Genomic DNA, 72,089 nt, shown 5'->3' with positions numbered 1-72,089 from the left:
ATGAACTCGAAGCAAATGAATAAATTATTTTTAGATAGACTTAAGAGAAAACACACAAGTTGCTTAGAAGAAATATACACTATATGTTGTATTATTGTTACTAGATTTTAGGAATTTAAGTCAATATGAGTTATATGGGCCAAATGCAGACCAACTCATGTTGGGTTACTGCATAGTCTACCTCACATTGTGAGCCCTAACAAAAAACTAATATAAGAAATTTTAACTTATGTTAGGACCATAGTTATTAAACTCGCAAGTTAATTCGCACATGTTTACGTTTTTACACACAACTTTCGAGTCTATAAAGCTTGAACACGTCTCATAAACTGTGTGTCTCGTGTCTGTGTATCGGACGTTAACACGCGTACAATATTCATGACGGTTAAGTGTCCAATTTGAAAGACATTTTTTTTTGTTTTTAACATGATTTTGACATGGTTCCAACATAATGTTATTAACCACAAATCCAATGATTTTCTAAAAAACCCATAAAATTGTAAACTTATTGCACAAGTTTCTATTATTATTATAAAAATAAGGAACAAATATTATATTATTACTAGTTTTCACTTTTTAGACATTGGTGTTAATATGTCAAAGAAGATAAAGTTGTTTTTTATGATGTCTAAAGCAAAGATTGATATGTGATAGTTAATATTAAGTCATGTTTGGTTGATAGAATACTTACTAAAGTATATTAGTTGCTTATTGAGTCTAGAAATATTGTAAACCAAGTTAGAATGCTCTTAAAATCAAATTAATCACAACATAATCAATTAATATTAGTTTTTGCATGAAAAAGATTCATTTCAAATGATATGTCTGTCATTGATTTGTATTAATTGATTAGCTTCTTAATCTAATAAGTTAAAACATAACACATTTACAAGTTTTCAAAGTTGATGAACATTAATCGATTTGTTATTTTGAAACCTTTACAATTATCAAAATATTAAATACCAACTCAGTTAATCAATTAAAATATAAAATGTTTTTATCATACACATGTTAATTGATAAAAGATATTTTGAAATTAGTTTTAAAGATTAAAAATATTCAAATTATTGAAAAACCAACTCACTCCCTTTTTTTTGTTGGAAAATATTAGTTATAACTTTTTTAACAAATATTATATAGATTAGATTCATTTTTGTGTTAGTAAATAGTACGTTCCATGTTATATCTATATCTAAGCTTCATAATTTTGAGTTAACTCAAAAGTAAAATCACTTTAAAATTCGTAGAATCGAAAGCAAGTAGAACAATTTAAAGGATAAATTGTTTAAACCGAAAACAACAATCATAATCATTTATATGCAAAACTTAAAAAAAAACAAAAAAAAACTCGTTGTAAATAAATTGGAGTCTCATCATGCAATCGTGCTAAGTGTCATAGGTCATTTTTTCTATTCCAAAAAGGTGGGTCTTTTTTTTTATAAGCGTTGTATGATATCATTTTAGAAAAAAAAAATTAATATCACTTTTGGTCCTGTTTTCATTAGTTTTGTTCGATGTGGGATTCATTTTTTCTTCGAATGTTCAATGTAGTTCTTATATTATAATTTATGTTCAATTTGGTCTTTTTGACTAACAACGTTTAAATCGTTAACGGTTAATTAGTATATTTTTTTCAGCACTCTTAAATATTAAATTTTTCATTTCTCTCTTTTTTAGATTATATAATTTGAAAATTAAAAAATAATTTTTGATTATATAACCTGAAAACTAAAATTAATTTTTTAATTTATCAATCTTGAAGTGAAAAATGACTTTATAATATAATTTATTAAAAAAAACAAATTACAAGATCTGAAAATTTATTTTTTATTTTCAGTTTGTGCAATTCAAAAATTAAAAATGATTTTTAAATCATACAATTTAAAAGTCAAAAGTAACTTTTAAGTTGTATAATTTAAAAAAAAATTATTAATCTCTAAACTCTCAAAAAAGTAATTTTTAATTAATAAATTTCACAATGCTAAAAAGAAAAATAATTTCTGAATCGTGCAATGTGAAAGTTCTTTTCTAAGAAAAACATGACTCTTAAATTGTATAATTCAAAAGTTAAAAATTACTTATAAATGATAAGATCCGAAAGTTTTTCAAATTATGTAATCTAAAAACCTTTTAGTTCGTATCATATGAAAATTATTTTTGACTTCTTACAAAATCGAAAGGGTAAAACAGAAATTTTCATATTCATGGGAGTGTAAGAAAAAAAATGGAGGTTTAAAGTGAAGGAAGATCACTTACAATAACAGGTAACTTGAATCAAAGACATTTAAAGACTATCTGGTTTAACAAATAACCTTATTCTATGTTTTGTGCAACTAATGCAACTACTATTTATGTGAATAATCACGAGTCAAATTTCTTTGATGATTATTTTGATGATGTAGTATCTCTCCTGAATATTAAAAAATACTGATGATTTTTAATATATATCAAGAGTCCTTAAATATGACATTATTGTTAGCATTTTTAATCCAGTAAGATCTTTATATATATTTATTATTATTGAAACTCTTATATTAATTAGAGATAAAATCAATTTAAAATATATAACTCTGAGTATCGCAATTCACACAATATTTTAAATGTATGTACCATTTACAGCATTAATACACAAAGGATAATGAAAACAATTGAACACATTTCACATCACATGGAGAGAAGTTGGAAAAAGAAATTTGACTGAATCCCATTATTTCGGATTTTACTTTCCGGAACCACTAAATCAATTCTGGAAAACACTTACCCATTCCTATTTTGGATAAAAAAAAATTAGAAACTTTGATGGGGTGCAGGAAGAAAATTGATGGGGGTGCATGAAGAAAATTGATGGGGGTGCAGGAAGACACTGCCTTTAGGTTTTGGTTAAATGCAGTTACTCTGTGACTGACCCTCATTTATGTGAAAAAATTGAGCATGTAGAAAGTAATGTATTAGTCAGTGTACATTCATCTTCAACACAATCTAAATGCCATTAATAAGGGGACCAGGGGCATTAATTGAAAACTGTCATTTTGTGTGTTTATTATCTATTCTTTTTATCATCAATGCCGACATGGGTTCCACAGATAAAGATAGTCAAGTACCATGTACAATTATTAAATTCCTCTTACATTTAGATTTTTTTCATTTGCAAACGATTTAAATGTATAATGAAAAATAGTCTTAGTATTTGATGAATATAAGAAAAATTAAGGCTGAAAAATGTGTTTGGAAAAATGTTTTCTAGATTATTGTTTATTTGCATTTGGATACCATGTAATAAAGAGTATAATTACCAAAAATTAGGTCAATTACAAGCCTTAAAAAACCTTCTAAACATATATGGGGATGATTGTCTACCACATCCTATGGAGCATTCCACACATGTATTTCATTTTTCAATTCCATTATGCATGCTCATGAGATTTCTTATTCCAAATCCCAACACAGCTTGATGAATGACTAGGAAGCAGATTTTTCAATCCTAAATACCAAAGAAAGGGACATAAAGCTTAAAAGAGAATATATTGAATACACACAAAATCACACCTTAAACACAAGATGAGTCTCCATTAGGTTGTTCTAGTAAACAAAACATATATTGAGAGCTGCCATAGTTCTTCATATTACACCTACCTACGTGTAAGAAATGAAAACATGAAAGAGAGACAGAGAGAGTTGGATGAGAAGCAAAAATTAATGGACAAAAAGGATCCCTTTTGCCATCTTGATGCTAATGCGTTGATTCCTCGCCAAAAACCTCAGTGTTGCACACAGGACATTTCTGAAAAACAAAGTCAAATGGGAACAACAAATGGTAAAGACACAGGATTCAAGTGAAATTGAGAAGAACAATGCAATTAGAAATGTGTGTACCTTGTATTAAATGGTAAAGACATAGGATTCAAGTGAACTTGAGAAGAAGAAATGCATTTAAAAAAGTGTGTACCTTGTTAATGCTAAGCCACTTGGTGATGCATTCACTATGATACAAATGGCTGCATGGCAATTTCATTTGCTGGTCTCCTCTTCTGTATGTCATCTGACAAATTACACACCTATTTTCAAAGCAATTTCACTGTCAGTATATCCTGAAAGTAGAAAATAAAGCTGGAGACTGAAACAAGGAAAAGGTGAGATAGATATCATAAAGAAATGTGATACACAATGTTCTGTGTCAATCTCTCTTCATCACATCATTTAGTAAATTTCAAACTTTTTCTCAGTTGTAAAATTTTTTATGCAAGTTGTTTTACAGATATGATTTCTCTATCATAAATCTGACAGGCAGAAGTCCTAGGAACCAGAAAAAAGAAAATAATAATAATAAAATAAAATCAAACTTCTATGAATCAATGTAGTCCTACATAGAAAACTAAAGAAAAATGAATCAAATTCTCTGGGAATCGAATTTGAAGTAGGGAACTCAAGTCATTGTAATTAAGACTATCGAAACAGTGCAATACGAAATAACGCATCATTATATTTCCACGCGTATAGGGGAAGGGAGGAAATCAACCCAGAATAAAAAATGGACAAGTTCAATTGAATTTTCTTCTCTATTCACCGGTTGTTGACTTCGACGATGATGAAAACAAGGGAAGTTACAAAATTGATAAATCTAAAATTAATAAATACTACAGGCATGAAGCATAGATTGATTTTTAAGCTTCACTTGTCCTATATATTTTTCAATAGATTGACTTTGGTAAGATTAAAAGATTGCAATCAAGCATTATAATTTTCATCCCTCTTCCACATAACATTCACCTCATTTTCCTCAACAATATAATATAGTGTTTGACGCTCATTCAACTTTTTACTATCCATATTTTCATCTATTTTATAAAAATGGTTGAAGAACCAGGAGTTTACCTTTTCCCAGAATTTTTTCTTTTGAATAAGCTACCAAATTTGTACTTCGAGGTTGGAAGCATATCAATAAGTTCTTGTGAAAGACCACGGCTCTGAGTCCCAACTGCCTCTCCCAAATCCAGTAGTTCCTGTCACTCACAAAATATCATCGGCTATTGATTCATATGATCTCTAATTCAAATTATATTCAACATACCAATAAAATTGAAAGCTCAAAATATTGAAATACAAATTAGCCCGAGTTAGAGTTAAACCACCGTGCCTTATTTCAATCATCAAAATTTATTAGACATATACGAAATGGATTCTTTCTATAATGCCAAAGTCCAAAATCTTAAAGGCAACACATTGTTCTATCTTAATAATTATTCAAATAAAAATTGATAGAATATAAAAGCACCATTTCTGTTTGGTTGACGTTCTTTGGACCTATTTTATTCATGTGCTTTACCTTGAGTTGGTTCTTGGCATGGTACTATGAAGGCTTCTATGATGACTAGGTGTATTGGTGACCTGTGTCTAAATGGCTTGTGTAGTGGACTGGGGTGTATTTATATTCACTGGTGTTCACAAAACAACTTGAACTTTTGAGAGAGTTGGCTCATGTAGAAATAATATTGAACATTTAGAAATTTAAGAAAATCCCTAATTTGCTAAACATATTAGAGAATGTAGAAAGTATGTTAACTTTGGATGCTTACCCGACAGACTCAGCATGAATTAATTGAATATGATGTTTAGTAGAACAAAACTAATATAATAAACAATGATTTAAAAGACGAAAAACAATATTCTAAAAGTAAGAAACTACATGCATACATCAGCATTTACACGTAAAACATTTAATGTGCCACACCTCATAAGTCATATTATCAGGATCAATGTTGTCTTGCCATATGACCTGCACAAATACACCAAGGATTATAAGGCTTCAGAGGATAAATTTTTAAGCTGGTTCTGATTATCAAATTACAAGTTGGAAACAACATAGAGAAGGGTTAACTACTTTTTGACATTAAGCAACTGAAATGCAGAGAGATCTCAACTCATGTTTTTTCAAGTCTTCGTTTTAAATAATATAATTCCCACTCTGATCAAGCTTATAAGAGAGCAGTTATACACGGAAGCACATGAAATCAATTTAGAGGATTCAAATAACATCTTTGTGAATTGAATTCTGACACAAACATTGAGCTCCAGCGTGAGGTACAAAACCCCTGCTTTTGTAGAAGAACGGAGTACAGAAGAAACAACAAATCTAGTCATGTTTTGTTTATGTTTTACTCATTCCCAATTAGTGATTCCCAAATGTTAATGGTTAGTTAAAGTATAATATAAATAGTTAGTTATAACAATCGGTTAGTTACTTATATCAACTAAGACTTCTACCATTTCCTACTGACATCTAAACGCTAATAGGTTCGTTATTGTCTTCATAAGTTCCGTACAACTTTTTTGTTTGTTTTTGGATTGGTAACATTCCCATCACTCAGTTTACTCATCAAAGAAACGTTTATTTGGGGACAATTCTTGCTATGATAAAACTGTAGATGGTTTATATGATATAGAAAACATCAGTTCATATGAAAACCGTTTTGGAAGAAAATCAAGTCTAAAAACCAACATATGTAAACTACATTGTTGGCAACAATACAAATACTATTTGATTAAAAGTGTCATCAATCGGTAAATATACCCAGAAAAGGAAGATGAGATAGGAGGCAAAGGTCCACAGGACATGATAATAACAAATAAATGATGTTTAATTTCAAAACTCCTTTTTGGTTTCTAGACGACATAAGAAAAAATGATTCAAATATCAGATACATGTTACTATCAATCGTTGCCTATTGCCAATATCATTCCCTCCTTGGGCATCATCAGTACATAAGTATCAGATAAGTACACAAAGTACCACAGCATTGGGTATGCACATGATACGGCATGTGAAGGAAATGGAAGCATTGGTGCTTTGCATTAAGCAGATCATATGCTGTTTGGGAAAATCTATAAAAATATTGTTTTGCCACTTTTGTAAATGATGTTAGGACCCAAAAGAAATCACGGACACAATGGGCGGAATTGTTCATCTTGTCTCATTGGCCTAGGGTCTGGAAAGTTTAGATGAGGGAAAATGGTTAAGTAGGAAACTGGCAGAGAATGGCTAGCAGTTGCATTATAAAGATATAACTCTGACATTCCAAAGAACCTAGTCTAATAAGCTGAAAAGACATAGCTTAACACAAGTTTGGTAAAATTTATGGTTAAATTGCAAATCACCCTGTATAACTGTGACTGTTGTGCAACTGGCAGTGTTTACAACTTTGGTTTGTTGCTAACCCCATAAAGCTTTCAACTTTATAATAAATAAGCCCCTGTTATTAATTCCTAAAATTAAACACAAGGATTACTAGACATAAAGTAAAGTTTAGGCAAACTATTTGCTAAAATAAAAATTAGAGGGTTTGTCTGTCACATTAAGAGCTCAGTGCATAGTGTAATCCATGTAGTCGACCTCATGACCTACGGAAATAAGGTTATTGTTGTTTGTCACACATTGAAAGTATATGCAGACTATTTGCCAAAGTTTAAACTACAGGGATATAATGTTGAAAGTTTAAACAAATTAATTGCAAAAACTGAAATCATGGACTATTTTGGCCAAGAGGCCAGAGTTAAATTGAGTAATATTCATTTTGATCAACATTAACTGATAAAAGTGTTAAAAGTATCCAAAAAAGTGTGCAGTAGATAGATCACAATTTATCATTAAAGTATGCCATGTACACCAAACTATCATTGAAATAATGTCTCCCAAATTTCAAGCATAGGGGACCCAGTGTTCCTACCAGTACAAATGATTGAATATTAAACCAACATTCAAATAGGTAAGGTCTAAAATTGTGGCTCGGTTAATAAGAAAGCTGCCTACCTGGCTACTACTATTGGACTCAAGATGATTTGGACTGCCTGCAAAAGAAATTTGAAAGAGTTAATATATCATACTATGATTCACATAGATTTCCTAAATAATGAAAAAAAAAAGTTTCAATTTAACTCAGAAGTGAGGGAAACAAAAGTAATAAGCTTCACTTAAAAGGTTAGCATGATTAACATTGTTTGCGAAAGAAATCCAAATAATGAAAACGCTACCACAAAATTTTCATGTTTTTTTCTGAATAGTTGCAATTTAAAATAGTAATTCCAATAACGAGTTTCATCCAACCCGACAGCCCCTCCCCCCTCTATAACCCCCCCCCCCCCCCCCCCCCCCTAACTTGATTATAGCATAGACCTAAAAGTGATAAAAATACAGCAACCAAATTGCAGAAACCAACAACTTGGCCACAGGCCTTTGCTTACAGTAAAAGAAAATAAAATTTTCTCACTAACATTCTTCAGGGATGGTCTGCATGCTAGTGACTCCATCTCTTCTAGGCGGAGAATCTGCTGTAGCTTGTTCCACAGCAGTAATTGTCGAAGGGTATTCCCACTCAGTCCTGTCAATCTCCATTCTCGGCAAATGACCATTTACCTCATAAGAACTATAGTAAGATGTACTACCAGGGCCAGACAATCCAAACTTATAGGGATTCATGTTCATTGACCAGTAGACACTTTCCTGGACAGAACATAAGATTATATAGTTATGTTCACAAACCAAAACAGAATCTTAGTAAAATATGAGTTAATAAAACAAAACAAAAGAGAATATTTTCGGCAAAATTCAACACATTCACATATGACAACTTAAAATTTAGTATTTAAATGGGTCAAAAGGGAGACACACATGTACACGACACAGCTACTTGGAAATGCAGCATTACCTATCCCCTTTGCAATTCAACAAAAAGAAAAGTACCCATCATTCTCACATTATTTCTTGTACTTGACCATCCAACTCCCATTATTTAAAAATGAAAAAAGAAATCCATGATTTCATGTCAAACATAGTGAATGCTATTAAGTATCTAACTGTGGAGTAGCAGCTGTAATGATAGCAGCAAAAGAACTGAAATTTCTGCTTTTACTCCCAATATTTTCAGTAAAATTCAATTTAGATTTAAACTCAATAAACACTAACAACAACCCACATTTGCAATCCCTGGATGGATAGCATGATTCAAAACCATTAAATCATCCAGTAACACTGAAACAACATAAAAACAAGAATAAGGGGTATATCACATGTTTATGGTCCCCAAAATACCTTGAAATTCGATTTTGGTCGCTGTAAAAACATAATACATTCTTAATCCCAAAAGTTTAACAGAATCACAAGTTTAGTCCTGATATGCATGGTTAAAAAACAGGTCAGTGAGCACAGTTTCAGCGACAAGGTCAAGTTTTGTGGGACTCTGTGTTGCGACCAATTGGAGCCACATTTAACCACAATTTCCCACAATGTCAAGGATCGCGAGGAAACCACACAACTTCACCCACAAAAAAAAAAAGTACAAAAGCTGAATTTTGCCATATTTGGCCCAAAATTTAAAACAAAAATAAAAACAAGAAGAAAGAAAAACCTGATCAGGCATTGAACCAGCAAAGGCATAATTGACGGGCACATGAGAGAATCCTTGAAAGAAATCCACAAAGTTTTCATTCACAGCATAAGGAAAACCTGCGTCTACATAATGCAACCCCATTTGTCTACCGTCATTCATTTTGTACTTCCAAGAAGAATAGAACACCCCACTCTACACTATACCCTTCAACAACAACTGCAAAAAAAAAAACAGAAAGAAAAAGCACATTACACTTCACCAAACACGGCCTTCAGCAGCAAATTCTTAAAGGGAACTACATCGAGAATCACAGCGACAACCTTCGAATCCGACCGAAAACAAGGTTTGTTTGGCCTGAATTTCACTCAAAAAAATTGAAAAAAAAAATGCTTGTAAAAGTTTGGTGTGTGGGGTGAGATTGAGTGTGTGTTTCTGGAGAAACAAAGAGAACACGAGAAGATGGAGAGTTGAATTACCTTCTTCACATTCAGAATGGTTGGAGGAGTGAGAGAGAGAGAGAGTGTGTGTGTGTGTGTGTGAGAGAGAGAGAGGGGGGGTTTCTATGCTCTGTAGGAAATGGAAATGCAATGTGGTTCTCCTCCTTTTGTAGCCATTTTCTTTGGGATTGATCTGGGAGAAAGTTGAAAAATGTAATTAAATTTTTATTTTCTGGTAATAATATTATATACTAACACATTATACTAACTAATTATCATTATTTTCATCTACAATCTTCTCACATTTCATCAATAGGTTAACAAGTAAAATAAAAGAAGAAACTAAAAATAAAGAACACAACAATATTTTGTTTTGTTCTCTTTTGCACAAGAAATATGTTGTTTCATTTTTTTTTCTTAAAACATAATTTTGATACTAAAAAAATGTCACTATTATAATTTATTAAATTACCAAAATGTGAATGTAACTAAAAAAACACAAAAAGTGTTCCACAACATTAAGTGATGTTAGAACTTCACTTACAAAATTATGTAAGTATAACAAACTTCACTTACTAACCATTTTTATTAGAAATTATTACAAGAAAAATATTCTCTTTAAGTTTGCTAGACTCAATTATTTTACTAAAATATCAATATAAACATAAAATAGTGGTAGTTTAATAAAAGTTAGTTAACTAGAATTATAATAAAAATATTTTTTAAAGTATTTTTCATAAAAAAAATAAAAGAAAACAAGTGGATAATAATTTTCTCAAATGGTCAATTTTTGTCAAAAAAAATTAATGACTCGTGACGGTCCGATGCTTCCGAATGGGAACCAATCCCATTTGCGGTAATGACTCGTGGCGGTAATGAAATATTGAAATACCTAACACTCTTTAAATCATAAATTATAATTAAAATAAATTTAAATTATTTTTTATAAGTCATTAAAAGAAAACATATGGATAATGATTTTTTAATGTTCAATTTTATTTATTTTTTCAAAAATTAACTACTCGTATAAGCAGATGATGCTTCGTGGCGGTAATGACCGATGCTTCCGTTCGAATGGGAACCAATCCCATTTGTGGTAATGACTCGTAGCGGTAATGAAATATTGAAATACCTAACACTCTTTAATTCATAAATTATAATTAAAATAAATTTAAATTATTTTTTATAAGTCATTAAAAGAAAACATATGGATAATGATTTTTTAATGTTCAATTTTATTTATTTTTTTAAAAATTAACTACTCGTATCAGCAGATGATGCTTCGGGTGAATTTAGAACCAATAGGATTTGCAAGTATAAAGCAATATAATTTTCATTTAATTTTATATCTAATAATATTATATGTTATCCACCCAAAAATAAAATAAAAACCATTATCAATGTTCATATATGTTTTTTTTATCAAAATTTTAAAAAAATAATAATTGGTGATTCATATAATATAATTCATCACATAGTTGGCACATGTTTTACTATTTTAATCACTAAAAAATAATTTAAAGTTTTTTTTCCTCTAAATTTAAAGTTTTACTTTTTAGTTAGTTTAATTAAATATTTATCCATATTTTTTATGTGACTAATAAAATATTATTTTGTTAAATTGTTAATGTTAATAAACCTAGATCAGAAGAGGATGAATTGGTTAAAGACTAATTTTACTATTTTTGAAAATTTTAATTATTAAATCGGTTCAAAATGAATTTTTCAACATTTCAAAGATTTTAACAGATAACACATAAAGAAAATAAAACAAGACACACAAAATTTTATACTGGTTGGAGTTTACATCTAGTCTTCTTCTAAACAATCTAAGTTAGAAGAAAATCTACTATAAGAATGTTGAGATTACATAATTACAAGATCTCTTATGTAATCTAAATGTCTAATCAAATAAGAATAACTTCTTATGGTGATGCTACACACACTTACTTAAGAACCTTGCCTATAAAACAAGTATACAAGGGTAATAAGAATTTAAAGAAAAGTAAAGAAACGAATACACCTCTAGTGCAGATTTTATGCAAGAAACTAGAAACTGTCACTCCTTAGCTACTTTCACTCATGCTTGTATGCTTGCAGATTTTATCCAAGAATGCTTGAAGGTTGTTTTTTCTCCACAAATGAATGTTCTAACAATGTATTTTGTACTTTGGAAAAGAAACCAGACCCATTTATATATAAAAACATGTCTATTATAGTTTTAATCGATCATGTATGTAACCTAATTGATTGAAACAAAGAATTGGCTTCTCTTAACTTGCATATCAAAAGATTTAATAATTAGTTAAGAACCTATTTCTACAATACATGTATTTTAACATATTCACCAATTAGTTAATTTCATCCAAAACATTGAAAGATCATCAAAAACAATTTAACATATTTTGAGCATCATCAAAAATATTTTCCTACTCAAATTAGCTCCCCTTATAAACAATTAACTAGGCCATGCATAAAAAGTATGATTTGTTTCTACTGCAATCAACTAGGTCATGCATCAAATTCATGCTATTATAAGAAATTTAGTGTTCCTAAAGGAAAATTAAAATGGGTTCCTAAGGAACCACTGAACTCCCCTAACATAAAAGGACTCAAATTTAGTTAGGTACCTACCACTTCTCTCTAATATGTGTTGTAGGCTAATCTGAAAGGCAAGAAGTCTATGTAGTACTTAGATAGTGATTGTTTAAGGCAAATGGATGGAGATGCAAGCAAATTCAGGAAAATATCTTACAAAATCAGTGGACATGTTACATACGGTGACAATAACAAAGGTGAAATCCTAGGTACTGGAAAGGTAAGAACTCCATCAAATTTTGAAATTGAAAATGTGTTGTTAATGGAAGGCCTAAAGCACAATCTGTTAAATATCATCCAACTATGTGATTGATAATGTTGAATTTTACCTATATTTCTTTTATGAATAAGTAAACAAAATCAACTCTTTCTTAGTTTTCCACCTTCTTTATGCCTCATTTTATTGTGTTTCTAAGTAGTTACATCTTGAGTTGTATTGATTTAATTTCATCACTAATCCCCACTTTTTACTTGGAGATCACCCACATGAAGCTTACGCGCCAATCCAAAGAATCAAAGAACCATAGAAGCAAGAAGAAGTGTGAAAAGAAGAACATTGAACATAAGTGTTGTGGTTGGGGTGCAACTGGCGTGCAACTGAGCCCCATTCATCTCGACTTGCTGCCGTTGGGGTGCAACTGGAGTGCAGCTGAGCGCCTGCTCTCTGGACTGCTGCCGTTGGGGTGCAGCTGAGCGGTCTGTTACTGGAATGGTGCCACTGGGGTGCAGCTGAGCGGTGGCGATGCTGATGTGGCAAATTTGGTCTATTTAGGGCTGAAACTCGAAGGGCTTTGTATCTTTTTTTACCCAGACGCATTTTCTTTCATTTGGAGCACTTGGAGGTGAGTTAGGAGCTGTGGGAACAGTCCATCTTCTTCCTTGGGTCTTCTTTGTTCTTCCATTTCCATCCTTGTTGTAAGCTCAAGCTCTCCATTCATGGAGAGCTAGTTTCATTGTTGTTGGGGTATTGATGCAACCACCAAACTCTTATGTATTGCTACTGATTTGAATGTATTTGATGCTTCTGTCATGATTACTAGTATTTTGTTCCTTCTCTTAAAGCTTGTTGTGACATTGCTATCCAAGGCATGATTTTAGGGTTTGCTTGATGTTGGGAAATATTGTGTGAACCTAGAACTGGAACAAATTACCCAAAGGGAATTGTATCTAGGGATATAACTTGAACTTTTGGTTGTCTTAGGTCTCAAGTCTTAAAGCGGATTAACTTGTTAGGTTTTCCAAGGAATTGAAGCTTAATAAGGAATTCTAGGCTCTCTTTACCAAGGGATTGAGTTTGAGTAATTTAGAAGATTGACATTAGTAAGTAAATGAAGAAGGTGTAAATTTGCATGCATTAGAGTGAAGTAGGTGAAATCATACCCCAACAATATCAATTCATATCACTTCTAATCTTATTTGTTTCCAAGTGTTTGAGTTATCAAAGATCGCTTTTACTATTTACGTTTCATCGTTACTTTAATTGCATAAAAACCCAAATTATGGAATCATTCTTTAGTTTAAAGTAGTTAGAAATCATACGATTGTTTGGTGACACGAGTCTCTTGGGAAACGATATCCGGTCTTACCGATTTTATTACTTGAACAATTAAGTACACTTGCCGAAATTTCCTTAACAGTGATAAAGGCTTAAAAGTTACCTTTGAAGTAAACCACTACTTAATATGTTGTGCATCCTCTGATAAGTTTGTTTTCATTGTCAAATAGTATCAAAACATTTACATGGTTAACTTTGAAAACAAATCTTTTGATTTTATTGTATGCTTGCTTCCTGTTGCCTGCAAAACCAACGACAAGTGCACCAATCGCAACGTAGCAAGTGATAAATGTCGTTCTCTCCCAAGGGACTTGTGCAACATATGATAATTCTTCCTTTCATAACTCAATTAGACATCAAAGTGCACAAAACAACACAATAAACTCTTTTTGGTATTTTATCAAACAGTTGGTGTGCAAGGAATTTAACATAGTGTATTTACAATTTGTCAAGACTAGAATTCATCCATTTCATTCTCATGCATTCACAAACATCTCAATTCCATCCAATAGGTATTCAATTTTAATTTTAGGTTCAAATCATATTTCTCAATACATCAAGAACCACAATTCATGCATGGGCGATCAATCCTAAGCAAGCATTAAGCATAGAAATTGAATACTAACATGAATTGGAAAATCATATATCATTAACATCACAAAATACATAAGAATTCCATGTTTTACAACTAATCTCAACAAATAGGAAAAGCCCTCATTGGTGGAGAACATAGGGTTCTACAAAATTGAAGAGATAGGGAAGAAATTGGAACCAAAGAGAAAATGCACAACCTTTCCCAAGGTTCTTGGCAGCTACTCCATGCTCCATTTGCACCTCCAATTCGCAGTTCCATCTCCAATTCGTGACACATCTTCTTCCTCAACCCAAAAGGAGCAAAATCACCATTGATGAAGCTTGAAGACCCAAGGAGGAGTGAGAGAGCTTCCCAACACCCCAAACAGCCTCCAAGGGCCTCTCCCAATCTCTCTAGGTGAAGAATGAAGTGTAGGCGGAGAATAATTCCCAAAAGATCAAGAGACTCATATTTAAATAACCCAATTTGACAAATTAGCATTGTCACCACTCAAGCGGTAGCCCAGCGGCAGGATTCCAGAGAGCAGAGCGCTCAACCGCAGCCCAACGGTAGCCCAGTGGCAACAATTTTGACAGCATTCTAAAATTCAAGTTCTTGTGCGATTCTAAAGTTGTCCAACATGGGTATTTGCTTCTAATTGATCTTTTATTGTCCCAAAACATGCTCCCTTGAGTTCTTGCTTGTTTTCCTCCACTAGAATTGCTTCCTATTCATTTATTTCACACACTCAAACAAAGATATTAGAGGTAAAAACAAATATATACTAACTAAAACACAAGAAAACTAGAAAACACACTAAACTTGAGGATAAAACAAGGTAAAAGCTATGAAGGAGTTGATTTATTCACAAAATATGCACACAAAAATGTGTAAAATCAACCGTTATCACTTGCTAAAAATGTTGAACCATGATTGTGGCATAAGAGATTAATATTCATGTCACACTTAAATAAACTAGTCTCTAAGAATCTTTTTAAAGGATTACCTGAAATTAAGTATGAACAATATAGACTTTGTGATGCATGCCAAAAAGGAAACTAAGTAAAAACATTATTTAAGTCAAAACAATATATGTCCACCACAAAGGCTCTGGAATTAATACATATGGATTTGTTTGGCCCATCTAGAAAAGAAGTATAGGAGGAAATTACTATGCATTAGTACTTGTTGATAATTTCTCTAGATTCACTTGGACTTTCTTTATTTCATCTAAACATGATACCCTAAAGGTTTTTAAGAAGTTTGCAATTGTTATTCAAAATGAAAAAGACTTAAAAATCAAGTTAAGTAGGAGTGATCATGGAGTGAGTTCCAAAATAAAACTTTAAAATATTTTGTAAAAACTATGACATTTCTCATAACTTTTTAACTCCTAGAATATCACAACAAAATGGTGTTGTAGAAAGGAAAAAAAAATCATTGAAAGAGTTAGCAAGGACCATGTTGAATGAGAATTCACTACCCAAATATTTTTGGGCTGATGCAATAAGTACTGCATGGTATATGCTAAATAGAACTCTTATAAGACTTATTTTGAAACTTATACCCTATGAGCTATTCAAAGGTAGAAAACCTAACATATCTCATTTAAGAATTTTTGGTTGCAAATGCTTTGTGTTAAACAAAGGCAAAAGTAATCTTGGAAAATTTGATTCTAAGGTTGATGAAGGTATATTTCTTGGCTACTCACTAACTAGAAAAACTTACAAAATCTATAATAAACGTACATTAATTGTAGAAGAATTTTTACATGTTGATTTTGATGAAATTTATTGATAGCATAACTAATACATCTTCTCCAAGAAATAATATAGATTTACATGAAATAAGTGTAGATTGAACAAAAGAATTGGAAGGTGCTTAGGTAGAATATAAACCAAATGATGCTAAAAATACCTGCTCAAGCAATTTGCCCAAAGACTGGATAATACCGAAAGATATGTTAGTGGAAAATGTGATAGGAGACTTATCTAGAGGGGTATCTACAAGGAAACAACTGAATTAGTTTTGCATGAATGTTGCCTTTGTGTCACAAGTGGAACCAAAGTCAGTAAATAAAGCTTTAAAAGATGAGAATTAGTACCTAGCTATGCAAGATGAATTAAATCAGTTCAAGAGGAACAATGTTTGGGAGCTTGTACTAAGAAATCATGTTCATCAAGTAATTGGAACAAAATGGGTGTTTAGAAGCAAAAATGGATAATTCTTGTGCTATTATAAAGAATAAGGCAATACTGGTTTCAAAAGAATATAACCAAGACTAGAGAATTAACTATGATGAAACTTATGCACAAGTAGCTAGACTATAAGCAATCATAATTCTTCTAGCCATTTCATCAATGTTGAACTTCAAGTTGTTTCAAATTGATGTGAAAAGTGTCTTCTTGAATGCATTTATTAAAGAAGAGGCATATGCAGAACAACCTCCTGGATTCCAAGAATTTGAATTTCCTAATCGCATCTTCAAGCTAGAGAAAGCTCTATACGAGTTAAAGTAAGCACCTAGATCATGGTATGAAAGGTTAAGCGAATTCCTACTAAATGGTAACTTTCAAAGAGGAAGTGTTTGAAATGTCCTTGATAGGAAAACTTAACTTCTTTCTTAGGCTACAAGTGAAACAGAGAATAACGTGCATTTTCATCCATCAATCAAAATATTGCACTGAGTAAAGAAGTTCAAGATGGACAACAATAAAGAATCCTCAACTCCCATGGCTACAAATGGCTATTTAGATAAAGATAAGGCTGGTATAAGGGTTAGACCAAACAATGTATAGAGGTATGATTGGCTTGCTACTTTATCTAACTGTCAATCGTCCGAATATAATGCATAGTGTATGTGTTTGTGCAAGATTTCAATCATGTCCAAAAGAGTCACACGTTACTGTTGTAAAAAAGATAATGAAGTATCTAAAAGCAACTAAAACACTGGGTTTATGGTATCCAAGGAGTGCAAATATATCACTTGTGAGGTATAATGATTTATATTTTGGGGTATAGTGATTCATATTAGCGGCACATGTCACTTACTAGGTTGTTCCTTAGTCTCATGACACTCAAAGAAACAAGCTTGTGTAGCATTGTCCACTAAAGAAGTTGAGTACATTGCAACTGGTAGTTGTTGTGCTCAATCAATATTGATAAAATTCCAATTGGAAGACTATGGTGTCTACCTAGATCAAATACCTCTTATGTGTGACAACACTAGTGCTATAAACCTAACTAGAAATCCTATTCTTCACTCCAAGACTAAGCATATAGAGATCATGCACCACTTCATAAAGGATCATTTTTCAAAAAGAGAGTGTAAAATTGAATACATTGATATCATTCACCAATTAGCAGATATCATTACTAAACCACTTCCTAAGGATAAAGTCTACACTATTAGAAATGAATTAGGCATATTAGATGTTGCATGTTCATCCGAATAAAGTAGAAATTACATTGCTCTACTTATATTAACTAATTTTGTAATCGATTAATACTACTAAGATCATTCATAATAATTTACAAAGTTGTTCTCTATTTTAATCGATTAGACCACTTATCTAATCGATTAATACACCTTATACACTCAATTGTATTTATTCTTCTCGTTGTAATCGATTACATCATTTGGTTAATTGATTATGCACATTCCTACCTTTCTCTGCACCAATCATCACTACCATGACATCCTCATCCTCCAAACCCAAGAGATTCAAATGCACTGCTAAGAAAACAAGGGTTGTTGGCCTTGTTTTTTGCAGAATTACTAATTGCAGTAACAGCTGCATCCCAACTTTCCAAAAGAGATGATAATAATATTAATGCTTTCAACTCATCCTTAAAAGTTATTTGTACTGATGAGTAACCGAGTTACCTTCACCCATTTTGAGGTTGATAAGTCTGTGAATCAAATACACTTTATTAGTTGCAAAGGCCTTCTCATACATATTTGACAACGCGTGCATCAAATCTGCAGTTGTTTTCTCGTTCATGATGTTGAACACAACATTCTTGGCTAATGTCAGCCGAATCACACCAAGGGTTTGTCGATATAACAACTCCCAATTTGACTGCTCCATGTCATCTAACTTCTCCCCTCTTAAAGCTAGATACAACTTCTTTTTGTAAAGGTAGTCATATGTCTGCATCTTCTAGAACCCGAAGTCACTGCCATTGAATTACCCAATCTTCACCTTCCCTTCTTCCATTTCCATTGCTCCTGTTGTTTTTGAAAAAAGCTCCCATGACTTCTCTAAACCATGCTTCCCAAGAAAAAAGAAAAATCAACCTTTTCTAATGTGGAAGATCAGACAAAGCTGCAACCACAGAGCATATTAAGAAATTGGCTCTTGATATCATTTGTTAGAAACAAGACAATAAAAGAGGAAAGAGAGAAATAAAGGAGACAATAATTTAACATGGTTCAGCGTAAATGCTTACGTCCAAGACTAAACTAGGAAGTATATTTATTTTGATTTGTCTCTCAAGCTTTATAGAGGGTTACTTATATAGCTAAATAGAGAACAACATCTTATAGTATCAAGTGATGTGAGACTAAATTAAGTTCCACAATACTAATAGGGTGAGTAACTATGCTCAGTTAACATCAGAAGATATTTATTTGATTCATGTGTTAAAGGAACAAATCCAAACTGACTAGGCTGAACTTAAAAAAATATTGCCCAAAAAATATTCAAGTCTTTACTAAATTTTTAAAATGATATTGCGTAGAATTAAAGACTAAAATAAAATGTATTTTAAGAAAAATATTATCTCAATTTAAAAGACAAAAAACACACTTATGTCCAGATAATAAAGAAGAACCAGATATTAATTCAAGTGGAAATAAACTCAGGTTAAAATTGGATGAAATTGAATTAATTTATGAGAAAATAACGAGAGAATTTAAGAGATAAGTTGATTTAGAGGGTGAAATTAACCATTGAATGAATGAAACATTGAAATCTAGGTTATGGTGAAAGGAAAAGATGAATTGAAGTTGGAAATGGCACAAAAAAAAATATATATATGTGCCCACCAAATTTTACAACATTAAAGATGGTTGGAAGTGGAGATGATATAAAAAAAATGGTGATCACCACATCTATCCTATGATGATCAAGAATTTAACAAAAGGTAATAAAGTAGTAAAATTTAAAACTTAAAAAAAAATTATAAACTAAGATAAAAAAGAAAATGGTAATATGAATGTTAAGGAAAACACAACTCAATGCGTTGAGTTATTGTATGTTTTCTAAATTTGTTCCTATTCATAAAAGAAAAAAAATATATGTATAATAAGTAACAAGCAACACCATGCAAGAAAAGATGAAAAATCTGCAGAAGCAGAATTCATCAGAGACAAATGTGTCTGCTGCAAACGACACTACAGTGTGTGCCACATACAGCTGTTTTTTCAGCATTCAAATTCTGAATTTCTGAAACCATACAATCCCTTTTGTAGACCTAAACAGGGTTCACCTCCCAAAACCAACGACTTTAATAAATAAAAAAGCTAAATTTATTATGACAATGCATAAGGTACCTCTAATCACAGAGCATGTCTCGTTCAATTTCCTTTTTCTCTTGGAATTCAATTAATACTAACAGTGAATGTTCAGTTCTGTCAATTTTTATTATCTGTGTTTGAAAATTTGTATTAATGTTCTGCTTTCTATCAAAAACTTTTAGTTTGTTACCATGTTAAATAGTTTGACAAAAGGAACGTAATTTTTTTAGTAAAATCTTTATTTTTATTCAGAAAGGTTAGCTTTCTTCCTCTTTCAAAAAACAATTGTGAAAATTTTATCTAAAATTAATTTTTTTTGGCATTATTTTATATGATTATTTTCATATTATCATGGGTAATATTATTTTTAAATTGAATATAGATGTTTGTTCTAACTTTATTTGCTCTTGGGTCCACAGATTGGTTGGAACATTGGGAAGCTCATTGAGTCAAACGAAGAAGATAGGGACAAGTGTACCTAAATTAAATAGAAAAAGACAAAGTGGTGTAAAAGAAAAAAAAAACAAGTTACATATGCGATGAAAATTCAATTAAAACGATAAAGAGATAGAAATCTCAAAGAAAACTAAAAAAAGAAGGAGTACTAAAGAACATATACTGAAAAAAATATATTTTACTTTCAAAATCATCTTATAAATCTCTTCAAAATAGCTAAATATCATATATATCGAATTTCCATGTATAAAGTAGTACAACAATCAAGAAAAAATGCAGGATAAACTATGTTTTTATTACTCAAAATAATCAAAAACTAGTTTTGATTCCTTCAACATTTTTATGTTGTCATTTTCAAATTTTTTTAAATTTAACTTATATTCCCTATGGTGGTTTTGTTTCTGTTCCCAATAATCTAACGAAATTCATCAGATTTTGTTTTCAAAAATTTGATTTGGTTAACTTATTCATACTAAATATACATAGATTTTTCTTAATCAGCATGACATATCTCAAACGACTATTTTCTTTTATAATGAAGGAAATATTATTTATCTACTGTAAAACGAATACAAGATATAGCAATTAACTTAAAAGCTGCACCCTTTGCATGAACAACCATATTCAGTGTTCATGAAATTGCTTTTTTAAGTAATATTTTGTAGTGTGTTAGCTTTGGGGTTGGAACATAGAATAAGAGTTTATTGTACAAAATTTGAAAAGCAACAACATTCAAACAAACAAAAGATTAAATTCAACACAGTAAATGCAGAAATAAAAGTAACTCTCTGAAACAAAACATTTAGCAGTATTTCATGAAATTAAAAGTGACAGTGTCACTCAGATAAATAACAAAGAAAACAATAATATCAAACTTTGATCAAAATTTAAACAAAAAAAAAAGGACAAAATTGCATTGAGCAAATCATAAACTCAATGATTTTCATAATCATCTAATCTAAGTCACTGGTGGAAAATTAAGCTCCACCAGAGCCATACTTCTTGCCAAAGACTATGACCTGCAACTTGTCATAACCAGCCAGCACACCAGCACCGGCAACAGCACGAAGAATGTTGGCACCAGCTCCCTTAAACAATGACTTTGCACCCTCATTCTGAAGGATCTGTGTGAACGCATGCATGGAGCTCTTGTACTTCACAGCTTCACCAGATGTCATCATCATTCTTCTTCTCACAGTATCAATTGGGTATGAAGCTAAACCAGCACCATTCGTGATCAACCATCCAAGAGCAAAGCTAGCGAAAAAGCTATCCTGCAAACACCAAACAAAATCACAGTTGCATGTTATACATACTTGGACAAAAACAAACATTTGACAATGTTATACTAAAAAAACAAACTACATTCGACCTTAAACACGACTAGATTTAGAAGAAATAAGCATGGAATGATACCTGTAAAGAGCCGGTTAAGAGAACTGGTTTGAGGGAATCATACATTCCAAAGTAGAGGCCACGATACACGATGATTCCAACACAGGAAATGTTGAAGCCACGGTAAAGACCAGCAACACCATCAGAAGCTAATGTCTTCCTGTAGACATCAACAAGGCCATTGAATTGCCTTTCTCCACCCTTCTTTGCAGCCTTGGAATCATTAGCCAGACGGGTACGAGCGTAGTCAAGGGAGTAGACAAAGAAAAGGGAAGAGGCACCGGCAGCACCTCCTGAGGCCAAGTTGCCAGCAAACCATTTCCAGTAACCATCCTTGTCCTTCTTGAAGTTGAAAAGCCTCTTGAAGTAGTCCTTGAATGCAAAGTTCAGTGCCTGGTACAATCAAACAATGAATGATCATTCATCTCATATACTGTTATACTGCATAATGAATTTGCTAACTTGGAAATACTTACCTGAGTAGGGAAATAACGGATGACATTTGCAGTGTTACCTCTCCAAAGGGAACCAAAACCCTCTTCGTTCATTGTCCTCTTAAAACAGTCACCGATACCTTTGTAGGGCTCAGAGAGTCTACCGGCTTTGATCATCTCATCCTGGTTCTGGATCAAGAGCTTGACGCGTTCGATGGGGGCAGCAGCAGTTTTGGAGACGGCAGCAGAAACTCCACCCATGAGAAAGTCAATGAGGAAGTTTCCCTTCTCAGCAGGAGAAGGGACAAACAGAGGTGAGACTGCAACAGCAGAGACATCAATTGCACCTCTGCATGCTGGCATCACTGGATACTGAAATGCTGCATTGGAGTAATTCTGGAAAGATCGCCTCTGGTGGTACAGTGGAAGGCCAGTTAAAAGATGTAGCTGACTTGCAACCTTCTCCATCACTCTAGGATGCTGAACCTGATCAACCATGATGTTTTTCCTGAACAACCAAAGTTCGTCATGTAAAACCAAACACATTTTAAAAATCCAACCATCAAATCTTAATGAATCTGTAATATAATCTTAATGATAGACAGTAAATTCAATCACAAATCTTAATCACAGTATGACAATTAAACTTCAAAAATATAATCTTAGGCTGAAATCTAAGATGTTTTACCCCTTGCTCTGCTTATAAAGGACAAACAATAATCAAACAATGTCTCATGTCCCGTGTCCAGGTAAATTTCTAGACCGACAACAGAAACATGAGAAGAAGAAAACATAAACAATGAAAGTATTGACAACCTTTTAACTCCAAAAGTTAAAATTTTTGCAAAATGCAAGGGAGAAAACACGATCAAACATTAAAATTACATCGTGCAAAGAATTAAAATATGAAATATAACCCATTAAAATATCAAAAATTGAGGCAAACATACTTTATTTCATTTCATTAGAGCTGATTCAATTTATAATATTTGAATATAAATACAAATATGATTACTATTATCTCAATGACATTTCAATCATCCACCCTCTTAGACATTATTAAAAATAAATGAAAACTTACTGATAGAGAGAAATTAAGGTTGAAAAAGTAACCCAGAGGAAACTTGTTACGAAAGCGTGAGACAGAAGAGAAGGAAGATTACGAGAAGCTTGAGACAGAAAAGAGGGAAGAATGAGGTGAAAGGATGGGAAAGATTAGCTTTAAAAGGAGTGTGAGTGGCTGTGCGAGTTTGTTGGAAATGGAATGAAACAAAGAGTTTGTTTATGAATATGTAGTTATAGGAGTAGGAGAGTGAATCACGAAGCAGGAGAATGGGATGAAAACTGACCGGGTAATTTGATTTTTTTTAATTTTTATATTATTTTAAAAACCGTTATATTTTGATTAATTAGATTATTTTTTATTATACTTGAAATAAATAATTAGTAATAGGTATATTTTAAAATATTATTCGTATAAAAATGCAATGTAAATATTATAATGGATTTAAATTCTAATATTATTTTGGTATAAAGTGTATTTAATTAAACAGTAAGTAATTCGATTATTTTGTAATTTAAGTTTTAATGGAATTTAAAAGACGTGAAATTTTCGTGTGGTATATATTATTTATAAATTTTCTTTTGATAAAAAAATGAGTCTATAATTATCCTTTTTTTTCATTTTTATTTATCATTTTATTTAAATTTAACTAAGTTTTTAAATAATTATTTTTTAGAATTTAACTATTTTTCTAAATTATATAAATAAAAACAATATATTAAATAAATAAAAATTATCTATAATTAAATTGTAAAAATTATTTATATGTCTTTTTATGATTATAATTTTATTATGGTAAACATATATATTTTCACTTATAATAATAAAATAAACAAACATATTATATATATATATATATGTATATATAAAAGAATATAAATTAAATTGGTTCATAGAAATTTATTCTATATATTGACATGTATTATGAGATTTATCTCAACACATCTTAATATTTTTAATTTTATATTACATGTCTTTATTGTGAGTTTGTTATTATCATATGAATGATACATTCAAAGTGGTTACACATGATGAAATCCATATTATCATTGTGATCCTAAAATATTTAGATAAAGTGAATTTTAATAATGGAGAAAAATTCTTTTCATCTTTAAGAATTATGAATTTATAACATTAATCAAAGTTTTTAAAAATAAATCAAAATATATATGCGAAAACTAGATTTTATATATTCTTTTCATCTATGTAGGCAAAGTTCCTACTGTAACCTCGTTCTGAATTATTGTTGTGGTTAGAGATTTAGAGTATATAGAAAAATCTTGTATCTTTATAATCTTAACAATTTCTCATGAGGTTGTTAGAAGAATATTGGATATAAATTTTGAAGAGTTGAATCAGTATAAATTTTTATGTGATATTTTTTATTGTTACTTATAATTTTTTAAAGGTTGAAAAATTCATTAAAAACATAAAAATGTTTTGAATTTTTCGAAAAGACTAAAACTAGTTTTAAACCAATTCCCGAGATATATATTGATCTAACAGTTTTAACAATTGACACTAAAACTGGTTAATTAAATGTCAAAATATCTCTTTAGTTAATATATAACATTTGTTGAAGGAACCAATAAACATGAAATTTCAATTATTTTTTAAAAATCACATATTTTTTTGATTAGTTTGTTTTCAATATTTTCTTTTAAAATAAAATTATGTATATGACAATAATAATAATAATAATAATTATAATAATGTCTACTATTGTAATAATAATGTCTATTATTATTGTAATAATAATGTCTATTATTATTGTAATTTTAAATGGAATGAAAAAAAATTATCTCAATCTACAATTAAATACATTAATATGGTATAAAAATATTTTAGACATATTACGTAGTTGAAAACCATAAAAATCTATTACACAATTCGTCCAAAATCTTAAATAGATTCTTTTCTTTTTCGACGTCTCAATTGGGTCATTGTTTTTGTAAAATTGAAGCAATTAGAGACTTTCCGTCAAATTGAGAAGACACAGTTAAGGAGGGTGTCACGTATGCTAACAGTGTCTTTTTAAATGATGTGACATTAAAAACGTGTGTGAAGTGTATTTTTTTAATTTTTGAATTAAAAATTGGAGTGCAAAGACGGAAAATAAAATTTAAATTGGAGTGCAAAAATTAAAATAATTTTTGATTCAATTTTACAAAAATAAGGATCCAGGACGTCGTAAAAGAAAGGGACTCATTTGAGATTCCGAACAAAAATAGAAACGTACCGAGACATTAAACCATAATTCAAATGAGAGTGATAAGAAGTGAAACTTAATCAGTACAAAATTATGATTCTTTTCTAATCAACAATGAAACTAACATTATATAAATAGAAATGTACATACCATTGGTGTGAAGGAAAAATAAAAAGCATGCCCCTAAACTTGTGACTTCAAGTTAAGAAATGAAATATGCATGCATGTTGTTTCCTCTTGTTGCTATTGTAATTTATTAATATTTTGATCCAAAGCATATTTTTTTCTTTCTATTTGGGTTGAACTGATGCAACAAAGCTTTGTTGTACTTGCAGCCCAATATCATTTTAGAAAAACACTCTTGATAACTTATAAATACACCATCCATCTCAAAAAGAAATAAATGGGTATACTAGAAATCTAAAATAAACGCTTTTTTTAAAAATATTTTTGTACAGATACTATATTGAAAATGAAAATTCAATAAAATCTTGATAGCATCTAAGATTTTAATCAAGAAAACATAGATAATTAAGTTTTTAATATAGATAACAAACCGGTTATCCAAAAGATTAAAATCCAAAAGAAAATCATTATTCAACCACTGTACAATTTTCAAGGTTTACAGTGAGAAACAGAAAGCAATCAGTTTTGTTGAACAACAAATAAATACAAACTCTTCTATTCTTTCTCTCATCTTTATGCAGTTTCATTTCATATTTGCATTTTCTTTTTCTGTTCTTGATTTATATGCTTGAGCTGCAGCAAATAATTGTAATTGTCTGGTATAGGAAATGAAGGTAAATATGAGATATCAGACATCTGGAGCATAAGTTGCACACATATTTTGTACTGAAAAAGGGTTGAGTGGTCAAGAACTGCTATTAATGAGGAAACATAATGGGAGTTATGTGCAGTCACAATTATAAATGACTAGTAACATTATTTGGAATCACTTGTTATGTTATGTTATATGATTTTCTATTTCTTGTGAGCTACCTGCAAGCTTTAATCTTACTCATTCACTGCCTCATACAGATAAGGACAGAACCTGAAAACAGTGTTGCAGTGCCACCTCAGTGCTGATTAATTAATATCACGGCACATATGCACTGCATTTTGATGACACACAATTTCTCATCCACTGTTTCTGAGTTGTTTTGGAGCCCCCACTCTTTACTTTTCCCTCTGTGAAGTCATCATCTTTGAAGCCTTACAATTCCCACAGTGGAAATGCATGAACATAGTGGGAGGCATGGAAGCTTATTTGCAGGAGAGGGAAGCCTTTTCTGTTCATATTATGTACATTGATTTTTAGTCTTTTTGAAGTTGATGTTTCATAAGTTTCTTGACAAATTCATTCATTTGATTTTTCTTTTCACACAGTGATCAAACCACACAATAACATATGTAAACTTCATTATTAAAATTCATTTCTTAATAAATTTAGTTTTTCTTGAAAACTTACAAAAAAATCCTGTTATGCTGTTCTTATAATTGAAGATTCACAAGGTAAAAAACCAGAAAGTGGTAAGGTCATATTCATGTGGCACAGCTCTGTTGGGAAGGTTGAACGTACACATATCTCCATGCTGATAAGATATGGTCTGTTTTGGGTCAAGTCCTTACATATTTGTTTTTGGTATCACTCCAAAAGGCCTCTTATCAATGGAGATATACTGTGTTTATATAAATTCATATCCAACTCTTCTTTTATCTGACTTATAACTTTGTTTGTACCCCAACAAGCTCAACATGTTAAAGGGAAATGCGATATGAGCAAGTGCATCATGAGTAGGGTGAATAGAAGTGTGACAAATACAACAATTTTTGGAACTGTGAATCATAATTTATCAAAGTTAAGATCTTTTCTGTGACATGCTGCTGCAAGCTGATGGTGAAGTTTCGAAGGTAATCAGCTGTGAAGAATTTGTAGGTAATGATGGGGTGTTTTCCAACATTTTTCGTATTGTTTAACAATAATACCTTCTTGTGATGTGTCAAATCTCGTCGACATTATTGCCAATTATATATGTGAGTTAGTTAACGGTAATTAAATGTTGCTTGACAGGTGAAGATTTTCTGCAGATTTTATGAGGAAAAGTCTCAGAAGTCTTTTTTCTGCTGTGCCATTTAGATATTTTTCTTTTCATGGTTAAACATATGGATCCAAAACCTATGTTGTTGTTTTAGGATATAAAGAACAAGTATAACAACATAAAACAAGGTTGGTATAAAACTGGAAAAATCCAAAAGCTTGTGACATGTTTGTATGTTACTGAGTGAAAAGCTTCTTCTGCATGCAAGTTACCAATGAATAGACAGGGTTTGATTAATGGTTTCTATTTGATTATTCAAAAGTGAAAACTCTTTTTCAACTGCTTTAGGTGAGGTTAAAAGGGATAAAAGTAATTAGAGAGATTGAAATATGTATAACCTTGTGAAAATTGTCCTCTAAGACCATGACAGATAATATAAATATGAAGACTTTATTATCATCTATGACTACTGTTGGAGAATTTGACAGTTATACAAGTTTGAAGATTGATCTTAAACTTGAACTCATTAAATATTCTTCTATATATGGTTGAGTGAGAAAATGTATGTGTAGCATTTAGTCTTTTTCTTATAATGTTGTTTGAGGAAATACTTCACTTGTCTAATGTCAAAATTAGTTGAAGGTTGAGAGCTTGGGAGGAGTTATCCTTAAAGTGACAATGTTGTTTTTTTTTTATCAAATGGGTTTAGACAATTTATTGTCCTGTTAAATTATATTTATTAATAATTCTTAAGATAATTTAATAATATTATAAATTCTAAAAAGATAAATGATAAGATTATCCTGAAAAAATGTTAGTAAAGTTCATCTAAATCACTTTCTCAAATATTAATAATTTATTTTCTTATTCATTTACTAACTTAAACATCTATTTATCATTTACAATGGACTCTCCTTGTAATACTTTTCTTGTTCATATTATATTTTATCAAGAAATGACCTTTTAGTCAAATTTAATTTTATAAAATTAATTTGAAATTTGTAAAGTGAAGTTTATATTAATATTAAGATAATAAATTTAACAAACAACCAATTTTATTAAAATAAACTTTATATATATATATATATATATATATGCTTTTAACACTATATTAAAAACTGTACTTTAAAAATCAAATTTAATTTTACTAAATCAACTTTTAAAATTTTTTTTACATAAAATAAAAGTCCAATGTAACATATATTTGAAGCCATTATCTTGAGTTGCAGAAATACATTAATCCGAAGGGTGTGTTGCTTCCTCCACCACTACATATTTCTCCCTCCACCTCTCCTTTACTAGTAAAATTTTATTTTTAGGATTATTATTTTTTAATTTTACTCGTTCACAACTTATTTCATTAATAACATATTCTAGTTCCGGATATGAGTAAAATATTTTTCTTTCATTTTAACATTATATTTCTTCCTCTTTTTCTTCCTCTCGTTGTGTTTTCCACAGTTAAAATCTGAAAGATGAAACTGGATTTTGGACCCATGAGTGCCCTAGTTCCTGTTGAAGAAGGAAAACACAAAATCTAAAACCATGAACCAAGTCCTGCTGGGAGCTGAGCTGTGATACAAAATTTAAAAAGAAAAAGAAAAAAAAAAGCTGTGAAGGAAGGAATATGAGCTAGCACAGCACAGTGTCTTGAGTACTTCCCCCTCTTGAAGGCTTTCTGCTTCTTCATCTTAGAATTTTGTCAGGTTAGTTGTATACTATCAAACATCCAATAATTCTTCACCAATGACATCAACTTCTGTACAACAATTCGTTAACTTTTTCAACCAACACATCAAGGACATATTAATATAATCTTTGCTTTCTGCAAATTCAATGGATAAGGTTCTTCTTGCCACTTTCTTTCTAAGCAAAAGGAATATCATTCATACTCAGAATACAGAATATGTGTGACAACCACAGTATCTAACATTGTTACCAGATAATTTGTTTTAATACGTTGTCAAAGATTCAATTCTCATCGAGACAACTTTATTCGAAAAACAAAACTAACTTCGATAATATCTATGTATTAACCTCTGATTTTTTTGTTGAGAATAAGTTTTATTAAAAAATATATACGAACGAATGTGTGGCCCATTGCCTCCAAGTGCATTGTTCTTAAGAGTTAAGACTTCAAAAATTAAAGTCAATTTCTCACTGGATTTCCGGGATATGCCATTTATCTTTAGGTATTGAGGTGTAATAACTTTATGCCACTTGAGGAATTTTTATGCCATGCCTTGACTTTAAATATATAAATGTTTTCACAGAATATATAATATAGAAAAACATTAAATCATAAATGTTTGCATATTATCTTTTTCCTCTCAAATTTTTTACTGCCAAGAAATTTCATTCACCAGTAATGTTTGAAAATGATTTTTTCTCAGAGAAAAATTTATTGGGATGAGAGAAAAATAATTATTTGTTTGGTTAAAAATAAGGTCTATCCAATTTAAGAAGTTACTTCATGAAGTAAAGGGGATTTATATAAAAGACATTTCAGGTTTATAATTTGACATCTCAAACATAAATTTTATAATATTAATTAAATGTTACATATAGTTGGATGATAGTAAGATAAGAAGAAATTTAATAAAACTAACAATGGTGATTTTAATAGATTATAATATATTATCTTAAAAATTTGAATTTGAATTTATTATTTAATCTTAAAAACTAGTAATTGAAGTAATGGTTGCTTGATAAATATTTTCTTCTAATTTACCTTTTATTAATTATTTATCAATTTTAACCGCTTATTCAAATTTAACAACTCTTTTAAATTCAATTTTTTTCAAAAATTAATTATTTTTAAAGTAAAAAAATTATTTATAATAAAATATTACATAAAAAATAAATAAAAACTATTTACAATAAAATTATAAAAAATATTTATATTTATTTTAATAATTATAATGTCTTTTAGTACAAAAATGAACACACATTAAAATAAAGCATGTGTTTTCATTAATAATAAAATAAAGAATTTCTATCAATAAGATTAATTTATTATATATATATATATATATATATATATATATATATATATATATATATATATATATATATAGTTTGATAAAGTTGAATTATAAGCCTAAATTCTATAGCAATAATATGGTATAAAAGTTATTATTCTGAAAATTTTAGAACTGTGAAAATGGGTCACAACCCGCGGGTCAACCCAGCCCACCACGAGTTTGAGTCGGGTTGATTTAAAAAAATTGTACTTTTTTTATGTGGGTCAGATTTCAATCCGGTTCATTTAAACCCGGTTCATGCGGGTTGAACCCGTGGTGGGCTGGGTTGACCCACCAATCCACCTACTTAATTTTATTTTATTAAAATTTAATTTAACTTTATAAAAAAGTTTATGATTTTGTTTTTGCTTGAAAAAATTATTTAAGTTCCTTATTTTCAAATTAATTAAACACCCAGGTTGGGAGTGAAATTTGTTTAGATTTAAATTATAGAAAGTTTGTAATTTTTTTTTATTAAAAAAAAATTGTAATTAAGTGAGCTAGTGTGCCAACCCGTTTGCCCACCAACCCGTGGTGGGTTGGGCCGGGTTCGAGTTTTTCTGGCTCGCTAATAAATGAACCGGGTTTGGTTGACTCACTAAGTGACCAACCCGTGGTGGACCAGGCCGGGTCGGGCCAGATGACCCGTTTTGACAGCTCTAACAAATTTAGATTGAATCTAATTCCATTTAATAAAATTGTATAAGTTGGTATACCAACATTAAAGTAAGTAGAAAAGTTAATATTGTTGAATTTATTGATTTTTTTACCAATATAACAGTTAAATTTTATTTTATAATTATAAGTAATTAGAAATATGAGCTTAAGTAATTATTATTAAGAAAAGTAGTAATTTTGTAGGTAATTGAATTTAAAAAAGTTTTTGTTATTAAAGGATTGTAGTTGAATTGGTTGAGTTAATTGTGTAGAATAAATAGAGGTGTGTGTTTTCATTTTCAAATGGTGGTAATAGTTTCCTAAACTGTGGTACAAAGATCCTCATATTGCTTTTACATGTCTTGTACATAATAAGGTGTTGTTTGGTGGCTCCACCTTGATAACAAAATGGCCTTGAATTGCATGAAAACTATCTCTATCATTTCTGCTCTTCTGCTCTATTTTCAAGGTCCATTTTTCAACTATAATATACATTTATCTCTTCCTTCTGCTTTCACCTTTCAGACTCACCATGCAACTTCTACACGTTTCCCACAAACTCTTGTCTTTAATTTCGACTTACAATATTCTTTCATCACAATCATTCAGATCCCTCACACTTTCCAAGTAAACTTCTTCCCATTGATGCTCATTCATTTCATGTTAAAAAAAAAATTCATTTCAGACTGTAAATATATTTAAATTTCTTTTGATTTTAACTCTTAAATATAAAATGCAAATTCATTTTCGAATTTGTTAGACCCTCATAGGATTCAAAAAGATTATGAGATCATATGCTAAATTGTAGCATAATTGGATGTAGTTTTGTTCAAGTGTATAATATTTAAGATCAAGTGTTTCAAGTCTTGTCTTTCCTATTAAATATGTGCTAACTTTTGTTATCTTTTTACAGTATTGTGAAAATCTTTGAAGATATAGTTTACTCTATATGTTTGTTTTAACATGTTTTTGAGATTTGGATTAGTCAAATTTAAATATTGGTCCACATAAAATTGAGTGTGAAATAAACTATATATGATAATTAAAAATGTGTTAGAGTTGTAAGTGTAGAATTATGCAACATGTCTCTCAAGCATCAAGCTTGAGTGAGTTCATTGGAAGTTCAATGTTTAAATGTTGTTTGGACGCTAAAATGAGAAAGATGTTAGACCAATTATTTATCTCTAAAACTAATATTCTTTGTTGATAAAAAATAATGTACTAAATGATGAAAAGTAAAAGGAAAAAAAAAGTTATTATCAAACTTTATAAATTATAAAGAAACCACCTTAACATATAAGAAAGTTGAAGTTAGATTATGGATATCATTTTTTGATGTGTTAGATTTTAATCTCTAATAAGATAAATTTAATAGATGTAGTGTAAGATTTATATTTTTGGATTATGAATAAGATGTAATTTGTTGTTATCATCATTATTTCAATTAAAAATGTATCTCATTATAATGTTATCAAAATATGAGAATGTGTGGTGATATAAAAGATGTATATGTGTGTTTGAAAAATTAAATTCATAATCGTTTGAAAAATTAGCTCATCACATATCTGTGTGTCGTATTAATGTTATAATCATACATGATATGAAGGAACTACAAGGGGAGAAAACTTACACAGGAATAAAAGTATAATTTTTTATATTTTTATAAGTTTTTAGACCATAAAGTTTCATTTTTTTTTATATAGTATCTAAATTTTCTCTTATTTACAATTACAATCATAATTAAAAATTTAAACTTTGATTAAAAATATTAAAAATTGAAATTACTTCCAAGTAATATCAGATATTTATTTAAATTATATATATTTTGACTTTTCAAAAAAAATTATTTCAATTTTTTTGTTTGATCCAAAATTTTCAATCAAGATCAAACTCTTCTTTCAACACTGAAAGATTATAATTGAAGTAATATTATTGAGATGGAAAATGAGATGATCTAAAGCATTGACAAGGTGGTCTTTTTGATTGGCCTCATTGCAGCAATTTCAAAATCAGAAATTTGCATCAATCAGTGTAATGGCTGCCGGACCCCCACTCTTTTAAGCTCAGTCATTGATGCTTTCTATTCAATTTCTCATAAGAAAATTGAAAATTAAATTTATTTTTTTCTATGACTTGCCAGAATTGCAGGCCTTGAGTTTTTTAGTGACAAAGCTTGCCGGACAAGGTTAACCACTCAAGGTCATTGTACAAGGTTACACGAGTCTGTGAGAGCAATGCTTGGATTTGTATTCTTGTTTTGTTACCTTACACTTGTACCTTAATATAAACATCAGAAAATGAATGTTCTAACTGCATTCTCGTAACTTAATTCTTTGTCCAATTCAGTCTAAAGAATGGGGAACCATGCACTCACAAGCTTTGCCATTCAGACACTTGTTTCTTTCACTTCATATTTTTTTTTTAGCATTTGTGACTGTATGTCTGTGGCTAAGTTCTTAACACGTAGGAGAAAAAGTAAGTTCAGTTTTTTTTTTATGTTAAGTTTTTGTTTGGTTTTATGAATTAAGAAGTTACAATAAAAAAATTTCTTGTAGACATGTTAAACATGTCTAAGTTATTCATTTTATTTTATTATTAAAAAAATTATACTTAAATATACTTTTAACTTATAAACTTTAATAAGTTTCATTTTTAAATTTTAAAAAGAATAAATACAATATTTGTAATATAATTATACTAATTTTTTATGTGTTATACAATATAAATTTATATTGATTGTACCATGTAAAAGTATTATATTTAAAATTTTAAATTTTAAAATTAAAATATATTAAATTTTTTAATAAATACGAATTGTATTACAAAATATATATTATAATAATTAGAAATGGTAGGTAAAAAAACTATTTCTGAAGGCATTCAGAAATCTTTTATGAGAAAATTGCGTGTGATTTGACAGTTCAGTAGAAAGTTTATTGTGCAATAGGATAATTGGGACCCAAACTGAAGTTTATACAGTTACATGCGATAACCAGTTTGTCTGCAGGCAGAAAACGAACTGTTCTTAGTCTGCTGTAGTCTTCGATGCACAAAATTTGTTACTTTTTCATTTTCTTTTTCTTTTAATAGATGAAACCTTGACAAATTTAACCATGGAGAAGGTTAACACCATTAAAACTTTTTTCAAGGTTTACTATGAAACAATCACAAGCTAGAGAAAGTACAAAAGATTATCCCACTTATAATGGTAGTAGACACAGGATAAAATATATATGCATAGGTAAATGAGCAGAAGAAAATTACAGGAAAAATTACAAGAAAGTTATAAATGATATTATTCTATATTAACCACTATAAATATCTATTTCAAAATTGTCTCTACTTATATAGTTTTTGTTGACGAAAGTTAACTTACTATAATATAGATATTATAAATAATAGCTAGGTGCATTATACTCTTAAAGTAAGGGAAAATATGAAAGGGGTCAATATTTTACATGTGACAATTTAAAACTTGAGTTTGTATTGAAAATGTGTTTAGTGTTAGATATCTATTGAAAATAGAAAATATAATTATCTAGACTAAAAGAAAAAATTAAAAGTAAAAGAATATTTTAAAAAAAGAGTTTATAAAATTTATGAATGATTTGATTAATATAGTAAAATTTAAAAAATATATTCATGAAATGATCAACTTATTTTTATTAATATATAATCATTTTATTGAAATATTAAATTTTATTATTATCATTATTATATTATGTTCATGTTACTTATAAACCAAATGTGGGTGAAATGTTTATTAACATTGCAAGACTTTTTATAAGTTACTTCTTTATAATTTATTAAGATCTGTACAGATTTGTAGGCATCAGTTTGTAAAGTTTAGTGTGTTTACATATATATTATTGTGGGGGAAATATGCATTCTAAATTGATGTAATTAGTTTTCAAGCATAATCAAATATATATATATATAAAGACTATTATGTAATTCAACGTGGAAAACATGCCTACAACAGTAGATAATTTTTTAATTCACCTAGGAATAAAAACGAGAAGAAGAACAAAACTATGTCAATAAAAAAAAAATTTAAAAGTCACATGTATGCAATTAAATTCACCTGGATAACATAAATAACTTCTGTGTCACTGAAAAAAAAACTAACAATAGCATAAAAACATAAAAGTCAGGTATACATTATATGAAAGTAAATGTGTAACTAGGGATTATTTTTGGTAAGGTAGCTTTGTGTTTGTCCCTGAAAAAGAAAATTGACAAAAACAAAACAACATAAAAGTGAATGCACCATGCAGCAGGTTGTTTTTGCACCACATATATATATATATATATATATATATATATATATATATATATATATATATATATATATATATATATATATATATTATATTTTTTTTTGTTGAGATACCGGTACAGAAACCTTAGCCAAACAAGTACACATATTAATTAACAATCACTATAGAAATTTACCACTCTGTTTCATGTGTATGATCAACATCATTGGATGAAACTAATCAAAGAATAACAGTTTTTAATTTTATTATTTTTACCATATTGTTTTATACCACACCATTTTAACCAAAAGGGAAAAAAAAAGTGAAAGTGGACCATGATTGTGTCTCCCCCTTAAGTACTGAAGAGTGAAGAGCTAGCAGCAGCTGGAAATTGTGAAGCAATTATGTACTGACATGAGAATTATGACGTTGTATGTGCATGTGAACAGTGAGTTCCAATCATGATTCTGTTCTTATCCCCATGCATGGCTTCATCTCCTGTCAACCTCACTGTACCAAATTTCAATCAAAATTTCAGAATTATATATAATAATAGTAAATAATAATAATAATAATAATAAATAATAACATCCCACACACACATAATGCCCATTTTATTATACAACGAGTTTTGTGCACTCTTGCAGCTCCATCCATTGACACATCACTTTCACTCTCTTAAACTGCATAGAGAATGCAGACAATAAAATTTCATTTTTTTTTCTGGGTTCCCAGAGTTTTTTCTTAGGTGAAAAAACTTAATGTTTGGATAACAAAGATCATATGGCTTCTAAATCTCTGCATAACAGACATCATGGTTTTGTCAAAAACCTTAACATTGTAGCAGATCATATGTAAATGAATGTTACTGATGTGATTCCATTTACTGTTCATAGCTGTGCAGGGTTTAAAATTTGAAGTATTTAAGATATTAATAATCTGATATCTCTCGTCTTGAAAGATAATTAATTGTATGTGAATTGTTCCAAATTATTTCTGGAAAAGTATATAACTTTAACATATTTGAAGTTAAGTGGTGATGGTGGTGGAGGCCAGTGGGGTCAGCAATTACTGAAGAACTGAGAGGAACATGGATGATATAACAGCGAGAATATAGCATCTTGCCACAGAACCAACATTTTCGGCTCACTATGATGCTGGAAACCCTTCTGTCCTTTTTTTATGCAGATGGCATACATGCACATGTTACTGTTGATTAATTATAATTTTAAAAAAAATGTTTTAATTCACTCTGCATGTATTTATATCTAATATATACGTGTATGTCAAATATCATCTGCATCTGCACGCCTGAAGGTCATGTCTATCTGTATTTATTGTATCACTGAAATTAATTTTTAGTTTTTTGAATTTATGTTTTATTAAAAATACTAAGTACATTTTTGGTTTTTCCACTTTAACCAAAAAAATTATTATTAAACTTTTTATACCTTTAAATTTTAAAAAGAATTTATATAATTATTTTAGCCTAGTTTGTTTAATCTATAAATATGTTTTAAGTTATAATAAGTTTTTACTTCAATGAAACATTTTAACAAAAAAAATAATTAATGTCATTGTTTAAAAAAATTATATTAATTTATTTTTTAAATTTAGAATCAAAATATATAAAGTTTAGGATAAAAAGGAATTTTAATTTTGAATCTAAATTTAAAAATATATATATAAAAATTATACATATGTATTTGCTAAGATGGTAAACATTTATCTAAGACTTTTTTAGTTTATGACATTGATTTCACTGGTCTTGCTATGATGAATGTTTATAATATAGTTTTACTCACAGACAGAAATGATAGGATCTATGTTTATATTTTTCTTGTACGTTTATTCATTGAATGTTTGGGGAATAGTGTGGAACGTGCAATTACTTGGTTTTATTTAGCAGATGAAAACCCCAAGGTCTAAGAACACATTAATTCTTCTTCTTGGCATTGGAAACATGAAATAATAGGTTAAAAAATATTTTGTAGTCTTCTTCAACTTTGTCTGCAAAGAATATTTAAGTTTTTCTAAGCATATTTTAATACATTAATGTTGCACGAGTGCCCTCGAAACATGGAGAATGAATTTTGAACTGAAAAGAATTTTGAAAATTATGAATGAATAATATAGTTTATGTTGTACTGATTACAGAAACCTAGGAGTTTGTATTCCTATGAGAAAATTTGAATGACGGTTATGTTATTTGCGAGTCAAACAGAATATTTTTCAAACAGTCAACAATTTATCAATTAATTATTTTAATATAATAAAGTTAACTTTGACATTACTTATTTTGATTCAATAATAATTTCTCACCAAGGATGTAAAAATAAAAAAAATAATCCAAAGAGTATCAACCAAAAAAAATCAAATATACAAAGACAAAAGCTATTGACAGAGGATTAAAGAAACACAGAAACTATGACAAAATTATTAACAATAGTTTTAGAGAATTATATGTAGTTAATTTGTGTAAATTCACAAATTTTAATTCTAAGTAGCTTACAAATTCACTATTTTAATTTTTTTATTAATTTATATATTATATACACTTTAATTGTTTTTCTTTATATTTTTCAAATATTCCCATGTACCTGCTTTCACTTTATTTGTAATTTGTTCGATTATTCTTAAATTATATAATTCTATGTGGAATGTAACTTACAAATTGAATTTAATAGTAGATAAGTGAAAAATAAATCTACCAAAAAGCATAAAAGGTCTCTAGAAGAAGAAGTATTTCTTTTCTTAAATATACACATTGGAAGATTATGTTTATAAACAAACCCAAAATCCATTGTAAATATATATATGTATATATATATATATATATATATATATATATATATATATATATATATATATATATAAGGAGGTTATTAATCTTATTTTAAATTAAACAAAAATTAAATATGTAAACTATATAGAAATTTGTGCTTGTTTCAAGTGTACAGGATTGAGTATTCACTTCAAGTAATTATTTTCACTCTTGAGTTCTTTTTCTTATTGTTCAAATTCTCTAACTAATCCGATGTATCTGTTAAATGTATTTTGATGCTTAAATTAGTATGCATTTGATCCGTTCAATAATTAATGTTGTAATAAATACATCACAAAAATTTCAATAATTATATCTTTCACTTGCATTTAGAGGTTTCTTTATTGGGTTTCTGATTAAAGTTAACCTAATCATAGCCTAATTTTGTTAGACCTAATTACTGTTATTTAGGTCCCCTTTGTGATTTAGGTCCAATAGAAGGAAATGTTAAAAACATGCTTGAATCTAATTATAGTTTACCCCAAATTCTCAATCCATTTATAGCACATATTTCATATTTTGGCAGCCAATTTACAGGTAAATAATAGATGATTTATAGTTTCTCCCTACTCGTCACACATAACACTAGTGACATTGTTAAATATGAACCCTCTAAACCTTAAGTTAAGCATTGGGCTTAGACGATATTTCTCAAGGAACTTATTCTTGTATCACTTCTCATCGGATGCTTATTGGTGGGGTTCTAGATAATGCTCAAATCATCTCATGATTTGTTCTCATTTTGAGTTAGCTTATTTATTCCTATTTTTCATCTAGGCTTTCCTTGTCTAGACTCAATTAGTCTTAGTAAATATTATCTTAGACAATGTTCTTTTCTTGTCTTAACAATTTCTTTTATTTTTTATGTTTAACAAATACTCATGCTAAACTACATGATTAATTTTCAAAGTAAGTGTATCAGACATTCATAGTATATTTCTTGATGATATTTTCAATATTACTGTATTAGGGAAAATTTTCTTTTTAGATACTATCTTTGTGTTTGACGTGTTAAATTTTATCTTAACCTGTTTTGTCTAATCATAATTTTAGCGCATATCAGAGCAAACATTTCATGTTTGTATCAAAGGAGATTTTGGCATTCAATCAATATATTTTGCATAGCATTTAAGTATGTATCAGAGCAATACTTAATTGAAAACACTTTAGTAGTATTATGTAGGTTTTATCCAACATTTCAGATGATGTATAACTTCCATAAGTTATACATAACCATTAAAGACATATATTTTTGGTAATATTAGAGAAATTTTAGAGCCTTTAATCATATCATTTAACAATTTCATTTTCTCAACATATCAATTCATTTTGAAATATCATATTCAAGAAATATTAGAGCAATATACACATAAGTATTAGAGCATGTAAAATAAATTTAGAGTATTAAGAATATTTCATATTTCATTAAGTAAACATGTTTATATGAATGGATGAATGCTCTCTATTTTTCTAACTCCAAGTTCTTAAATGCTAGCTCCCAGCTTAGCTCCCTCTATATGCAAACTCCACCTAAGTCTAATACCTAGATGTGTTTATATTTCAATGTATTTAGCCCTTGGATGCAGAATGTGATTTTTAGATAAACTAATAGTAGTTTTGTTTTCACAAAGAATATGAATCATACTATATTGATGACCATAATCTTCTAGTTGATATTTGATCCATAGAATTTGTGATCAACAACTTGCAACTGATATGTATTTTGCCTCTGTGGTTGATAAAGTAATTGTTCCTTGCTTCTTGCTAGACCATGAGACTATGTTTCCTCCTAAGAAGAGGCATCCTCCACTTGTATTTTTTCTTTTGATCTTCTCTCCGACATAATCAGCATCATAATATCTATGTAGCATATACTCTTCTCTACCTTTAAAGCATAGACCAAGATTAATTATTTAAATAAGATAGCGAAAGATTCATTTGACAACAGTTATATGGGTTTCTCTAGGGTCTGATTGAAATCTAGCGCATAAGCATATATAATACATGATATCAGGTCTAGACGTTGTAAGATAGAAAAAGTGAATCTATCATTTGTTTGTAGATTGTATTATCAAGTTTGGTTAAGCTTTCATCTAGCCCATGACTAGTAATTGGGTGCATTAGAGTCTTCATCTCCTTAGCATTTTCCAACTCGAACTTTTTAAGTAGCTCCTTGACATATTTTGTCTGACACACATATATAGTGTCTGCCTCTTCTTTAATTTGCATCTCAAGAAAGAATCTTAGTTCACTCATCATGCTCATTTCAAATTCATCCTGCATCATCTTGGACAAATCTTGGCAAAGATCTTCGTGAGTAGCACCGAAAATGATATCATCAACAAAAATTTGAACTATAAGTAAATCATGGTTGACAAACCTGTAGAATAGTGTTGTGTCTACGTTTCCTCTTGTAAAATCATTTTTAACAAGGAATGAGCTTAAGCATTCATACCAAGCTCTAGGAGCTTGCTTTAAACCATATAACACTCTATTCAGTTTGAAAACATGATTTGGATAGACAGAACACTCAAAGCCTGAAGGTTGCTCTACATATACTTCTTCCTTAATTACATCATTCAAAAATCCAATTTTCACATTCATTTGATATAGTTTTATTTTACGAAAAGCAGCAAAGGATAATAATATTCTAATAATTTCTAACCTTACAACAGGAGAAAATGTTTCGATATATACCTTCATGTTGTGAATATCCTTTGGCAACTAGTTTGGCCTTGTTTAAAACAACTTTTCCATCTTCATCCAACTTGTTGCGAAATATCCATTTTTCACCAATGACATTCTTTTTTTTTTTTAGTAATTCCACTAGCTGTTAAACATCATTTGTCTGGAATTACTCGAGTTCCTCTTCCATGGCTTCTACCCATGAGTCGTTCTCTAGAGCTTCATTTATATTGGAAAGTTCCACTTGAGAGATAAAAGTTGTTGGCTTATGTTTGTGGTTATGCTTAAATGATTTATTTAAAGTGAATTTGTGACGATTGGATTTATTGGGTTTGGGAATTAAAGATGCTTAAAATGTTATTCTTAGTTGCATAAATTATTTTGGATGTTCTAATATTTAATTGTGCAACTGAAGTTAGAATTTTATTCATTTAAAGCAAGAAATTGAATGGTCAAAGTTGGTCCAATCTGGTCAATTCAGGGCTCCTATGCAATTTTGAAAAGAAAGAAATGGCTAAAGTGCAATTAGAGAAAAACTCTGGACTTTTGTGCAATTTTAAATAAAATAAAAAGGGTTGAAATGTAATTTTGAGCAAGTTTAAATATGTTAGATATTTTAAAAGATAATTCGGAGAAAATATATCTTAAGATATTTTATATGATATTATTAAATAATTACCTTATTTAACTATATCAATAAATATCAAAAGATAATATTTGCCAAATCTTTTTGAATCTAGGAAAGATATTATCAATGATTCTCAAAACCTGATTAATTCTGTTGAATATTTGGAAGATATTACATATAAGATAAAAGATCTTATCAACAGAATACTCAAAGTCCAAGCCCTATATAAAGAGACCTAGGGGAGGCAGAAATCACAATTCATTCATTCTCAAACCCCTTCATTGAAAGCCATCATTCACCACTCCTCTCACTTTTATTTTACCATGTGTTTCACTCCATTCATGGAGACCTAAGCTTCTAGGGCTATTCACTGTAATTTCATTATGGATTCTGAGGTTAACTTGAATTAATGTATTTGTTCCTTTTCATTATTGATTTGGGTATCATTCTTCTATGTCTTTCATCTCTGAATCATATTAAAAGTAATGATTTTTGCATCATAAGATGTTTGAATCTACATGCATATTGATCATATGAGTTCAAGGGTTTCTAGGTTTGATTGAGAATTTACTTTGGTTGAATTTAGGAACTTTCATGTGATTAAACGAGGTTTTTTATATTAATTGAGAATGTACTTGGTTGGTGGTAATAATTTCAACTATAATTAATTGAGAATTTACTTTGATTAATTAGCTTTTAATTTGGTTAGGAGATTAAAGAATAAACATGATTAAACACAATAGGATTTGATTGAGAATGTACTTTGGTTGAATTCATTGTGAATAATCTAGAAAGGTTTTGCATTTGATTGAGAATCTACTTTGATTGATTGTGAGATCGCTCTCAAATTAATTAAGAATGTAATTTAATTAATTTGAAACCCAAACAATAATATGTAGATAACCGATGAGGAATCTATCTTGAAAAAATAGTGGAATTATCCTATTTCATCATAATTGTTTATAGGTTTCCCATTTGATACTCAACCTTCTTCAAACATTAACTTCACTAGCATAGTTTCTCACTTTTATTCTTGAGCATTGCATAGCATTTATAAGAGTCAAATATTGAAAAGCAATTCCGTATTTATTGGGAGACGACTCAGGGTTACTTTAACCTTGTCTACTTTCTTGAATATTACTTGGTAATATTGAAGTTGCCTTGAAAAGTAGTATTAATTTGATAGCTTCAACGACAGCGTATCAGGCACCCATATGGTTTTGGATCCAGTTTTATTAGTGTTGTGTATACTTCCCTTTTTGGAGTTATGCATGATTTGAGGTGCTTGAGACTTTCTCTCTGAATTTGTTAGAATAGTTTCTCCTAGGTCTAGACATACTATTGTTTACTTCACCTATAAATCATAATCCTTGTTTGTTAGAAGAATGTTTACACCCTTTGATGAGTAGATCCAAATGTTTGTTTCCTTCAAACATTCTTTCTAACACTTTATCCAAAGTGACATTTTCTGTTTGAGGAGTTCAACATGTTTCCTTAGCAATGACAATGTTTCTACAAGCTTTTTATTCTTTAAACCTAGATTTTCATTCTCTCTTTTCAAAAGTTTTAGTTTTTCTTCCAAACTAGTGACCTTTTGTTTAAGGCTATTAACATCATTATATGTTGATGCCTTTTTCAGAAAATTAATTTCTTTTAAAAGATCATTATTTGGTTTTTTGGTTTTCATGAACCCTTCTGACAACTTGAATGAATTTGATGACAACACATAATACGCTTCAATTATAGGGTGTAAGATAGTGAAATCTACCTCTTCGTTAGAGTCATCTAACAAGTTGAATGAATTTGATAACAACACATAATACGCTTCAATTATAGGGTGTAAGTTAATGAAATCTACCTTTTCGTCAGAGTCATCTAACAAGTATCCATTTGTCATAAGACAGATGCTTGTCTTCTCTTCATCAAATTCTAAAAAATTAAGATATTTCTAAGCTATGAGCATCCTTTTCTCTATCCAACTTGGATCATTCTGACATTTATTTTCTCGTCTTACCTTTTAAATACTTTTTAAATTAAAATAAATAGTTTAAAATAAAAGAAGTGATTATTTTTAAAATTTATCCGTCTTTTCAATTTTACATCTTTTAAATTACCTTTTTAATTATAAAATTAGTTACAAAATAAATAAAAATTATTTATAATAAAATTATAAAATTAATTTAATTTTATAATAATAATAATAATTTTATTGTTTTTTATTGTCATAAAAATAAGATTTATTTTTATGAGTTAATAATAATATAAATTGATAATGGCATATTATTTTTACTGAAAATCATATAACACTAAAAAAACCCATAAATGTTGAATGTTTGAGAAGTGGGCATAAATTTGAATTGCAGAAAAAGAGTATTAAAATTGAATTCGACAGCCATGTGTTTTTGCAGAATGCCTGAAAACACGGGCATACGCAAATTAATTCACTTCAATTATTTTAAAGCCATTAATGGACACTTTTGGAATGATTTTCAGTACGTGAAAATGGGTAAAAAGAAAACTTTGATGAAACTGTTCAATCATATTTTCATTCATTATATGATTATAGAATGAGAAAATTTTGGTTGATCACATCAATTAAAAATAAAAAATAAAATAAATTTAGATTATTGTTTTATAAGTGAGATCTAAGTTAACGGTTCATTATTGTATAGGTTATAAAGAGTCTAACGTTCGTGTTTATGTAACCCCGCTTGTTAAACTTGGAGGTTTTCGGTAGAAAGTATTATGATGATATAGCTCAAGTATTAATGGTACAGTAAATGCAAAATCATCTACCTCTTATTTTATATTTATATTTATAAATTTTGGCGGGATACTTGATTAACAACCGCCTAAGTTAATTATGGTCCAATTGGGATAATCATATTTTACTTTATGTTGTTTAACATTAGGGATAATCCTTTTGTTATATGACCTTTTAATCTGACTTCTTAGTCATTCGATCTTAAGCAGCTTGATTCGTTTCATTTATATATAGTTGATCGTCTTGTTTGTTTCTAACCAGAAAATCATATAATACAAGTATATAATACAAATCTTATTTTATAAGTCGATTTTATAAAATTAAGTTATGTTTATAGTCTATTTTTTGTAATGGTATCAAAATCATTGTTAATATTTATTCCACTTAATATTTGACTGTTATGCAATCATCCACTAATATTTATTTTCACACTCGAAATGAGTATACATACTTTGACGTGAGGGAGTGTTAGAATCAACTAAAATAAAACTAGTTGATATATATATATATATATATATATATATATATATATATATATATATATATATATATATATATATAAATCTTTTATTAGATTAAAATCTAATTCTAACAAATTTTGTTAAAAATAAGTATTTTTTATAACTTTTATGTGCATAAGAACTTTTCATTCTAATTCACATTTCCATCAATAGTTTTGTAAAACTTGAATTAAAGGAAAATGGTATGTAACAGAGTGTCAAGTACGAGTTAAAAGTAAAAATGAAAAAAAAATTATATATTATATATATAAAAAAAACAACAAGAAATATTAAATTTTTTGTTGAATTTAGTGTTAATATTTATATGAACAATTTATATCTCAAAGATGATCGGATTAAATTTCAACACAAAGAAAAATAAATATTGTTGATATATGTATTTACATTAAGGTGATCTTCAATATTGTTGAATAAAGTAAACCATGTTGTTTAATGAAGTTTATCAGTGAAACACGTGAAATTGTTATGGAAACACTTTTAAAAGAAACTACAAACAATACTAATTAAGAAGCCAATTATAAGGTGTTAATGATTGCCCAACTGAGTATGTATATTTCAACATAAAATTAAAATAATGAAACTAACAATTTTATTTTCAGATAATTTTTTATAGCATATTTCTAAATAAAATTTTGAAATATATATCTCATTTCTATTAATAGAAATTAAGTTGTTGTTATCAAAATTGAGTTTTTACATGATGATAAATGAATTTGTTTTTATGGATATTATCTAAAATCGTTTTAATTTTCATGGAAAATTTTCATGTCATTAAATATATTAAATATATAGGATACAAGTAACATTTATTTTTTCAAGAATATAAAAACGAGGATAATATGTAAATATGTTTTCTGTTTCTATTTTCATAACCACCTCCATATCGTTCCTTATTTAAAATTTTTAAAACACTTTTCATTTATTATGTAGAGCAGAAAAAGTTATATATGTTTAAATATGTTTGAGTTGTAGGCATCTTATACTTTAATTATAAGTTTAGAATGTGGTATAACAAGTTTAAAATAATTAATGTCATCGGATTAAAATTATAATTCTTTTAAGTTTAAAAACTAAATATATAAAAGTTGAAAAATGGAAGTAAGTACAGTTTTTTTTTATGACGATAGATAGCCACGATTCTTCTAAAAAAATCTTCATTTTATTTTTTAAATATATTTTAAAATGATATTTTTATATTATTATACTATGTATATTAAATTAATTTTGAAAAGCTTTTTTAAAACTTGAAATGAGGCTTTTCCCTTTGTAATTTTTTTTCCTTTTTATTTGGTTTCTCTCTGCTCTTTTTCACTTTTCCTTTTTTTTTCTCAAACTTCAACCTCAATCTCTTATCATTTTGAAAATGAAATTGAATTATAGTAATTTGGAGAATCAAGAAATATTTTGAACCAAACAATTTCTTTTTTTAAATAAATTCATTTTTTTTAACCAATCTATTTTCTTTTTATACGTGGGTTTTCTATACTTTAGACAAATCTTTATTTATTAAATCATAAAATCATACTCTAATTATTGATAGAACTCTTCTTTATATAGATAGAGTTATTTTAGACTTTGAAGTTGTATAAAAGAAGACATTGTATGAAATCTAGTTTAAGATAAGAGAAACCAATCATTTAGAAGTTATTAACTTTTTTAAAATATTGAGTCTTGATTTTGAGATTTAAATTATGAGTATTGATAAATTTATCTTTTTCTAAATAGGTAAGAGGCGATAAAGAAAAATTATGATAAAAAGTAGAATAATTCATTCTTTTTAAAAAAAGAAGGTTTGTGATAAAAATGCAAAAAATCATTACATCAACTAATCTTGAGAATATTAATGAGAATCCATAAATTGAAAAAAATGAATAAAATAAATCAATTCTCTAAAGTTTATAGAGTTACGTATAATGTGTATTTGTTTTGAATAAAATAAATAAATATTTTTTTAATTAAAATTAATAATTTATATATAAAAAATTTAATTGACACCTATAAATTTTTTATTAAGTTTCCTTTCTAAGTAAGACGAATTTCAATTTAGTGTTTAAGTTTAGAAATCAAAGTCATATTTATTCTTTTATATTAATTTTTGTAACTTATATACAGAGAATACATTTTATCTTTTTACTTTTTTATAATTAATTGACCTTTATTTAATTGTTATTCAATATTTATATAATTATAATTTATTTATTAATATTTAATAAAGAAAAATGTCTACTTTTTTCATATTAAATATTTAATAATATTATATTTTTATGTTATAATTTTTTATAAAAATATTATTTAATTAATATTTGAAATAATAAAAGAAGTATACAAATATACTTAGTTTTTCAATAGAAATGGAAAAAAAAATTATGCCCGATAAATATGAATATAATGATCAACAATGTTTTTTATTTTAATTAAGTATTTGACATCTCTAATATGCACTTATAGTTATAAATTATTTGCTAACATTTCATATATATATATATATATATATATATATATATATATATTAATTTTTAGTCTAAAAATGAATTAAAACTAATAAATCCAATTATGAAATAAATATTACAATACTCTTTAGTACTAGATACTTAATGCTGTCTTGGGATTCGTGTGGATGTGGTATGTATGTAGTTGGTCAAAACAAAAGTTCTTTCAAATAGCAAACCAGCAATTTTAACTCGTAAATTTATTCTCTTTTGAAGAATATGAATATCATTATTTTGTGAACATATTCTCCACTTTTATATTATTTTTAAATCTTATTAAATCCCATATTAGCTATATACATAACTTCTTAAGTATGCGAGTAAAAGAAAATCAAATTATGATTAATCAAATTTTCTGGTATTAAATACATATAATGAAAATTAATAGACATTTCGTATTTTGGTATATTCACAAATATCAAATGATCGAGATTAAATGTATTTTATAAATATTAATATGTTTTTATTTACATAAACATTCATAAAAATAAAAGTAGGAAATATAAATAGAATCTTAAAAAAAATTTCAAACTTGTTAACCAATCTAGTTTGAGTCGGTTTGAATTAAAAGAATCTATAAATTTTGACAAGGATTAAAAATGAAATCGGTTCATTAAGAACTTGATTAACTTGTGATGAGTCTGGTTGGCTCACCAACTCACCCATAAATTTTAAATATTAAATTATATTAAAAAAGAAAATTGTAAATGTTTTTCTATCTTTGAATTATATTTTTGTGATTTTGAATTGTATTTGAAGCTTAACCATTTTAGAAAAAATTTATAGTTTTTTTTAGATTGAAGAAAAAAAAATGTAATTAAGTAAATCAATCATTTAATCCACCAACTCGTGGTGGGTCGGATTGGGTTCGAAATTTTTTGTATTCACTAATTTAAATTGACTTACTAAATGCCCAAGTCGTTGTACACCGGATAATCAGTTTTGACAATTCTAACTATAAATAGTTAAAAGTTTTGTGTAACTTAAAAAGTGATTATTGGTCTTTGTGGGCAAAGTTAATACAGTCCATAAAATATGGCCCCTAGTGATGAACTTTGTGTAACTTTTTTTGTTTATATCATTGTCACATTATTCTACACTATCACTCAAACCACATTGCCTTTCATTTTCAAGCTCACAGTTTTGTCATAACAGTTCCTATATATGCCGACTATCCCTCCAAAATCTTCCACTTGTTCAAATCATCTATCTTTGCACCTACAAAATAGATGGAGATGCTGAGAATTTAAAATATACATTTTATGATAAGGTAATATTATAATAAAATCTTTAAATAATATCCAATTTTAATAACAAAAACAGTCATCATCAATTTAAATCTTAATTTATAAATTAAAAAGTATTAGTAACGAAAATAATTTATTTTCGATACTAATAGTTGCACTTAAGATCGTTTATTTTCAATTTCAACATATAAGTGTGATGGAATGAATTTTTTTAAATTCATTTTAATAAATTTCTTAGTCTATAACTAAATGTGAATATCTCGGTTTTATTATAATAATATGATAATTTAATGGTATATATATATATATATATATATATATATTAATTCATCATTTAGACAATATTCTCCCCCACAATTTACAACCTGTTAATTAACAACAGTTTTTGGAGTGGAAATTTTTGAATACAAAACTGTTACTGATTCTTAAAAGAAAAAGCAAAGTAATATCTTTTATGACTCCAACTCTACAAAAAGTATCTCTATTTTTCTTTTTTCATGTTTTTATTTTTAATAAATTATTTATTTGATTCCTGCATTATTAAAAGTTGTGATTATGTGAGTGACAGAGTGTAAGAGCTGTGATTTATGTGCTATTGGTGAGTTTTATTTGGGGTATAAGAGAGTGTAACAAAAGGTGAGAAGGAATCCAAGAAAATTATGGGATCAGTTCTCTATTGAAAAGTGTGTTATTAATTTGTTTCTTATGTTATAGGAAAGACATATCAGACAATTGACCCCACTTTGCCTTGAAACATGTAATAACTCATCTCTGTATGTACAGATATCACTCACAACTTCTATGCAAACTTTTAAAGTTTTTAAAATCAATTATAATCAAAATTTGTTATATTCCATTGGATTGAATAAAAATTAAGAATTACAACACCAAGATATATTGTCTTTATATTTTTAGGTAGAATATGATTAAACTTAGATTTTATTAATGTTATATCTTTCACATTTGATGAAATACCATGTAATTCTCCTCACTTTGCCTAAAATTATGTAATATTGTAAATATATAAATGTGTGAACAGAGATTAGTTATAGAGACTATAAGCTTAAGGATTTGAGATGTATATAACTTGTGTTTTATACATGGATTAAAATAGTCCCATTTATTTAACTTTTTTTCTGACAAAAATAAAAGAAAAAAATTATTAAGTTTCTTAACTTTTAAATTAGCATCAATTTTGTTCCTTATTTTTCTTTATCGATAAAAAATAAATAAAATATAAAGTAAGGTTACTCTAGCCCTTTTAAAAAAGATACATAGTGCGTGTTTGCTTCTACAACATCTTAAGATTTCTCTAAGTGATAATTAAATCACCTCAAAAGAAAAAATATGTAAATTAGCAATATTCTTTAAACAACACAAGGTTGATGATATCAGACCTCTTTAACATTCAAAGTTTGAATACAAAATATATCACATTTTATGTATATTTTGTACATTTACATTTATATAGTTCCTATCAAGATTGGTGAGAAAGAGTTTAAAAGTACATCAAGTATTCCATATTTATATTAATAAAATACACCTCTCTCATTTTGTACGAGACTTATATATAATGTGAAATCTAAAATTAGGTGTATATATATATATATATATATATATATATATATATATATATATATATTGTAGAAATTACAAATTGAACCTGAAACAAAAACAACATTGTAGAAACCTAGGCTCATCATACATAATGTGTTTGTATCCTAACCATCTTATACCAACACATTGAAAGTTTAAAGACATTTTTTTACTATATTTTAAATCATGATGTATATTGTATAAACAAAAAGTTAAACCTTTTTTTATATCAAAAACATTTTTCTTTTCTTTCATTTTTTTTGTTTATATGTAAAAATTTGAAATGGTTGGTAATTAGTGTGTTCCAGAGTGAGAGAAAGCAATGCTATGATACCAAAAAAATAATCACATGCATGAGAAAATGTTCCAAGTTCAGAATTAGAACAGATTTCGAAACTTTCAAAGCAAACTCAGACGCCAAAACCAATAGTGTGCATTTGATATTTTGTTGACCGACGAGGCAACAAGGAAGAGAGAATGGTAGAATTAACATCATCATTATGTGTGCAAAATCAAACAATGCCTTCTATACACACCTACCCAAACAATAAATTAGGTTATTCTCATGTTACTTACTATTACGAGGGACTGCTATATATTATAAAACAAATGGGTTAATTCTTCTAAAAATTAAACTATCTATCAACATTTTCTTTAACATAAAATTAAAATTTATTTATTTTTCAAATTTTAATACATTTTACTCTTCAAACTTTAAAAATAAATATAATTACATTTTTTTTAAAATATTTATGTGTCGTATTTTATGTTTTAAGATGATGTTTGAGTTATTTATGTCCTTTTGATATATTCTAGCTCAAATGTCAGTTTTAAATACAGTTTAACAAGTTCAAAAAAATCATACATAATTTAATTTAAAGAAAACAAATTACTTAATCTTTAATCTTTATAATTGTAAATTTTATCTTTTTGTTTTCTGTATTTATAAATAATTTATTTTATTCTCTAGGCATGTAATTGTAATGGAAAAATCTCAAGTCCAAGATTGATTTAGAGAAAGAATTTGAAAATGACATCTAAGTTAATTAGGGTTTTTTACAAAACTCATATTCTAAAACATTTTAATTTGAATTTTTTTTATTTAAACTATAGAGGCTAATGAAGATTAAAAATAGTATGTATAAAAAGTGAAAACTATGGTTTTTAAGAATAGGAAATAGGAAATAAAACAGTGAGGATATTTAACCAATTGAATAGTTTTGTGGTAGAGTTTAAATAATAAGAAAGATGCATTAGAAAAAGGGTTAGAAAGTGTTTGATTGATTGAATTAGAGTTAAGAAATGGTATAGCAATAGAAAGTTGTGTGTGTTGTTGAGGTTCTCCCTTTTGTAAAGGTTTTTTGTGTGTGGTGTTGTAAGAAACACAAACTCTATCTCCTGGGAGACAAACTGCAAGTCTAATCTCTGACTCCACCTTTGCCTTTCCCTTTCGCCTTTAATTGCCTTGCAGGGGGTAATTTCTTGACTTTCCATACACTTTGGCTTTCTAATCCTTTTACCTTGAAACTTACTTATATGGCTCTCCATTCCACCACATAACATCCACATTTTCTCTCTCTTTTTCTCTCTCTCACACTCTCACATATGCACACTCTATATTCTTATACATCACCAAACTTTTCCTTAATTTCTCCCACATCAAACATCATTCACTATGACAGATCCTAAGTCCAACATGTTCAATGAATGGTTCAACTTCATGCTCTTCCAACCTCACTACTCTTCCTCTTCCTCTTCTCAACCCTACCACCACCCTCTTGCCAATTACTCAAACAACAGGTTTGGAATTCAATTACAAGGACCCTCATCTTCATCTTTATCTGCATCTTCATCTTCATCTTCATCTTCATATTCATATGCATATGCATATGCAGCAGCTCCTCCTCCTCCTCCTTCTTCCCCTCCTCTAAGAGAGGCACTTCCTCTCATCAACAAGATAAGCCTGACAGGTGAGCAGCTCCAACAAAATGAACCCTCAAATGTTGTTGTGGAAGAGAGAGAAGAGGAGAAGGTGGAGAACAATGGAGAAGATGGTGATGAAGAAACTGTGACTGTTGCCCTACACATAGGGCTTCCCAGAATGGATACTTGTTCTGATCTGGGGTCATCTAGGGTGTCCTCAACTTGTATGGAAATGGGTGAAAAAGAGGAAGTGAACATAATTTCTGAGCACCCTTTGGATAGATTGAACAAGGGTCAGTATTGGATTCCCACCCCTTCACAGATTCTCATTGGTCCTACACAGTTCCCATGTCCTGTGTGCTCAAAAACTTTCAACAGATACAATAATCTTCAGGTACGGTGTGGCCTCATTTACACAAATAATAAAAACTTTGTCTTCTGTCTGTACTTTATTCATTGTTTCTTTCACCATCTTGTTCATAAAATGTCCTTAATTTTTTCTCAAAGTTTTTTTAAATGGTTTTTTACATTGAATCAGATCAGATAGGCCCCTCTCCTTGTGTGTTTCATCATTTTTGTTTCCTCTATGCAGCCCTTTTGCATGGTCTTCTTTTGTTTTTTGTTCTTTGTTTCTGATCAACAACACTATTTGCTCTCGATCTCAGTACCTTAATTAATTCTTGTTTTCTTTGAAAACCTGGAAGTCTCTTTGCTTCTTCTGCTTTTATGTCGCCTAGAACATTGTGCTGCGCCAGACTGCAAAGTGCAAATGAATGGAAAGTAAAAACAAATTATTAATATCAATGCTTCTCTCAGGATTCAGATGTTCCTCATCAAAAGCCTGTGAACTTACCACAGCCTTTTCAAAGCACTGCAAACGGTAAAAAAGAAAAGAAAAAAAAAAAAAAACACTTGTTATCGATTCACTTGTTCTGATGAGATCATTTCCTGATCACATGTCTTTATGAAAGTGCCAGTCCCTCACACCCCAGATATATAATTTAAGTGTATATAATATTATCAAAACATATCTTGAAATCTGAACAAGTTAACCTTTTTGTAAAAGGGGTACGAACTTTGACTTAGTACTAATTAACTTGTCATCTTATTGCGCAAATTTAGAAATGAATTAATTACCCATGTTTTGCTTCTTACCTCTTTAGTTTTCTACTTGCTTTTTACTTTTATCTTGCATACATGGCCTTCCAAATCTTCATATGAATATGAAAGAAGCCAAAAGAATCAAGGTTCACTTTGTACCTATCTTCAATTTTATGAGTTGGATTTTCTATAATCAATTATCTACCAGGGACTGTGAAAACCAATAAAAGCAGTGGAATTCATATATGCATCTATGTGTATGTTCAGTAAAACCCAAATATGGTACATGCACCTTAATTTCTCTTTCTGCATAACAACTGGTTTAAAATTCATGTTGTGTATGAATTAATGAATTAATTGAAAGCAAATTAGAGGCTTTGATTATGAATTTCTCATTTCAACCATGATTCTGAGTTCATTTCAATGTGTTAAGAATTGAATTTTAAGTTTCATAAAACTGATTTATATGTTTTTAACAGACGTGGATTTCTAACACAAAGAACTAACAACACTGTGAATTCTGTTTCATTAATCTGATGACTTGATTTTCAGATGCATATGTGGGGACATGGATCTCAATACAGAAAGGGGCCTGATTCTCTGAAAGGAACACAGCCAACAGCTATGCTGAGGCTTCCATGCTTTTGTTGTGCAGCAGGTTGCAAGCACAACATTGACCACCCAAGAGCAAGGCCTCTGAAGGATTTCAGAACTCTTCAAACACACTACAAGAGAAAGCATGGCATAAAACCCTACATGTGCAGAAAGTGCAGCAAAGCATTTGCAGTAAAAGGTGATTGGAGAACACATGAGAAGAACTGCGGCAAAATATGGTATTGCTTATGTGGGTCTGATTTCAAACACAAAAGGTCCCTAAAAGATCACATCAAGGCCTTTGGCTATGGCCATGGTGCTTTTGGCATTGATTGCTTGCAAGAAGAAGATGAAGCAGCTTCTGAGATTGAACATGATGGAGAACATTCAATATGAAACTCAGAAAAATAAAAAACATATATAAAAGGGTGAACTGTTATATATCCAGTTTCACATGCATGTTTGTAATAGACTCGACCTAGTGTCTACTTTTCTTCTTTTCAGTTTTGTTTTTCCATAATCATGTGGGTTGCTACCTTCATTTTAATTAGCAGTATGTACTATTTTAATTATGATCCTCCTTCTTCCTTTTCTCCAGTCTGTCATGCTTTAATACACCAATCTTGAGAATATAAACATACACATATAAATGTACATTGTACATTTCAGTGTCTAGGGTTTGTGTAGAATTCAAATGAGCAAAATCACCATGGTAATGCAAATTACTTTCCTGCAATATATTTTTTATTTTCTTTGTAAAAATTTGTTTGTGATTTTACTATACACAATTTTTTTCTGCTTTTGCTGAATGAACCAATTTCTGATGTGTTTATCATTTTACAAGACAACCCTTCATACATTGTTCAACTTTCAGTTAGCAGATCTGCAGATAATATTTTATGAATATCAGCACATTAAGCACCTGCAATGGCAGCATCAAGCCTCGGAAAGTATAGACAGAGTTCTGATATAAGTATTAGGTTGGAGCATAAGTAGATAAAATGTGTGGTTACATTGAAAAACAAAACATCACTTATTGCCAAATGAACATATAATAGTTAACTTATGTTGATTGATTGAAGAACAGTGTTATTAGTTCTGATGACATTGTATCTAACACTTGGTTTGATAACGGTGAAATAGAGAGTAGAAAAAAAAAGTGAAAATGAGAGAAAGTATATTGTTTAATGAAAGATATTTATTTACGCAATACTAATATACATGTAGAAAGATAATAAAATTGATAAATTTATAGGATGTATAATGACATAAGAAAGAAAAGACAAAGAATAAATGAATATTTATGATAAATGTTCATAAAACTGTAATAGATAAAAACAAGTGTAGGAGAAATATTTTACATAAAATATGTGAAACTTATTTTAAACAATTTATGCGCAAAGATCAAGAAATACATGAAAGTTGTGCCTTGAAAAAAATTTCCATAGTCGATTATGTTTCCTCTCATTCCCTTTTTTTTCTGTTTTGTTTGCAACATTTTGTTTTGTAATAATAATAATAAGTAAATAATAATAAAAATATATAATAATAATGATAAAGTAATTAATCATAATTAAATATCAAATAGTTTTAAATAATTAAAACCAAGTAATATGAAAAAATAATTTTTATTTTGTCTCTCTCCTCCGGAACAACTTTTATTAATTATATTATTTTCTTTACTTAACTACCGGCTTCTTTTTCTTATACTTTTATTAATTTCATCAAATTATATATCCAAAATTATTTTAACTTGTTTAATTGGAAATAAGTCCAGATTTTCAAAATATACTTTCATTAAGGTTTTAGAAGTAAATAGAGAATACTTGTATGCAACAATCATAGCATACATTTATTTTCTTTTTCATGATTTTATTTAATTTTAGATAGAAATTATAAAATTCCAAAAAATGGTATATTAGAAGTGGTGGTAGTTTAAAAATAATGAGACTCAGTTATTTTAATATTAAATGGGTTATTTATAAATAATTTTGTTATAAACGAGTTTCATTATTTTAAAATGTATCATTCCTCTAGAAACCACTTTTTTAGAGTTATTTACCTTTTCTCTTGGAGTTCTGACTCTTGAGTCATCTCTTTCATGATCAGAAAGTGTCTAATCGATCATGACGACGAGGTCTACATTTTTAGCCAATCAATTTCTGTCATAGAGCTAGTAAGTTTCTACCATTGTACCTTGAAAAATTTTTTCCATAGTCGATTATGTTTCCTCTCATTCCCTTTTTTTTCTGTTTTTGCAACATTTTGTTTTGTAATAATAATAATAATAATAACAATATATATAATAATAATAAAGTAAGTAATAATAATTAAATATCAAATAGTGCTAAATAATTAAAACCAAGTAATATAAAAAAATATTTTTCATTTTATCTCTCTCCTCCCGAACAACTTTTATTAATTATATTTATTTTCTTTACTTAAAACTACCTGCTTCTTTTTCTTATACTTTTTTTTCCTCAATCAAACACACCCTAAATTCTATATATCCAAAATTATTTTAACTTGTTTGGGATTTTCAGCTAAAAGTGTATTTAGTCATAGATTTATTGTTAATACTTTAGATATCAATTAAAAATTAGTATAATTATCTAATAAACAAGTCGCTTTTTAAAAGTTTTTTTTTTCATATAACATGCTAATATCAAAAGTGGTAAAAATTATTAACAATTCACATATTAACTAAAAAATAATGTTATCGTCTAATAAAACTCTCATTAAATACAGGTTGTGTATCAAATATTAGAATTCACTGTATATAGTTTGGATGTTATTGAAATGTTGAAGTAATGTCTGAAAAGTGAAATGATCTGAAAAAGGTTACATTAAAGTGTACCTGGTTTGGGTTGAGTGTATATATGACAGTTTATATTTTTTCCTCTGTAAGCAAAAGATTTCACTAAGAAAGATAGCCAACTTTTTGCACACAATGTGCCAAAAAAGTTAGTGACAATAACCACATACAACTTATTACTAAGTTGGAATGTTCTAATTTCCAATTTGGTTTCATGTATTCTTTTTCAAATATATATATTTATTTACGGCTTTGATATCTTAATATAGCATAGATGTTAAAGTTAGTAACACACTCTAACGTAAACTTAATTAAGAATTGAAAATTTCAACTCAATTCCCAAAATTTCAACACACAAATCCTTAAAATTAAGGTTTTGGTTTTTATTTTCATTCAAAAATATCAAGTTAGTCTTTCAATTTTTTTAGTCTCAATTTGATCTTGTATGAAAATTGATACAATTTTGGTCATTTTCCTTAAATTCTTTCAATATATAAAAAAATTATCAAAATTAAAGTTGTTAATAAGAATAATTTGTCTTGTTAGTGTAATTAACATAATTCAAATCATTGATTAATTTCAAGAAAATTAACAAAAAAACTAAATTGTATCAATTTTTCACAAATCAAGATTAAATTGCATGAATTTTCATAAATTTAGATCAAATTAAAATTAAAAAAATTGAAAGACCAACTTGACTTTTTGAACAAAAAAAAAACTAAAATAAGTAATTAAACTTAAAATTAAATGTCAAAAACAAGTAAAAATTTTACCACCTTCAAGAACAATATCTAGTATGTAACTCACCAAAAGATAGATTATTTACTAGAAAACCAATATGAATATTCAATTTATATATTGTTAAAATAGTATTTGGATGATTACCATATAATAATAAGAAATGAACTTTAACTTAACGATCAAATTGAATTGTTTTGAAAAATAAAAAGATTAATTTGAAAAAAATAATAAAAAAACGAAAATGAACAATCAAATAAATTTAAAAACCAAATATATAATTAAGCCTATATAAATATTTCTTTATGAGTGAAATAATTAAAAATTATCACAAACAATAAATACTATTGATCATATCATTAATACTAATATGATTATATACAATGTTATATTTTTTGTGAGATAAATTATACAAAACATAATAACAAATAATCTCAAATGATAATTGTACTATATATAAGTCTGAGGTGATCTCGGACCAGGTACATGATACCATCCGGATTATGTTTGTATGGTCGAAACATTGTAAAAAAGGTTAATGAAAGAAAATTATAATATCTAAGGTTAACCGTTAAAACGTATTAATATAACATCAAATAAATTAACCCCCAAAAGTGATGTTTGTGTGGTACATGTTTATCTAGATCCATAAACTCAATCTACACCCTTACTTTTTAATTGGAAATAAGTCGAGATTTTCAAAATGTACTTTCATTAAGGTTTTAGAAGTAAATAGAGAATACTTGTATGCAACAATCATAGCATACATTTATTTTCTTTTTCATGATTTTATTTAATTTTAGATAGAAACTGTAAAATCCCAAAAAATGGTATATTAGAAATGGTGGTAGTTTAAAAATAATGAGACTCAGTTATTTTAATATTAAATGGGTTATTTATAAATAATTTTGTTATAAACGAGTTTCATTATTTTAAAATGTATCATCCCTCTAGAAACCACTTTTTTAGAGTTCTTTACCTTTTCTCTTAGAGTTCTGACTCTTGAATCATCTCTTTCACGATCAGAAGGTGTCTAATCGATCATGACGACGAGGTCTACATTTCTAGCCAATCAATTTCTGTCATAGAGCTAGTAAGTTTCTACCATTGTTTCTGTTCGATTTCAATCTGTGATTCTGTCTAAGAATTCTCCTTTGCATGTAGCCTTTCTGTTTTCCTTTTCATCCTTGGATAAATTGAGGTTATAAGGACTATGTCCGATCATCCTTCGGTGTTTCGTAGGTTCTTCTAGAGATTCTTTGTGTTTCAAGCAATTGGCAGAACATTCTTTGAGTCAGACAACTTATTGTGAGGTAAGGGAAGTTAGAATTCTTACTTTAGTTTATGGTTGTATTATAAAATTTGTATCTCTATGAATTATAGATGACTTTAAGAAATTGGTACAATTGTGTGTATACTATGTATGTTTAATTGATGATTTTGATAGTATGATGTTGAGGATAATTGGAATCGTGTGATTGTAATGCGTGATACTGTCATGGTTGAGTGTGATGAAGTGGTTTGGAGGTTGAAATACTGAATTTAAGTGTTTGGGTGAATGGTGGTCAAATTCTTGAGTTTTAAGGCTAAAAGAGGGGTTTTCAAGGGTGAGTTTGAGAAAGAGGGGCGGAAGTGAGAAAATAACTGTCTAGGAGCTGTCATGAGATAATTTGGGACTTGTTAGAAGGGTTAGATCATGGAATACGAATGTGTAGCAAAGAGGTGGTTCATAGTTGAAGTTTTAAAAGGGTTTTTGGTGTAAAAGTGGAGTTTTGAGTGGTGAAATTGTGAAGCTAGGTTTGTAAGCTGGTTTGAGACATTTGGGTCTGTCATAAAGTCATTTATCACTTTTTAAGCTTTTAAGTTGTACAAATCTGATAGGAAAGGTATAGAACCAAGTTTGGACGAGTTAGAGTGAGTGAATTAGGTTTTAGATGGTTAATTTGAGTTAGAGATGTAATTTCTAAAGTTTCATAGTGTTTAGAAGGTCATGGAAACCTTTCAAAGTTGTGGGAGAAGTGTACAAAGTGGGCTAAAAAGGGTTGGAGTTTTCTGATAGTGCCTAAACAAGGCGCAAAGTGCCCGTTTCCAGAGGTGCCAGCGCTGAGCGCCAGCCCCTGGGCGTCATTGCAACTGTTTTAGAGAGTTTTCAGGGTTTTAGATATGAGTTTTGGATGTTCTTTAGGTCGTTTTGGGGGCTTTGAACCCTTCTGGAGTTGTTGGTGAGGAGTTCCAAGTTGTTTTCCTTACCTAAATGTTGGCATCAAGATGCCATAAATAAAATTGTGCTATTATGTGACTTCTGATGACTTGTAAGGGTGTTTCTGGTTATTTATGGTCCTTTGAAGTATGATCAAAGTTTTATATGTTAGTATGCAATGTGTGTGTGAAGTATATGTATGTATGATTATGAGATGGTTATGATGATGAGGAATATGTGAATGATTATTTGTGAGTGGTATTGGTGGAAGTAATTTCATGATCCTCGCGGAGAGGATACATGGTGGTGCCATGTGGTGTTATTTGTATGAATGGTTGAAGCTTTGTATTGGTGGTTTATCCTGACACTCTCAATAACCCAAACTCAAGTAGAAAAAGATGTTTATGTCGTGGAGAGTAGCAGGAGATCTTAACATGATGGGCCTTTCTCCAGTTGGTAAAAGAGCGTTTGAAGGCTAGCCTTGTGTGTGGTGGTAAGGGTGAAACCCAATTGCAAGGGCTTTGTAGAGTAGTAGAGGCCACCAGAAGTGCATGAACCACCATAGTTCGACATTCATACTATATTCGGATGAGTCAAGCCAAATATTGTGATATGATTATGATGTATGTTTATTATATGTGTAAATTGTATTATAATAAACTGTTTTACCACTAGCTTACCCTTATTTTTATGTTGTTTGTCTTTGTATGTTTTCTGTTTTGTGATGATCACCTTAATGGTGTGAATTTAGGGAGACGTTTTTTTATCGTTGCTCTAATAAGATGTGAGGGTGAAACCGTTGGAAAGTCAGATGATTGTATAGGTGTAGATCTTGTCTTTTATAGGTTTGTTTTCTTATAATGATTCCACTGTCATATATGTAATATTTTATTTTAATAGTATTTACTATTAAAATTAGATGTTACATAAATATAAAATATATAATACCAATTATATAGTAAATTGTATAATAATAATTACCCCTACTTATACAATAATAGATTTTTCCTTTTGTGTCTTTGCTTTTCAAATTTATCTTTTAAATAAAAAAAATTCAAATTAAAATAATTATTTTTATCAATTTTTACAGTTTCTTTAAATTTAACATTTTTTTAATTTGAACCTTTTTTAAACTTAATCATTTTATTATTATAAAACTGCCTATAAAATAAATGAAAATTATTTACAATAAAATTATAAAAATAATATATATTTAATTTTATAATAATAATAAGTTTATTAATTTTTATTATAAAAAAATTGAACACATATCCCTGTGTTTTCAGTAATATTAAATTATACAAATGAATATTAATTTTAAATACTACAAACGGTTGGAATAATTAATTAAATCGTTTTTAGCAATCAAAATATAAAAGCCAAATTAAATTGTTAACAATAAAATAATATTTTAACATATAATGGCCCACTCAACATAGTTTTTGTAGTAAGTTTTAATGTTTTTAGTTTTCCATTAAATTCTTTTTTTTTTTAAATTAATTTTCATCCTTTTGTTTATAGTCTTAAAATTCTTGATCATGTTAACTTACTTTAAAGGTATGTTTGTAAGGTACTGATAATATGATAAGAATAATAATGTCCATGATGAAGAAAAAATAGCACACAAGTTTCTGTTTTAAAATTAAAAATCAAATTTAGAATTAGAGATATAATTTGTGAGGTTAAATATTATATACATTGTTTACAAAAATTAATCTAATAAATTTGAAATGACAAAATTTATAAAAATTGACATTACTCTTTATTCAAAACCTTAACCATTTGTTATTGGATTTTAATGTTATTATATTTTATTTATTTTTTCTATCCAATTTAAAACTTAGAATTACACTTTTGAAATTCTAACCGTTCATGGATTATCAAGACTCTCTTTCAATATGGTTACTCTGTTAACACCATTGTGAGACACAATCTAGGTAGTAATAACATATTTTAATATTGGTTGAAATTTATTGAAAATCTTCATACTTTGGTTGGTTCTGTAACTTCTGTTGATGTTTTACAAGATTCTTGCATCTGTAACATGTTCCAGTTTCATATTAACCAAACATGCACAAAAGTTTTTGATCAGCGAAAGCAAGAATTTGTCTGTTCACTTAGTTTACAATTGTTTACTTTAATGTAAAGCAGAACACAGGAAAGATTTGAGCTTTCTTACCAGCTTACCAGGAGCACCCCAAAGGCTTTAAATTCTGAGTGCTGATCTCAACAATCTGCAACGAATATCTGATAATTTCTTCTTGTAGCTCGTTGAAACAGATTGAAGGTATCAAGATACCAGATTTATCTTCAAAGAAGCTAATAGATGCAGGATTCTTGTTCAACTATGGAATGGAGAAAATGATTGATGATGCAAATGAGTGTTGCCAAGAAAAGGGTTACCTATAATTACTGGTATATTGGCCATGTCTGATAGGAATGAAAACAAGAATTTTAGTAAAACAAAAAAGATGTATCAGTCAAAATTAGTAGCTAATACAAGGTGAAACCATCGTCATAGGAAACATGGTAGCCACGTCTACAAGGTGGAGCATTCTCATCATACTCAGCACAGCAACTCCATCTTTTCTTCCAATTGGCACGCCCAGTGTTTGGTCTGTTATTCTTCTCATTCCATTTGTACACAATTACTCCAGATTTTTCACTCCAATCCCCATCAATTCCTTGGTGTGGTGGAGCCAATGAAAACAGACCTTTATCTCCTACAACATTACACAGGTAATAATGATCAGGTAAACCTATCATAATTTTACAAACACAACTTAAACACAGTTTCTTAACAATTAGATATTAATTCTTACTCAACTCTACAGAATCAACATGATGAGATTTCATCTTATACGATAATCTAACAAACAACAAATCTTATGGTGACATAATAGAACTAATAAACAATAAATCTTGTTAGGATAAACTCTAACTTATGATTTTAATATCAACATTTAACTTAACTCTACAAACCAGCTTATAAAATGAGGTCTGCTTTAACATGTATATTACTATAAATTCATCTTATTTCTAGTTGTTGTTATTTCTTAATTAGATATGAAGATTTACTTCAAAACACACAATGGTCTTTGGTGTAAACCTTGATTACACAGTTAATCAAGTTAAAAAGTTAATTCTAACCGGAGATAAGTATAAAAAAAACACCAAAGGGATCTGAATGTAAGTCTTTTGTCCTAATTCTTCTGCGTAACAAAAGAAAGTGATTTACATATTGCATATACCATTGGTGTGGCCGTGGAAGGAGCAAGAAAGAGGAGAATTATCTTGATCTGAGTAAAGGGTGTTGCATCTCAAACACTTTTTCTTTGTTTGAGTATGCGATGTGCCTGCTATATTCTGAGACTGTGAGCAGCACCTGATCTGAAATGATGGCTTGCAAAAAAGTGAGCTTTGACAGAAAGTGAGAGCAAAAACAACCATTCAGATTCACCCTTTTGATTTTACTTGGCAGATGTAAGAAATGAAGAAGGGAAGTAACCAGCAGAAAAAAGTGTGCTCTTCTTAAGAGTTCAGAAGGATTGTGTTTCTGAGGGCAAAGAGTGATGACAGTGTTGGATTGTTGTCATTGCCACTTGCAACAGAAAACGACACATGAGATGCCAAATATCCCAAACTTTGTATCACCAAAATATTCTCTCATTTTATATATAATTTAAAATATCCCAATTTGTTTTAACCAGTTTTTTTCTTTTACCAAGCAATTTTGAAAATAAAATTTAAAAACCAAAACTTAACATGTAGAACAATATGTTTAAGAAACATCATTATGAGGCTCTAACCTGATTTCTTATATCAGGTTAACCCACAAAACAAATTTGTAATATGAGAATTGCACTCATTTATATACTATAAAATTATATTATAAATTGACCTTATCTTTAATTGATGTATGACTCTCATTTTTTATACTATTTTTTTAAAAATAATATTAGTGTAGAAAAAATATTTTGCAAAGACTATTTAAGTAGTATAAGAGAAAATATAATACCACATACTATTTAAAGAAAAAACATTCTAGTGTTCTTCTACAAAACATGTTTTTCTTAATGTAAAAAATATTATTTTCCCACAAAAAGATGTTCATCTTGCAAGCCTCTTTGAAAACGCCACAACTCTAGCACTTCTATGAAACATATGATCATAAATTTGTCAAAATTAAAGCAATACTATACAGATCATATTATGGTCCCAAAAGCATAATGTCCAAACATGAACCACTTTTCAGATGGATCATTTTTGTCTCATTTTATGGATATCCATCCTCATACATGACATAAACAAGGTTACATATTATTCCTTAAGAGATATCCCTTTTTCCTTGCAGCATTGAATTGCATCATCAAGCATCTCCTCAACTCCATACTTGAACACAAATCCAGCATCTGTGAGCTTCTTTGATGATAAATCTGGTATCTTTGTACCTTCCATTTTGCTGAAACAGCTACAAGAAATAAACAACTAGCCAAATACTTGTTGCAATGAAATCAAAGAAAAACCAAACACTCAAATCAAGAAGCATGTTAAATGTGTTACAGCATGAAGTTTAACAGAAACTCACTCTACTGTCTTTGGCTTAAATTCTTGGTATTTGGCAGAAACAAGTTCAGAGATCCTTTCATAAGTAACCAAACATTTTGAACAATTATACCTCCCTTTTGGATTTTGATTCTCCAGCAGAAATATATGTGCTCTAGCCACATCATCCACATGTACCATAGCTACCTCAAGGAGGGAACCAAATGTAGTTTCTTCTCCTGCAAAAGTTTCCTATTATATATTTACATTTTCTTAAAGATAAAAATGTTTTTAGTCCCTAAACTTAAATACTGAATTGAAATTCGTTCATATCGAAAACTTTAATACATTTTAGTCCTCAAACTTAAAAAATGAATGATATTTATTTATTTTTAAAGTTTAGGAACTAAATTATATCAAAGTTTGAGAAAAGAACGAGTTTCAATTTCACAAGTTTAAGGAGTAAATGCATAGTTAATCATTTTTTTAACTATGAGATGAACAATCACAGAAAATAACACACTGTTACATAAATATGAGAATCAAATTGCATCACTAACCACATGCAAATTTGAATGAAGCATGAACCGAGCCAGGAAGCTTTGGAATAATGAAGGATCCAAAAACAAAAGATGGAATTAGAGTCACAACATCCAAGGCATTTTGTTCTCCAAATTCAAGCACTGCCTTCTCTGTCAATGTCTTTGAAACTGCATAAGACCATGCAAATGGCTTTGAAGCTCTGAGAAGATCTACGTCAGTCCAAGAGCTTTCATCCATCACTTGTTCTTCTTTGCCACTATAAATCACAGCAGAGGCACTAGAGGTGTAAACAACTCTCTTCACACTCTTGCAGTTCAGGCATGCCTTCAAAATGCCAAGTGCACCATCAATGGATCTTTTGGTCACTACTTCTTCTGCTTCTCTCTGTTCAAAGTCAACTGGGGTAGCAACATGGAACACTCCAACACACCCTTCAATGGCTGCACTGAAGCTTTCTGGATTGCTCAGATCAGCACTCAGAATTTGTAGCCTTTGAGATGCTCCTGGTAAGCTGGTAAGAAAGCTAACATCTTTCTTCTGTTCTGCTTTGTTTTAAACATCAAAATTGCAGCTTTGGTTTGATGAATCAAATCAGATGAAGAACCTTCTAGAGATTAAGAGTGTTGTTGTTTCTTTTACATTGGAGGCAAGCTTACTCAAATCAACCAAGCATGTTGTTTCTTTGTCAGTTCCAAAAGGAACATGTCAGAAACATACTAAATATCAATTTCCACACATATCACATGCACAAATCCTTGAAATTAAATGCCAAAAACAAGTAAAATTTTCTCACCATAACTTTAAGTCTAACTTAACCTAACAAAACCAATTTGTTTTATCTTTAATCAATATCGATACAGAATCTCTAACATATCCTCTCATGTCAACTCAGACACAGACAGTAATATCATATTAAAAAATGGACTTTAAGTCTAATTCTATCCTATAAAAACTAGTTTAAAAGAAAATGTTTGCATTCATTTGTATATCATAAACTTGTTTTTATGTCTAATCAAATCAACGTGGATCTCTAACATCTAGTATGTAAGTCACACCAAAAGGTTATCAAGGAATCAATATGAATATTCAGTATATATGGTCAAATTAAGTTCAGAAAACAACTAAGAACAATGTAGACTTTGATTTGAAAATCTATAACATAAAAAGTTTATGATGGAGAAGGAGAATGTTGTTGTGATTCTGGAAAACTTTAGCATGTGAGTAGCTTTTGTATTATTACCTGGATTGTGTCTCACAGTGGTGTTAACAGAGTAACCATCTTGAAGGAGGGTCTTGATAATCCATGAACCGATGAAACCTGTTCCTCCTGTTACACACACTCTTCCTTTGCTTTCTTCCATTGTTTTTCTCTCATTACGGCTACAAATTCAGCTTTTCTATGCACTCATAGAAAGTCATAGTTGAAAGTGACACGTATGGTCTTTAATCCTTCTTTCACTGTTCATGTTCATTGCAATTGGATGTTGACATGAATTTTCTTTCTCTTTTAGATATTATCTTAACCACATATTTCACCTCTTTGCCACACCTTTTATATTCTTAATTTGGGTTTGAGAAAATATTTTATGGACAATCCAAATTTCATCTATATGTTCTAAAAATAATAATAAATGTAGTTGATGATATATACATATTTAAGTTTAAAATTGTTTACAATTTTAAGGTGACTATATACCAATAATGGTTTGGAGTTTATGAAAAATCAATCTAGTATGCATATTTAGAAATAGATTAAATATATACTTTTTCTTAAACTATTATAAAAAATTATGTTTTAATTTTAAATTAAATTTCGTCCCAATCTTTATAAATTACTTGATTTTCATTAAGTTGAGGAACGGAATAAATTATAATTTAATTTTAGTCTAAAGTACATTTTTTACAAGGGTTTGGAGAAAAAACATACATATTTAAATTTTTGAAAACTTTAAAATTAAGAATCATTAAAATTGAGTAATTTATTAATTATAAGTAAATGAGAAAAAAATTAACTAAATGAAGATATTTAGTTGTTAAAATGTTTAAGGCTATTTAGTAATTCATTATTTAATATTTAATAACTTGTGTTTAACGTTAGTGTAGTGCTAAGTTATTATTATGATTGAATTTTATTAAAGATTTACTTAAAGAGTACGCCAAGACAAGTTAACACAGAAAGTGACAAATTTGTTGTTGGGACATTTTCTTGTTTTGAGAAAGTCTCAAAATTATTATGATTAGCACACAAAACGTTGGTTTTTATACATTTACTAAGAGAAAGACAACTCTAGATTAAAAAAGCATTAACTAAACTTTTTTATTTAATCTAAAATTTTCAATTTCAATTTCATTTTTTTAATTTATCGCGATTTTGAACTAATTGACTGTTTCAAATATATAAAATTAAATTAGACTTAAATTGATTATTAATTTACATATATTATTTATTTAAAAGTTTTAAAAACAATTATACCAAATTAGTGATTATATATATATATTAAAAAATGTTTTATCTTTATTTTAGGAAGCATTAGATTATCATGTTATATTAGCAATCAATACTAAATTATTATTTTTTCTGCTAAAAGTAAAACTATTATATTTTATATGTTAAATATAATATATCAAATAAAAATATAATATAAATTGTGAAAACACCTAAATATCCTTTACGATACATAACCTTAAAAGAAATGCACATGAAATTCATTACAAACCTTACCTTCCAATCTCTATTTTTATTTTTATAACTAATTCAAATCTCAATTCTCTTTAAGCAAAGGTTGTAATTGGAGTCATCTTGAACAGCTTTACAAAACCCACCAATTGAAATATTAAATAAAATAAGTTTTTTTCAACCTTATTTTATAAAACCTAAGTTATGATCTTCATTTTCTTAGCCTTTTTTTGAGTTGTATGTAGGTTATTTCTATTCTCACGAACTTTGTGCATGTTGGTGAGTCTAGTCATGTCTACATATCATTAATTTCATCTTCTTGTTGTAGTTAGGTTCTCTCAGAGTTGGAGTCATGGGATGATATTGAAGAACTTAGGGTTCCTTTGAGGTGAAAGAAGCTAGTCTTGTTTGAAATTATGAGCTTTGATTTGCATGAATGGGTGTTGTAAAATGCATATTTAGTGTGTTGGGTTTGAATTGTTTTGGTTGGGGTTAATGCATGTGAGATTTTGGACCTATATTTAGGTGGTTTGAGGGTATTGTCAAGATCACCGTTGGGCGATACCTTTCCATCGTTGGGAACTAGCATGTCTAGAGATCAAACCAGAAGCCACTATATGCGTGGTGTTGAGCGCCACCCCTTCACCATTGGGTGCCTTCTGGATAGTGATTCATTGTCTTGCTAACTTTGAGCACCACTTACCAGCATTCGGCGCTAGCCAAATTCTTACATTTTGTCATTTTGGGAAACACTTCATTAACCATCAGATCGAGTTGAGACTTCAACAGTTGGTTCTAGACACATATTTCTTTACTTTGATCGTTGGGATCTTTGATCGAAGATATGTATATAGAACGACTTTTAAGGTAAGATTCTCATGGTATAAGTTATTAACAACTTTGACTTATGTTACTTGTTTGGTGCGCTTTTTCTACAATTGATGGGTGCTTACTCCACAACATAAAACAAGATTAGAGGACAAAATAGATGATTAAAAGTGCATGAACAATATTAAATACAATTAGGATGTGATTGTGCCCTAATTAATTTGTGAATAGTGTAAAGCCCATAATGTAACCTTATAAATAGAAGGAGTGGTGAGGTAAAATTTTCATATTCCTTTGATTTGATAATTACTTGTTCGAGAACATGATATAAAACTAATTTTAGTGTCAAAGTGTTTTCTACATGTACTCATCTTTCTTAGACTGAAGACTGAACATTGTTTTGATTGTTTTGATCTATCTAAGATAAACTAATAAAAAAGACAGCAGCATGAATCCAAAAGACAATCGAAATAATAGGAGAATAGTGATATTGTAGAATAATTCTAATATTGTAATATATAATGTAGGCTTAAATTTTATAATTCCATTTAAAACAACATTAATGTTTCCATTAATTAACTATATTATATAATATAATTAATTTATGTAAATTATTTAATAACTTAATTTAATATTTAATTTCATAATTTTATATTTGATTTAATTTAGTATTTAATTTAACATTTAATTTCATAATTTCATATTTGATTTAATTTGATATTTAATTTCATATTTGATTTAATTTGATTCTTTCTTTTAATTAGTGTAGTTTTAAAATATTGTTCAAATTTAATTGGTAATTTTAAACGAATCTATTTTTATTTATGTATTTTCCAATAAGGTAATATTAGACCTTATTATAAACTTTGATATCTCAAATGTACTAACACTTCAAAACCCATCAATCATTTACCTTTACATAAAATTTATTAAAAAAATAATAATAAAAGAATACAAAGTATGAAAGACCACATCAAACTCATGATAAAAATTAAACTTCATGAAACATAGGCAAACTATACTATGAAAAAAATCTAAATAAATGCATGATAGTAAAACATTAAACCACATATATTGTTTTCTATGAATCAAAACTAAATTAGCTAACTTATCAGTACAATAATTTTCTTCATGAAAAACATGAGAAACTATATTACATATGCTTACAAAAACGAAAACACCGACATCATCTCCCACTAAGATTCTAAGGAATCACTCGTTGATCCAAAAAACCATAACAAACTGAAGAAGAATCACACTCTAACCAAAGCCTCTCAAAGTTCTCCCTCCAAGCATGTTCCAAAGCATAAATGACCTTATAAACTTAGCATAAATAGAAGTATGCACCTTTAAAACCGCTTAAAAATTACTCATATATTCACTTTAACTTTTTCTAAAAATACCAAACACATGGAGTCAAATCAGGATAATCCTAACTGTATTGTCAGTATTCACCTTGAGTCAACTAGAACATGAAATACGTCATATTAAGTCCATAAATGAAACTAACCTATATTGAAAATTTTCATATCAAAAATAATATTATTCATATGTTTCTTAGATTTATTTTTAACTATTCATGTTAACTCCTTAATTTAAAGAATAATAGAAAAAACACAATTGAATCTTGAAATTTATTATCATGTTTCATGTCAAATGACTAAGATAGTCATATTTATGTAATTTAATAATATGTTTATTTATGTGATTTACAACTATTTTTTCTTTTTAATGTTTATAAGTGTACTTTCTTTTCTAAAATTCTTTAAATTTATTATTATTTTGCCTTTTAAGAAAATACAAACTTTAAGATTGTTAATTTATAAAATGTGTATTAAAATATGTGATATTTTCCTGTGTGTCTCTGTTGCTCCTGGATGTCTGGGATGCTTGCATTTCTTCAATTGTTGTCCTTCGTATTCACCAAAGGAGGGGGAGGTACCTGCAAAGATACTCCGACGCTCAAGTCAGATATGAGTTATGGAGCTGAAGCTCAGAAGAGAGTAATTGGATACTGCTCTGAAGTATTATTCAGGATCTCTAGAGCATATAGAGAACGTACCTAGACTTTTGTCCTGTCATTGTATTTATAAGCAAAATAAAAATAACCACCTTACCTACAAATGTGGCTAGTGGCTTTGACAAATATCTTAACTGTCTAAAATATCTAAGATATTTATGTTATTACATAAATATCCTTACTACATAACATGCCCCCCAAGTCCGAGTTAACCGTTCTGTTTTATGAACGTGGTAACTATAGGACTTATGAGTTTGAGGGAGGTTGTGTTGGGGAGCGTGTTTGTGGTTGTCGTTCATGTGTGGATTGAATGTTTTAAATCAAGGATGACCGAGCAATTGCGTTTGATGAGCCAAAAAGAGGCCAAGACGAATGGTAAAAAGCTGGGTTGGCGAACGCTTAAGAAACAAAAGGTCGAACGTTCGTGCACCTGGGTTCGTGAGGCCGAACGGCCAACTTCTTGAAGGCTCGAAAACATGGATTGACGAGTGCTTGTTGATGTGGATTGACGAGCGGTATTTGAACGCTCGTTGCAATGAATGAGCGATATTTGGACGCTCGTTGACATGCATTGGCCGGCGCTTCTTGAACGCTTGTTGATATGAATTTGCGAGCGATGTTTGAACGCTCGTTGACATGCATTGGCGAGCGCTTCTTGAACGCTTGTTGATATGAATTTGCGAGTGATGTTTGAACGCTCGTTGACATGCATTGGCGAGCGCTTCTTGAACGCTCGTTGATATGAATTTGCGAGTGATGTTGGGACACTCGTTGTACTGAATTGGCGAGCACTTTTTGATCGCTCGAAAACATGGAATGTCCAGCGAAGTTTGGACGCTCGTTGACATTTGATTGTCGAGCGTTGAGGCCGAACGACGGACTGAGTGGACGCTCGTTGACAATTGAATGTCGAGCGTTGAGACCAAATGACGAACGCCTTCGATGTTGAACGACAGATTCTTTGAAAGTAGATGTTATTGGGCGAACATAAGCTAGGCTATGGGGATGGTCCCCTAAGTTTGATTGTTTGGGTGTTCTGGGGCGAACATCTACCAGCGGGGGTGTGTCCCTTTGTTCGATGCACCTGGGTGTTCTAGGGCGAACATCGGCCAACGGGAGTGTATCCCTTTATGCACGTGTTGTTCGATGCACCTGGGTGTTCTAGGGCGAACATCGGCCAGTGGGAGTGTATCCCTTTATGCACGTGGGTGTTCTTGGGCGAACATCTGCTGGGTTTAGAAGTGCTTCAGGATGATCGGCTTTCAAGTGTCCGCTTTTATGTACAAGATATGTTTATCTGCACTGTAAGAAATAATATTAAGCATATAGGTGAGACTGTTTGGTCAAGTTGCAAACCTGGCGGCTGGACGCTTGAGGCCGAGCGTCAAAGAGATGAAGTGATCGAATGCTTCCTGCGGAAATATGCGAACGCTAATGAAGTGATTGGCCGAACGGTTGCAGCTAAGATGCCGAACGCTAATGAGGCCGAATGTGGGAGCGCTCCTCTTGAAGAATGGTCGAGCGGTAGAGACCGAACGTGAGGATGAGCGGTTGAAAGCGAAGGGATGCCGAACGGTCTCACACTGATTGTTTTGACGCTCGTACACACTGATTGTCGAGCGTTCAATTCTGAACGTCGAGGCCGAACTTTGGCTGTTTGGACGCTCGTACGCACTGATTGCCGAGCATTCGAGCATGAAAGTCGAGGTCGAACGTTAGCGAGGTTGTGTGTGTGACGTTTTGAGGACGAA

The 72,089-nt window shown here is 29.2% G+C and overlaps 5 protein-coding genes across 5 annotated transcripts; 1 reads left to right on the top strand and 4 right to left on the bottom strand.

Annotated features, from left to right (window-relative positions):
- Positions 1-3,503: 3,503 nt before the first annotated feature.
- Positions 3,504-10,004, bottom strand: LOC108338940 (E3 ubiquitin-protein ligase BIG BROTHER). The gene is made up of 8 exons (XM_017576021.2): positions 9,857-10,004; positions 9,399-9,596; positions 8,266-8,494; positions 7,805-7,842; positions 5,729-5,773; positions 4,873-5,000; positions 3,947-4,055; positions 3,504-3,781 (listed from the first exon to the last, which is right to left on the bottom strand). The coding sequence occupies exons 2-8, from the start codon at positions 9,537-9,539 to the stop codon at positions 3,731-3,733; spliced, it is 741 nt and encodes a 246-aa protein (XP_017431510.1). The 5' UTR covers positions 9,540-9,596; positions 9,857-10,004; the 3' UTR covers positions 3,504-3,730.
- An 11,381-nt stretch (positions 10,005-21,385) lies between these two features.
- Positions 21,386-23,516, bottom strand: LOC108340126 (ADP,ATP carrier protein 1, mitochondrial). Its single transcript, XM_017577353.2, has 4 exons — positions 23,432-23,516; positions 22,393-22,858; positions 21,938-22,309; positions 21,386-21,795 (listed from the first exon to the last, which is right to left on the bottom strand). The coding sequence occupies exons 2-4, from the start codon at positions 22,846-22,848 to the stop codon at positions 21,499-21,501; spliced, it is 1,125 nt and encodes a 374-aa protein (XP_017432842.1). The 5' UTR covers positions 22,849-22,858; positions 23,432-23,516; the 3' UTR covers positions 21,386-21,498.
- Positions 23,517-51,832: 28,316 nt separating this feature from the next.
- Positions 51,833-54,549, top strand: LOC108321769 (zinc finger protein WIP2-like). Its single transcript, XM_017553620.2, has 2 exons — positions 51,833-52,671; positions 53,931-54,549. Exons 1-2 carry the CDS (start codon positions 52,030-52,032, stop codon positions 54,366-54,368), a joined length of 1,080 nt encoding a protein of 359 aa, XP_017409109.1. The 5' UTR covers positions 51,833-52,029; the 3' UTR covers positions 54,369-54,549.
- A 7,558-nt stretch (positions 54,550-62,107) lies between these two features.
- On the bottom strand, positions 62,108-63,335 carry LOC108321771 (uncharacterized). Its single transcript, XM_017553622.2, has 2 exons — positions 62,977-63,335; positions 62,108-62,448 (listed from the first exon to the last, which is right to left on the bottom strand). The coding sequence occupies exons 1-2, from the start codon at positions 63,173-63,175 to the stop codon at positions 62,219-62,221; spliced, it is 429 nt and encodes a 142-aa protein (XP_017409111.1). The 5' UTR covers positions 63,176-63,335; the 3' UTR covers positions 62,108-62,218.
- A 555-nt stretch (positions 63,336-63,890) lies between these two features.
- LOC108321770 (vestitone reductase) lies at positions 63,891-66,213 on the bottom strand. The gene is made up of 4 exons (XM_017553621.2): positions 66,054-66,213; positions 64,831-65,355; positions 64,314-64,509; positions 63,891-64,187 (listed from the first exon to the last, which is right to left on the bottom strand). Exons 1-4 carry the CDS (start codon positions 66,172-66,174, stop codon positions 64,046-64,048), a joined length of 984 nt encoding a protein of 327 aa, XP_017409110.1. The 5' UTR covers positions 66,175-66,213; the 3' UTR covers positions 63,891-64,045.
- Positions 66,214-72,089: the final 5,876 nt, after the last annotated feature.

The sequence above is a fragment of the Vigna angularis genome, chromosome 5, assembly GCF_016808095.1.
Source record: "Vigna angularis cultivar LongXiaoDou No.4 chromosome 5, ASM1680809v1, whole genome shotgun sequence".
Taxonomy (NCBI): Eukaryota; Viridiplantae; Streptophyta; class Magnoliopsida; order Fabales; family Fabaceae; genus Vigna; species Vigna angularis.
Note: the sequence above shows the minus strand (reverse complement) of the source record. Positions and strands in the feature narration are given on the sequence as shown.

Coding starts and splice junctions, on each gene's coding strand:
- LOC108338940 (XM_017576021.2), bottom strand. CDS start 9,539: ATGAATGACGGTAGACAAATGGGGTTGCATTATGTAGACGCAGGTTTT. Junction 7,843..8,265: donor GCAGACCATCCCTGAAGAAT/GTTAGTGAGAAA, acceptor TTTCTTTTGCAG/GCAGTCCAAATCATCTTGAG. Junction 3,782..3,946: donor AGTGGCTTAGCATTAACAAG/GTACACACTTTT, acceptor TTTGTTTTTCAG/AAATGTCCTGTGTGCAACAC.
- LOC108340126 (XM_017577353.2), bottom strand. CDS start 22,848: ATGGTTGATCAGGTTCAGCATCCTAGAGTGATGGAGAAGGTTGCAAGT. Junction 22,310..22,392: donor TCCGTTATTTCCCTACTCAG/GTAAGTATTTCC, acceptor TGATTGTACCAG/GCACTGAACTTTGCATTCAA. Junction 21,796..21,937: donor TCTTAACCGGCTCTTTACAG/GTATCATTCCAT, acceptor TGGTGTTTGCAG/GATAGCTTTTTCGCTAGCTT.
- LOC108321769 (XM_017553620.2), top strand. CDS start 52,030: ATGACAGATCCTAAGTCCAACATGTTCAATGAATGGTTCAACTTCATG. Junction 52,672..53,930: donor ACAGATACAATAATCTTCAG/GTACGGTGTGGC, acceptor CTTGATTTTCAG/ATGCATATGTGGGGACATGG.
- LOC108321771 (XM_017553622.2), bottom strand. CDS start 63,175: ATGGTTGTTTTTGCTCTCACTTTCTGTCAAAGCTCACTTTTTTGCAAG. Junction 62,449..62,976: donor CTTCCACGGCCACACCAATG/GTATATGCAATA, acceptor GTAATGTTGTAG/GAGATAAAGGTCTGTTTTCA.
- LOC108321770 (XM_017553621.2), bottom strand. CDS start 66,174: ATGGAAGAAAGCAAAGGAAGAGTGTGTGTAACAGGAGGAACAGGTTTC. Junction 65,356..66,053: donor CACTGTGAGACACAATCCAG/GTAATAATACAA, acceptor AAAACAAAGCAG/AACAGAAGAAAGATGTTAGC. Junction 64,188..64,313: donor TTTAAGCCAAAGACAGTAGA/GTGAGTTTCTGT, acceptor TAGCTGTTTCAG/CAAAATGGAAGGTACAAAGA.